The 71,190-nt window shown below is 46.5% G+C and overlaps 3 protein-coding genes and 1 long non-coding RNA gene across 5 annotated transcripts in view; 2 read left to right on the top strand and 2 right to left on the bottom strand.

Moving 5' to 3' along the window:
• Nucleotides 1-12,603: 12,603 nt before the first annotated feature.
• LOC121465100 lies at nucleotides 12,604-14,174 on the top strand. The gene is made up of 3 exons (XR_005976615.1): nucleotides 12,604-12,618; nucleotides 13,428-13,505; nucleotides 14,117-14,174. It is a non-coding gene; the product is annotated as an uncharacterized LOC121465100 (long non-coding RNA).
• Nucleotides 14,175-24,857: 10,683 nt separating this feature from the next.
• On the bottom strand, nucleotides 24,858-57,094 carry Tex26 (testis expressed 26). Of its 2 annotated transcripts, none has more exons than XM_041678217.1 (7): nucleotides 57,016-57,094; nucleotides 49,558-49,642; nucleotides 42,436-42,601; nucleotides 38,378-38,522; nucleotides 34,297-34,473; nucleotides 31,934-32,095; nucleotides 24,858-25,227 (listed from the first exon to the last, which is right to left on the bottom strand). In XM_041678217.1, the coding sequence occupies exons 1-7, from the start codon at nucleotides 57,074-57,076 to the stop codon at nucleotides 25,133-25,135; spliced, it is 891 nt and encodes a 296-aa protein (XP_041534151.1). In that variant the 5' UTR covers nucleotides 57,077-57,094; the 3' UTR covers nucleotides 24,858-25,132. The 2 variants fall into 2 exon arrangements, with proteins under 2 accessions (XP_041534151.1, XP_041534152.1); XM_041678218.1 differs by having other exon boundaries at nucleotides 49,558-49,639; nucleotides 57,016-57,076.
• LOC121465046 (renin receptor-like) lies at nucleotides 55,720-59,189 on the top strand. Its single transcript, XM_041678216.1, has 2 exons — nucleotides 55,720-56,077; nucleotides 57,929-59,189. Exon 2 carries the CDS (start codon nucleotides 58,061-58,063, stop codon nucleotides 59,114-59,116), a length of 1,056 nt encoding a protein of 351 aa, XP_041534150.1. The 5' UTR covers nucleotides 55,720-56,077; nucleotides 57,929-58,060; the 3' UTR covers nucleotides 59,117-59,189.
• An 11,296-nt stretch (nucleotides 59,190-70,485) lies between these two features.
• Medag (mesenteric estrogen dependent adipogenesis) overlaps nucleotides 70,486-71,190 on the bottom strand; it is an 18,274-nt gene continuing 17,569 nt past the window's right edge. Inside the window, exon 5 of the mRNA XM_041678122.1 lies at nucleotides 70,486-71,190. This exon is cut by the window's right edge and continues 1,122 nt beyond it. The gene's annotated coding sequence lies outside the window, so the exon portion shown is untranslated.

The raw sequence follows: 71,190 nt of genomic DNA, 5'->3' as shown, positions 1-71,190 counted from the left end.
AAGCCACAGGATGCTCTGTAAGACTTTGTTACCATGGAGTTCTCAACTGTAAATAACGGGCACAGTGAGCATGTAACTAATGTGTGAGACAAGCTTACAGCTACAGGCATCCCGCATTTGCCTCATACCCCCTCCCCCACCTCCAGCATCTGACTGTCCCCTTTCAGGACTTCCGAGGTACCACTAAGACGTCTCCTTCAGGGACAGTTTATGAGTCATTATTCCTGGCTGTAACTAATGAATGAATCTTTGGTAGTGCTGGCCGTGATGGTGGCTGGCTGGCTGCCACCCAACCCTGACAGACCCGACCCCAGAAACAGGAATGTCAAGAGTCTGTAAGACTGTCTGAGTGAGGCCCGGAAGGAGGTCAGGAACCTCACATATCAGGGATGGGGTCTGCTGTGCATAGGTGCCCAAAAACCACCTGAACAAACTACAAGATCGCACGCTTCTGGATGGACGATCTGACAAAATCTCACGCTTCTGGTTTTTGTTTTATCTCCAAGGGAAGGAAATTCAACTTGATTCTTTCTACCTTTAAAAGTCTAGGGGCTGGAGAGATGGCTCAGTGGTTAAGAGCATTGCCTCATCTTCCAAAGGTCCTGAGTTCAATTCCCAGCAACCACATGGTGGCTCACAACCATCTGTAATGAGGTCTGGTGCCCTCTTCTGGCCTGTAGCCATACACGCAGGCAGAATATTGTATACATAATAAATAAATAAATATTAAAAAAAAGTCTAGCCCCATGTGTCACCAATCACATCACCAATCAAACTGCAGAAGAGGACACTGTGGTCTGGATGTGGTCTTTACATCAGAGGTCCCCAGTGTGGCTGTGTTAGGCTGTGTGACCTTTAAGAGGTGGGGCCTGGCAGAGAGTAAGGAGGGAGAGGAGTGCTCATAGGATCTGATTGGTTCTAGAGAGGGAGGAATCATATCTTCTGCTTGCTGCCTGCTGCTTCTTACCTGCCATAGTAGAATACAACCCGCTTGGTCCTCTCCAGACACAGGAAGGGGAGGGCTTCTGGTACCACAAGAACCATGAGCCAAACAAACCTCTTTATATATGGCACAATGTCAGACGTTTTGTTATAGTAACACAAGCAGGCTGGGGCAGTGGAATTCCATGCTGTGAGTGCTTCAATGGCATCAAGAATGGCCCCCACCTTAGTGGATCTCCCCGCTGACTGTATCAGATATTCCAGTTGCCACCACACTTGTAGCTGTTTAGCTACTCAGCCTTCCCGGACAACAGCAGTGTCTTCAACGGACTGAGAGCAAACCGTCTAGAAATGTCTTGGGAACAAGAAGAGGGGAAGGATGAAGTACAATATGAAGAAGCAGGCCTAGGGTGGTGTGAGCAAGTTTAGGCTCCGCAAAGATGAAAGGAATCTGGTGTTCCTAGTCATAAGTAGGGGGCCAGTTCACACGTGGGCAGGTCTCAGTCACAAACCCAGGCCAGTTCACACGTGGGCAGATCCTAGTCACAAACCCGGGCCAGTTCACACGTGGGCAGGTCCCAGCCACAAACCCTGGCCAGTTCACACGTGGACAGGTCCCAGTCACAAACCCTGGCCAGTTCATACGTGGACAGGTCCCAGTCACAAACCCTGGCCAGTTCACACGTGGGCAGGTTCCAGTCACAAACCCTGGCCAGTTCACACGTGGAAAGGTCCTAGTCACAAACCCAGGGCCAGGTCCTCCTGCCTACTTTCTTCCTGGGCTCTTTGCTGCCATCTGTCAGTGAAGACAGGAGTCTGACAATGTCTTCATTTCCTACATCCAAAGCCAACATTCTGCCCCACGAACGACTCTGGCTCTTGTCTGTTCCAACATAAAATTAAAATAGCTCCTGCGTGCTTGTTTTCCCACAGTGAATTTAAATCCACACCATTTTTAGACTGTCTCTCTTGTTAGGCAATGACATCACCCGACAGTCCTCTGCACTCTTGACTATGTGCCTGCTCCCACACTCCCACCCTGGGAGTTTCTCATCCTATCATATTTCTGACATGGGAAAAAAACAACCAGACCCAGTGTGGTCCTAAGCAATACTTCCCAGGGAGGTACAGACCTCAGACAAAACCCAGGCTATGCCATCTCCATCTCTCGGTTATGCTCAAAAGGTTCTGTGTTCGCGGGGATTCATCTTTCTCTTTAGAAACAACCTCTAATTCGTTTGGGGTGGGATCTCTGGATCTTATGGTGTTTCTCATCTTAGCTTTTTAAAGGACCGTCCATGAAGCCGCCATCCCAAAAGATGAGCTAGTTTTAGGGATCTGCTGTGAGGCATGGTATAGTGGCCAGAACCATACTGGATTGTGCACCTAAAAATTTACCTAATAGGGTGGGCCTCTAGCTGTGGTTAGCTCAGTTGGTAGAATGTCCCCTCCCATGCATGGGGCCCTGGGTTCGATCCCCAGAATCTCATAAAAGGGGTGTGGTAGAACATACCCATAATCTTGCACAAAGAATGTGGAGACAGAAGAACCAGAAACTCAAGGTCATGCTGGGCTACATGAGGAATTTGGGGACAGCCAGAGCTATGTGAGAGCTTTTCTCAAAAACAAACAAACAGGTGAAGTGAGACCCGTGATCAGGGAATGCTCCTAATTCATACACAGAAGGGTCACTGGGGACTTTTAGGGTTGAGGGATATCTGTTACCCTGACTGTGGGGACGGTTTCACAAGCCTCAGTTTATGTTCAGATTCATCAACTGTGTGTGCTAGACGTGTGCAGTTTATTGTACTGTTGTACTACACGTAAATCACGCCACAGTGAAGCTGTTTAGAGAGAGGAGACCGAAACCACAGCTATGTGAACCAGCTGGAAAGGGGACCACAGATTCCCAGGAGGCCCCCACAGCTGGGAGTCTCAGCGTGAGGCAGTCGGTCTCAGGTGGTTTCACCGTATGCATGTCACACTCTGGCTCAGCACTCATGTAGAGAGCCGACGTCCCATGATGCACTGCCCGTGCTTACTCTGGAAGACACATTCAGATGCTGCCTACCATGTGGAGTTAGTTTTGATGGCCGCCATAACCCACTCAATCAATTTCCTGATCCGCTGATCTTACCCACAGTTTGATGACCCCTGCACACAACAAAGCTCCTCTTGATGCATTATCCATTATGACGATGACAGAAAGAACCAACCCCAGTGTTTATCTCCTTTCCTTGCCAACCTTACCATGCAGCACAGGCACTGCTTCTGCTCCTCAGATGCTGTGGGCCGTAGTCACTTGTGTTCCTTTCTCTGTTTCACACGGTTATAAGGAACTCCTACACATCCCTCAAGCCCCATCTCCAATGTTGCCTTCCCTACGAAGCTTTCTCTGGGTCTCTTGGTCATTTTCTCCTCTTTGGGAGCATGTACGTGATTTTCAAATACATGTCTTCTTCCTTCCTAAAAACTGGCTGCAGTCCCTCATCTGCACAGATCTTGGTGTTTCTGAGTTGTTACCCAAATGTTTATCTTTAAATGGTCTCGGTTGAAGATAGTATGAAAAACACTATCCTTCTTGGAATCATTCTAAACCAGAGCAATCATGAGACCTGGATGTGATGTGGTTACTTTCATCCTGGCCGACAGTCTTGGTTTGCATTCTGCTGCTGTGATGAACCAAAAGCAACTCGGGGAGGAGAGGGTTTCTTTGGCTCACATCTCCCAACCACATTCTTTGAGCAGAGTCAGGGCAGGAGCTCAAGAAAACAACCGAGGGATAGAAACTGAGGCAAGAGCCACAGAGGAGCACTGGTTCCTGGCTTGCTTTCCATGGCTTACTCAGCTTGACTTCTTATATAAGCGAAGACTACCTGCCTAAGGGTGGCACCACCCACAATGTACTGGACCCTCCCATATCAATCATAAATTCATTAAGAAAATGTTCCACAGGTTTGCCTACGGTCAATCTAATGGAGGCATCTTCCTAACTGAAGTTCCTTCTTCCCAGATGACTCTAGCTTATGTCAAATTAACAACAACAAAAACCACAAGGACATAAACACTGACAAAAACACCTCTACCTCTCTTTTATCCCTTCTGTCTTTGCTCAGGACCAAACCCAAGACCTTGTGTTTGCTAGACAAGTGCTGTACCATTAAACCAAAACCCATGTTTATTTCTTAAAACCTCACCCACCTAAAACCACCTTTGAGGCAAAGCCATACTAGCCAGGTCAAGTTCTGGGAGAGAATCTGTTAAGTGTGGTTTCCTCCAGGGCTAAGCTCATGTGCCCTCTCTATAAGTGTTTGGGACTTGGGTCACTGGAATTTATTTAAACACAGATAGTATCAGCATGGCTATAATTTATCCAAGGATCTAAGAAAGAAAAGAATGGAGCTGGGCCTTGGAAAGAAAGGAATAGAGCTGGTCCTTAGAAAATTGTGAGCAGGGGTAGTGGTTTGAATAGGTACGGCCTCCATAGACTCATATGTTTGAGTGCTTGGCCCATAGGGAGTGTCACTATTAGGAGGTGTGACCTTGTTGGAGGAAGTGTGTCACTGTGGAGGAGGGCTTTGAGGTCTTATATGCTCAAGCTACACCCAGCGCGACACACAGTTGCTTCTGCTGCCTGTGGATCAAGATGTAGAACTCTCAGCTCCTTCTCCAGTACTGTGTCTGCCTGCACACTACCATGTCCTACATGATGATAATGGACTGAACCTCTGAAACTGTAAGCCAGTCCCAATTTAATGTTTTCCTTTATAAGAGTTGCTGTGGTCATGGTGTCTCTTCGCAGGAATAGAAGCCCTAAGACTGGACATGTGAAGGACAGAGAAAAGAGGCATAGAGGCTAGCCAGGCCCTGGGGGGCATCTAGAGGTGTTCTAATAGCCAAGGGGTAGGCACCAAGCAGATGCAGAGGGATCTGATTACGGCCCCAGGTTTTCACTGTGTCGCTGGCAATGGGTGAATTCCTGATATGCTTAGAGGCCCCAGCCCCAAGCTCTGCTGGAGATTGCCCTGGGGATGAGTGTGCAGTCCACTGGCTGCTTTCTTACCTTTTCAGCCCTCAGACTCTGGGTCAGGTCTGCATGGTGCAGAGGTGTCTTCCTGAGTGTAGGCTCCTGAATGCTGACCGAGTGGCTACGCATCCTTTCTCCAGTGAGGCAGGCCCGTAGCAGCCAGGCAGGGGGCTCCACACTCTGAAGGCCGGACTCCCCTGAAGGCTGAGGCCTTGTGGGAGATGTCTGAGCTCGAGGCATCACAGGCTCCCCCAGGATGGCTGCTGGTATCAGGATGCTGCAGACACCAGACAGACATAGTTCCTTTAGAGGACTCTGAAAGACTGAGACTCACCTGACCTGGAATGTGTGTGCATTACTCCGAGCAGCCTAGATAGCCATAGCTTTAGCTAGGACTCTCAAATTCAGAAAAGGCTTTTAGGGATGTGAGGGCAGAGTCTCTATCTTAAGGGATCAAGAGGGGAAGCATAAATCGAGCCCTTTTCACTGTGGTATGAAAGGGAAGAAGAGCAGGAGGAAGGGTTGATCCTAATACCCAGATGTTCATAGGTAGTTTCTGTTCCAAACAGAACATAGCAAGGAAGCAAGGATGCGTCCAGGCAAAACCTGTGCAAGTGAAGGATCGTAATTAAATAAAGTCAACAACAACGTGAATCTGACCCGTATTTCACGATAATTTTTATTGTAGTACATGGTAATTAGATATAAACGATGGGATGTTTAAACAATAATCCCAATTACAGTTCATTTTGCCACAGTGTCACGGAATCCCTAGTGGGACCTGGAGTGGCTGGTTCACCCAGAGAGGGTTTGCATCACACAGAAACAGAGACAGTGATGGCTTGTAGACTCCTCTTCTGAAGCTCGGGAGACCTTCAGGTATTTGCCCCTAGGGTGGCATCCGCTAGTCCCCTGCTAAAACTACAGGTCAAAATTCTTGCGTGATGGATCTTCTTCTTCTTCTTTTTTTTTTTTACTTTCTGATTTTATTTATTTATTTATTTATCTATTTATTTATTTACTTAAGATTTCTGTCTCTTCCCCGCCACCGCCTCCCATTTCCCTCCCCCTCCCCCAATCAAGTCCCCCTCCCTCGTCAGCCCAAAGAGCAATCAGGGTTCCCTGTCATTGATGGATCTTCTGATAAACATAATCCACAGAGAAACTTTCCTCTTTGGTGGTCCAACAAGGCAAAAGGAGCTTGTAATCCCATTTCTCCTTGTCTTAGGAGTCAGCAGATCAATTATTCCATGGAGATGCTTTGCCGTACCACGGTCTCCTCTGGCCCCGCATTCCAGTTAGCCACCAGCCCACCGAGCTGAGCTCTGTCTCAGGCTACACTGAGCACCTATGCCGTTCCTTCTCTACCTGTTCTCATCACCCGCTGACCCCCTACAGCGCCTTCATCTACTCTCTGCGCATGCCCAGTCCGCAGAGACACAGAAAGTATATCAAAGAAAGCTGGCGCGAGAAGGAGCTTAAAGAGCTCTAAGCAATTCAGACAAGAGCTAATCCAAACCATCACAGGGGTGCGTTTGTACGGCAGTCAGATCAGAGCCAACACGGGCGCCCTGGGCTCCCTAGAATTCTGTCTGCCAAATGTGCTTGCAAGGCTGGGAGACAGCAGCCTGCTTCAGATCATGAGCTGGCATGCCCTGGTTGCCCATGGCAACCCAGCTGCACTGGCGTGCTAGCGTTTGTAAACGTGTGTGGGCTTAAAATGGTATTATTGATTCTGTCTGAAAGACGATAGTCTGACTTGTGTATCGCTTGGAATAAATTAATCGTTATCCTTTACAGCCAGCGGAGTATGAATTTCCTTCTTCCCCACCTCGCCATTTTTAGTTGAGAGACAGCAAATTGCAACAGCAGATGCGAAATGAAATGTTTCCCATAACAACCACAGTAGAGGAATCAACATCCAGAGGACCCTCCTGGAGAGCCGTCCGGCATCGCTGAATAAATAACAAAACGGAAGGGAGTGGGAAGGAGCCAGCGCTGGGGCAGCCTATTCTAAACAGACTGCAGGGTGTAGGATGAGCTACAGTGAGAGGCAGCTGTGGAGAGAGAGAACTACCGGTCTGCCCTGGGCACCCTGGCTCCGCACTTGCTGGGCGTTTTCCTTCTGTTGTCTATAACACGCTGAATATCCCTGGGCAGATTGAGGTACCACTGCTCCAATTCCTCTCCTTCTCTCTGTTTGTGCCCCCTCCCAGGGACTCTGCGCATCCTCCCATGAAAGCCATCTTGCATTGTCCTTGGCCATGGCCTTGGTTTTGTAGCTTGCTTTGACTAATTTGACGAAGTGGCAGAGAGCCAGTTCTGAGATGAGACTTTAAAAGGCTTCAAGAGTTGTCCTGCTAAGCTTCTGTTGTCCCCATGAGAAGAGCCTGCCTGGGGAAGCTCTGTGCCCATCAATGGGAATGCAAATGAACACATGGTGGACAGCCACTATCCCCCACCAAATCCAGCCACCAGACCTCAGCTTGGAGAGTTTCCCAGTCAGTTACTCCAGCCAAGCTGCAGATACACGCCCAGTGCCGAATGCAACCAAGGTTTTGTGGATGCTTCTTAAGAAGCCGTAGCTGTCTAAAATTGCCCTCCAACTGTTTCTAATACCACGGTCATCGGTGATGCAGTTTGATTATGGTTTGCCCATAAACGCCCACTGTGATCAAAAGTCCCATTTGCAGGTGGCAGTGATGGGAAGTGTTGTGGCCCATCTGGTCCTCAGAGGCGTGAGGGAGTTCACAGGTGAGTTCTTCAGAGAGCCCTGTGGAAAGGAACAAGTCTGGCCCTTGTTCTCTGCTCCCGGTTGGGGGTATAAGGCTTGGCTTGGCCTTATGCACACTTTTGGCATTATCTTTTAGACCTTGAGGAGGTGAGGCCACGGGGTGATCTTTGTTGAGCCAGCACCATTGTTGAGCCTCACACTGCTGTGAACTAAATTTCAATGCATTATTAGAATTTCAAGTCACACTGGGTGTTGACTGTGTACTGTACCCCAAGACACAGTTATCACTGCTGGAGCACTGTGAAGGCCAGTGACTGAGAGAAACCTGCAAGAGTCTCAACTCTGGGGCTGGAGAGATGGCTCAGAGGTTAAGAGCACTGACTGCTCTTCTAGAGGTTCTGAGTTCAAATCCCAGCAACGACATGGTGGCTCCCAACCATCTGTAATCAGATCTGGTGCCCTCTTCTGGCATGCAGGGACACATGCAAGCAGAATGCCGTTTACATAATTAATAAATAAATCTTAAGAAAGAAAAGTCTCAACTCACTTGTGTGCTTAGGGAAGTTCACCCAGAGATGAGTAGGGATATGCTTGAGTGGCGAGAATAAATGGCTTTATCCCCCTCAGAACTGTAAACACTGCCTCTACCCATCTCAGAACGACCCTTTCTGCAGAATGCCACCGCCCTACCCTTGTGCTTTTTCTGTCCTCCATCTTCCCCACTTCTCAGTGTCTCATTTCAGACATGACCGCACGACCTGTGTTTGACCACGTATGTTTGAGTAGATGTCTACAGAGTCGCTTTTTGGACAAGATTCCTGTGTCTGAGACAAAAAGGAGAAATTTCCTCTACACTGAATTCAGGGGGAGATGCCCTTTTTCCACCTTGCAGCTGGGAAAGCTCCATCCCCCGGGGTTGATGTTGGGAAATAAGTCCTTTTCTAACATTTAGGCGTCGTGAGTCCGAAGCTGGTTCTTGTGGTTCCACAAGATTAGGGGATGTTTAGGCCATAATTCAACGGTTCATTTCATCTTATTTGGGGAAACAGCAATTGTTTGCTACTTCAGGCACACTGGTGGTGGTCTTATCGCTAACTTAATATTACGATTGCAACAGTCAGAAAGAACACACCTTTTTCTTCCATAGAGAGAGCATGTCACCTCAGACGCAGGTTGGGTTTTTATTTTATTTTGAAAGCAGGGTCTTGGATAGGTCAAACTGGCCTCAGCCTCCAGATCCTCTTGCCTCTGCCACTAGAGTATTAGAATTGTGGGCATGCGCAACCAGGTGCCTGCACACTTTTGACAAGCATTTCGTCAACCCTTGGCAAGTGAGGAGGGGGCTGGGAGACTGACTTGTGCGTATTCTAGAATTTATTTTCCTGCGAATGTGGAAGAGACTCATGGCAGGGCATGAGAGAAGAAAAAAAATAGAATTCTGTGGTCAGGAGAAGATTGGAAACTGACCCAGAAAGTGCTCAGAAGGAAAAGAATTCACGGTGACCATTAGTCCCTTGAGCAAGCGGCTTCTGAGGTCATGGCTGTTGCGACTGTGAAGGGTTCAGGACAGTCCTCCACTGTTCTGGATGGCCCTCTCTTTATCCAATTAAGTCTTCGGAAAGAGCTTTAATTCAGCATTAATCAAAAGCTCTCTTATTTTCAGGATCAACTCCAGTTCAAGTGTGTGTGTGCGCGCGTGTGTGCATGTGTGTGTGTGTGCATGTGTGCATGTGTGTGTGTAATCAAGTTATCAAGGCAGAGGGTCTGATTATGAGGAAAATTCCCATAGCAACAGCCAGTTAGAACACAGAGCTGGAGCCATCTCTGGGCATGTTGTTCTTTCCAGGCTCAGGGGGAGCTGGTCACGGTGAGTGAGACAACGTTTCTCCATCTTCCTTGACAACATAAACAGTTACCTTCCTCATGTAGCCTGCTTTTACAGTAAACAGATCCAGGCCTATACCCCAAGCGAAGAACATTTTATGAGAGTTTTCTTTTTTTTCCCTCAACACAAACAGAAGTAACTTCTCCCTTACCTGTTATCCTGGGAAGTTTCTAACCTTCCCAGAGCAGAACATGACCTCTGTCTCCAGCTCATGGTGGCAAGGATTCCTGGGACCCCTTCACTGAAATCGTGTCCACTCAGCTCCTTGGAACCGTTTTAGATGACCAGAGGGATGCTGCATAGAGAAAACGGTGTGCTTTCTCGCTGGGAGCAGCCCACGTTGATGAAGTCTGCCCAGGACGGAGGCTCCGGTGCCCAGTCTGTGCCAGGATCTGTAACGGAAGGACCTGCAGGCTGTAGGTCCCTCCTTCTTCCACTCCTCCCCGGTAATCCCTTCACAGGTGTCAGCAATCAATAGCCATGTGACACTGTGGGATGGAGGAGCATGAGAGAGGGAACAGCTCGGGCACACGTCGGCACCTTAGTCAAAGTGTGCTCAACATGAGCGTGACACACAAGGTACCATCTTCCCGCCCAAGACTGGACGCTACTTATCAACCCTCCTCTCCCCCAACTTCTCCATCTCCTGTATCAAACCTCAGTCTTGAGGCGGCTTGGGATAGAAACTCCGCAATCACCCGAAGCCCTCTTTCTCCCACTATAGACAGCCAGCCCCCCATTACGTCCTGTTGGCTTTACCTCTACTGCAGACCCATCCACACCCCTAGTCCTCTCAGGCTCTCAACACCTCCTGTGCTGACACACCCTCCTCGCCTTGTGTGGACTTTGACACAGCCTCCAATGACTCTTGCTGTCTGTCTACTTCTCTTCCAGATAGAACAGACGTGGCTGAGTCAGATATGATGGCAATCCTCTCAAACCCAGCCACACTTCTCATCTCATTGGAAGAAAAATTCAAAGACTTTACCTTACTATGGCCCCAGAGGCACCTCCGTCCTGTCTGGCCCCTCCGTCCTCTCTGCTCCCCCCCCCCCCCGCCCCAGTAGGGCAGGCAGAACTCTGAGCTCATTTCCCAGCCAGGAGACTCCCCCCCCCCCCCCATAGCAAGAGTTCCCCTCCTCAGCCACAGCCACCAGTGACAAACTCAATGCCGTTTCCTCACACCCTTAACCCCCTTCCAAGGGAACAATTGTTTCTTTAGCCAGTTCGATGTTTTTTTTTTTCTCACTCCAGGGTTCCTCACTGCATTGAGAGTTCATGGCACACTGTGCATGTATCTTAGACATGTGTGTGTTTTCTGTTCTTCCTTTGCTGTAAGATACAGTTCTTATTTAGTTCATGGCACACTGTGCATGTATCTTAGACATGTGTGTGTTTTCTGTCCTTCCTTTGCTGTAACATACAGTTCTTATTTAGTTATCATTTCCCCCTTCGTAGCATAAGAGCCATGAACACAAATTTATCTTTTCATAATGAGTCCCCAGAACCTAGGATTATGCGTGTACGGCATAGTTGAATAAATGAGCAAGTGAGGCAGGGAACGAGCGAGCGAGCGAGCGATGTTTTCCAGTATGCCAATAGCTTCCAAAGACTTCATCTACAAAGCCCTTACAGTAATCCCGAAGTGTTGCCGCTCTCACTCCAGAGGAAGAAAGAAGCCCAGAGGGAGCGTGGCTCACTTCAGCTTCAGTGGTCCCCGTGGTAGGATCCTTTCTGTTTGGGGATGGGCTGGCTGAGCTCTGTCCTGACTGTGGGCTCCTTTGACCTGTTCCCACACCTGTGTCACCTCTGGCCTCCCATAAACTTCTATAGAGAGGGTAGGGATGCACTAAACGTTTTTATTTAAAATTTTAAGATCTTGAGTTTCGTGCCTGAGTGCTGTAGTTACATCATTTCCAGCCCTCCCCATCTACACTCTCTCTCAAATTCATAACCTCTCAAATTCATGATCTCTTATTGTTTCACATGCACGCACACGCACATACACAGCACACTTCTGTTCAGTGTTGGTCATATGTACCTGTGTTTAGGACTGATCATTTGCGGTTGGATAACCTATCATGGAGCTCGGCCCTGGAGGACACACATTCTCCCTCAGCTGTTGAATGCCTATAGCTCTCCACGTAGAGGCGGGTCCTCGTGAGATTCTCCCCACTCTATCCACACTCCCATGTCAACTGGTGTTGCCATTATGCAGGTATTGTTTTAGGCAACCATAATTTTGAGATTTCATGGGTATAGTTTTCCTGTCAGGTCTGGAAGCTACCCTAGCTGCCGTGGTCCCAGCCCTCTGGCTCTTACAATCCTTCTGCCCCTCTTCTGCTCTTTTTTAAATCTTAGGCGCGATCCATGCGTTCTTACCCAGTATAGAGCTCTGATGTTAAGGTCAGGTTTGCTGTGGTGACTTCTGTTTTGGGTTAGCTGTGTTTCCCCTGTGCCTCAGAGGAATGTTCTCTTTTCCAAAGTCCATTCCCTTCCTGGTAGGAAGAGGAGCATGAGCTTTACTGATTCTGTGTGTGTGTGCATGCGTGTGTATGTTTCTGTAATAGTGCTTCGATTAGCAGTGCCAATAAACTAGTTTTATATCTCTCCCATTTAAAGAGCTCCTTAGCGTGAGCTTATAAAAGTGTTATCTTGAGCAGACTGCCAGACGGCCGAGCAACAAGAAAGTAGGTTAGAAAATGGCGAGATCCCATTTATAAGCAACATTTGACAAATTAGCTAACAGTGGTGGAGCCTCTGCTTCCCCCATCCCCATAGTAACCAGGACCGCTTTGAAGTTGTCTACTAGTGTTTTGTATTGAGATTTTCTAGCCTACTCTTTCACTTAGCAAGGTAGCGGGACTGTGTCTAAGTCAGTGCCAACGGAAACGTGCGCGTGACTTTCCATTCTGAGGTCACTGCCTCCATCAGTTCCTTCCCTGTGGCTGCGATCCAAATGCCACAACCACGGCACCTTACAGAAGAGAGAGTTTCTTCTGACTTACGGTTCCAGAAGGCTAGCAGCAGGTAGTCATGGAAGCTGGAACAGCCACATACACAGACAGAGGACAGAGGGCAGTGGAGGGGGGAGAGGCTGGAAAAGGCCAGATTTGAATTCTCAAAGCCCATCCCACATGGCATACTTCCTCCAGCAAGGCCACCTCCTACACCTCCCCCAAACAGTGCCACTAACTGGGGACCTATCCCTCAAATGTCTTAGCCTACGGGGACCATTCTCATTTAAACTGCCACACTATAGGCCCTTGCTTGATGGACAGAAAGCTTTCTGACACTTTCTTTCATCTCACCTATTTGATAAATGCAGATGGTAAACTTTAAGTGTAAAATTACCATCTATATGAGGATCTCGTTAACAAGAAATTAAACAAAGGAGCATCATAGAAGGACTGTCTTCAACAGTTGAGCATGGGAGGAAATGATATAGACAGACACAAAGAAAGATGGCTGCAGGAAGACGCAGACGCACGGGTGCACCTGTAATGCTGGAGTTGAGATCAGAGTGATGAATCTGAGATCACCAGAAGCCGGAAGCAGCAGGGATGGTGCCTGACAGGCTTGGGAAGGACATCTCCAGGTGTGGTGGCTTAAATAGGTATGGCCCTATAGACTCACGGGTTTGCATGCTTGGTCCAGAGCGAGGGACACATCGCTTCTCGGCCTTTTGGCTAAGATCATGTGCAGAGCGAGGGACACTATTAGGAGGTGTGGCCTTGTTGGAGTAGGTGTGGCCTTGTCAGAGGAAGTGTGTCACTGTGGGGGTGGGCTTTGAGGTCTCATATACTCAAGCTACACACGGTTGCTTCTGCTGCCTTCAGATCAAGACATAGAACTCTCCTCCGGCACCATGTTTGTCTGCACACCACCATGAAGAGCAGAGACTGAACCTCTGAGCTGTAAGTCAACCCCAATTAAATGGTTTCCTTTATAAGAGTTGCTGTGGTCTTGGTGTCTCTTCACAGCAAGAGAAACCCTAACTAAGACACCCAGCTAACACCTTGATTTTTACCTCTAGTACCCAGTATGACAAGACTACATTTTTTATTTTGCTTAAAGCCATTTAGCTCATGATACATGGTTATTACCCTAAGAGACATACTCCAACCATCATGAGGTCCCCTCCCCAATACTGTTCGGTTCATCTCTGCCAATATGGCAAATCCTTGCCTGAGTTTCCTTGGCGATGATTTAAATTCTTATTTAGAAGAAGTATTTAAAAATAGTCCATTGGACTTTGCTATAGATGATGTAAATATCTCATTGTCCCTTTGTCTCTTAAATATTTATATGATAGAGAATTTTTTTGAGACTAAACACTGTTTTAAATTTGTTTTGACCATAGTGAAGGTTTTACTTAGAAAGACAGATTTAACAGTCTCTCTAAGTTTTTGAATTTTACATGCTTAGTTAGAAAAGACTTCCTTAGCCACAGACTTAAAAAAAAAACAAGCCAACAAAAAAGAAATTTCGAGAAGCTGAATTATTTTTCCTTTCTTTAAAAAAAAAGTGACATTTGAAGAAAGAAGATGGCAGAACAGAGTGGCCAGGGCTGAAAGGAACAGAACTAGAGACTTGGTGCCAACAGGTACAGGAGCACGGCTGCCTGCCGAGACAAAGGCGCTTGTCGTTGCTAAGTAGACCTGGTCCTTACTGCTGCCCCCCCCCCCTCCCCGCGGGCCCTGACCAAGGCCTGCTCCCCCCCCCCCCCCCGCAGGCCTAGGGCCCCTGCAGCTGTGGCCACTCCTGCAGCTGTGAGAAGATGCCACACTGCCCCAAGACTGCAAATACAATGGTCATGCTGATCGAGCCAGCAGGGAGGCTGGTTAGGCTAGTACCCAGGGAAGCATGGTGTCCTGCACTCTGGAGTTTGCTCAGGTTCTGCCCCCCCACCCCCCACCCCGACATGCTGCCCAACCATAGGATCACCCTGACTCGATATCCAAGATAAAGAATAGTTCATTTTCTGAATTAAGGCCCTCTGAAGACTTCCGTGGTCTGAGATGCTGCTGGAAGCCATGTTGGTGTCTGTGGGTCCTGCTGCCGCGAGAAACCATGTTCATGTCCATGATCCATGCTGCTATCAGCTGCTATGGACAAGGAAGCGTCTTTGGCCGTGGTATTGATGACTGCAGACTCATAACTGAGAATGAGAGACGTTAAAGGTGACAATAGTCCAGATATGAAGTCCTACAATTGTGATCAAGATGCTGAAGGATAGCTCTTCACAGTTGATGGCTTCTCACCAGTGCGTGTGTGGGGCACACTCAGTTTTCTTTAAGGGGCTGAACACTGGGAGTTTAACCATGCAGTACATGGTTTTTTCCTTTTCTATTTTTTTTGGGGGGGGGGGTTGGGGGTTCAAGGGTGGGAGGTTGGATTTGGGAGGAATGGGAAATAAGTGTGATGGGGTGCATTGTATGAAATTCCCAAATAATTAATAAGACATTTGCTTGGGAAAATTGACACTATATCAATACAAAGAATAAGTATATTTATTATATATTATTATTCACCTATCTGGCATTTGTTTTTATTGATGTGTAATATATAATAAGTACATATTTTCCCTGAAAAGGTTAGCTTTTGTGGTAATGTATTCAATAAGCCAGTGTCTATGCAGCTTTTTATTGGCACCTTTATTAAATATCAAGCTCTCACATACATATAATTTATATATTAATATATATAATTTATGTCTTTTTCTAGACTGTTTTTGTGTCATTAGCCTTGCACCTGTAGCACTGTTCTGAATGACTTTCAACACATATTCGTGTTTATGAGGGAGATGTTGAGGTTTACCCGGCTTTCCATCATCAATCCTCTGACCTTTCTAGATACGTACTCTGCTCAAATGCGTTTTCAATGTTTTCACTTTGAATTCTGTGCATAGCCATGCAGCAGCCATGCAATGACTATCCTTGGAAATGTGTTGAAATACGGAGGTCAATTCAGGAAGCCCTGGCTCCTGTGACCTCTTCTCTTCCTGCCGGAGATGCCAGTGGCCTAGCAGTTCCTCAAGGCCGGCTTTGTGAACCAAGTGAGTCTCAGGAAGCTTCCTCATGTAGGTTCCATACACTTTCAGAGAAATGTTATATATCTTATGGGCTTGCACACTTATGTATCTGCAATAAAAGTTAAATAAAAACTGAAAAAGAATAAAAATCCCTTCATGATGAATTATTGAATAACAGATTCTTCCCATCAACTAAGGAAACAAACAAAGGAGGCTGTGCTGCCACAGGGTCACCTGCAGTTCAGCTTCAGGAACCTACAGAAATCTCAGAGGGACACCAAAGGACCGTTTCCATTCCAGACTTTGTTGAAAATGTAAAATAAAAGGCCTAAAGTCCTCTATCATGTCTGTCGCCGTTCCTGCTTGGATAGCTAGAGAGCTGGGAATAATGTCACTTCCATACTTTCAGGAACAACAGAAAACAAGGACAAGTGTCAAGTTCACGCTGCCATTCTAAGTCACTCAGAAAGCTGAATTCCCTTCCCAAGGCAAGCAGAACTAAGGAGATATGGCAGACATCCGTGGGGAGAAGGAAGATGCTTGTTAGCTGACCTAGGAGAGAAGCCAGAGACTCTACAAAGAATCCAGCAAAAGAATGACTGTGGGCTTTACCCCAAAACTGGCTTCTTTTCCCACCTTAGAATATTGGGATCTTCAGAAATTTAAATAAAAATGGCCCCCATTGGCTCAAAAGGAGGGGCGCTAATAGGAGGTGTGGCCTTGGTGGAGTGGGTGTGGCTTTGTTGGAAGAAGCATGTCACTGGGGATGGGCTTTCAGGTTCCAGTTGTTCACGTCCAGTGGCTCACTCTTCCTGCTGCCTGCTGATCCAGATGGAGAACTCCCAGCTTCTTCTCCAGGTCCATGCCTGTCTGTCTGCTGCCAGGCTTCCTGCCGTGACACCGAGGTCTAAACCTCTGAATTGCAAAGGATGCGTCATCCTCCCACAGAGACACGTGTTCAACCACGCTCATTGCTGGAATTACTCAAAACTTGGAAACAAACTAGATGTCCGTCAACCGAAGGATGGATAGAGAAAACATACATTTATACAAAAGAGTATTATTCAACTGTTTTTTTTAAAAAAGGACATCATGAAATTCGCAGACAAATGGATAGAATTAGAAAAAGAGTCATTCTAAATGAGGTGTCCCAGACCCAGAAAGACAAATATGATCTGTACTTGCTTATAAGTGGATATTTGCTCTTAAGTCAATGATAACCAAACTACAATCCACAGAAGACAATACCTCAGAGGGTATGTATAGAGTAAGGGACTAGAGGTAACAGGTAGATCTCATTAAGAAAGGGAAATAGAATATTTATGGATAGATGTGGTGGGTTCTGGAATTGATCAAGGTAAGAGGGAGGGGATGTGGGAAGGAGGAAAGGAGGGAATATGGGGAGAGACAGTAAAAATCAAAGGGCATTTGAGGGTTAGTATGGAAACCTGACATAGTAGAACCCATATATATGCACTCTAAAGGAAATTGCCAAATAATGGGGGTGACAGAGGCCCCACTTGCCACCTCCTGTCACCAAATGAAGTTTCCAGTACTGGGCTAGGGTTACATCTAATTGAGTTATTGTCCAAAGGGATCCCATGGGAATCCCCAAACAACCAAAGCCCAAAGCTATTAAGACTATATAGGAGAGATGGCTCAGTGGTTAAGAGCACCGACTGCTCTTCCAGAGGACCTGGGTTCAATTCCCAGCACCCACATGGCAGCTCACAACTGTCTGAAAATGCAGTTCCACGAGTTCTGACACCTTCACACCAATGCACATAAAAAATAAAGTTAAATAAATCATTAAACCTCCCCCCCCCCAAAAAAAAAACCCAAACAAAGGACTATAGGTTGCTCTAATTTCAGAGAGGTCCTAAAATTACCTCACGTGAGTGAGAAGGAAACATGGAACACGCAACAAACCCGCTTAGGAGTTTATTGGCGGGCAGGGGGCGGTAAACAGGCCTGGTGAAGGTCGGTGTGCAGAGGGAGGGAGGGTAGGGGCCTGAAGATGGCGCCTCCATCTTTTAAGGGCTGCCTAGCGCATGCGCACAGGGGATGGCATGGGTACCTCATAGGCAGATGATGGAGCTCACGCATACGCACAAGGGCTCATGCAGCTGCATCATACGTAGATGATGCAACCATGCTGCACGTGGGGTACCAGGGTCCTTTAAGATTCCCGGGGCCATTAGGCACTTCTGCCTGAGAGCTTATCCTCACAAGCATGGCCCTGGAATCCGGAAGTGTCAGCCATGTTGTATGGCTGATTCTTTACAGGTCCCATTGCGGAAGACAACACCTACACAACTCATTGAGCATGGGAGTGTTGAAGTAGTGGCTGCATAGAGCCCTCAGCCCTACATTCCAGTGTCTTTGTTACGGGAAGGTATTCTGGCTGCTATCGAAAGAGACAATACCACTTGTAGATACCAAGCCAGCCACAAACCCTTTATCTACAATGATGTCCCATTGGCAAGATTATGCTAGTGCAACGGCACAGAGCTTGTGGGAGTAACCAACCAACAACTAATCAGACATAAGACTTGTTCACAAGATGGAGTCCACATCCAACGCTGCTTGGGTGACCAAGGACCTGAGATTAGATAGCCCAGAGACTAGGACAAAACCAAACAATATTTGTCTCAAAAAGAAAAAAAAAGGAAGTGTGGTGATAGATTGGCTCCTAATGATAGTCTGTTAGACTCATAGATCAACCATCATCTGAGAAGCCTCCTCCTGCAGCAGATGGGAACTGGTGTAGAGGGACCCGCAGGCAGGCATTGCACAGAGTGAGAGACATTGGCACACTCAATTTTAAACAGGATGTCTCCATGCCTCCATAGGAGCCTTCTGCTCAGAGTTCAGGGAATCCCAAGGTAGAGGAGGCAGAAAGTGTAAGAACCAGAAGGGATGAAGGTGAGCAAGGCCTTCTAGGCCAACGTGAGCAAAGCTCATAAGAACTCACGGAGACTGAGCCCGCATGGGTCTCCATCAGGTCCTCTGCATGTGTGTTGTGGCTTCCATTGAGTGTCTTTATGGGATTTCCGAGTAAGAGAGCAAGCTGGTCTCTGACTCCTGTGCCTTCGCGTGGGCTCTGTCCTGTAGGTTCTTCTGGTCCACCTTCGATGTGCTAGTTTTAGTTTTATCTTATGGTATTTTATTTTGTTAAATTAAAAAAAATGAATGACTGAATGAATGTAAACCTAGACACTAGGGTAAAGGTTAACACAGAACTGACGTTTGTTCTGGTTACAAATAACTGTCATTGTTTGACTAGAATTTGGGAGGTTTTTTTTCTTTTTGGGTGTTACTATATTTTGTTTTCTAGATTTTTATTCTTGCAGTGGGTTTTGGGGTTGTTTAAAACAATAGCTAAAAGCTGGATAACTAGGGAGGAGAAGAGGATCTGGATGAACTGGTGGGGAGGGAAAGAATATAATCAAAATATATCTAAATTTAAATATTGTTTAAAATAATAAAAAAAAAACTTGAAAAAGACCAAGCAGGGAAGGGTATTTGAGAAGGGATGGAGGATGGAGAATGAAGTGGGTAGTGAGAATGCAATCCAAAATTTACAAATAGTTAAAAAATAATTTTGCATGATTTTTTAAAAATAAAGAGAAACCCTCTGAAAGCCAGTCACTCCGTAAAGAATACCTACTGCTAGGTGAGTGCACTGAGGGAGTGCTCCCATCTGAAAGTGTGTGCTCTCCTTCCTTTGTGCACTGAGGGAGTGCTCCCATCTGAGAGTGTGTGCTCTCCTTCCTTTGTGCACTGAGGGAGTGCTCCCATCTGAGAGTGTGTGCTCTCCTTCCTTTGTGCACTGAGGGAGTGCTCCCATCTGAGAGTGTGTGCTCTCCTTCCATTGTTGAAATCCTTGCCCCAGGTGCCGCATTAGGTGGTGGGGCCCTTAGGAGGTGGTTACAAATGGTTTTGGTGTCTTTATGAAACAGGCCCAAGGGAACAAGGAACCTTTCGACCACACAGCAAGGTGTCATGGGTGAGTCAGGAGCCAGCCGTCACCCAATTCCGAACCAGTTTGTGCCTCATCTTGGTATATCCCCTAGGCTGTTCACAAGCCACTGTGAGCAGGGCAGATGGTTATAATAGTCTCAATAGTCCAAGACACATAGCCATAGCAAACGTCCAGTCAGATTAACTCCTGATACTAGCCCGTGTCGACATGCCCACTCTCAGGCACACAGACTACTGTAGCCTTTACCATCCTACACTGCAATAATTAGCTGCATGTAAAAATCAGCAGCATTTTTTTTCTTCTGGCAGTGGAAACCGTGAACACTGAGAGGGGTTCTGGTGGTTGTCCCTGGCCTCAGGAGCCAGGATCAGGCTGTGTTTTGCAGCCCAGTGCTGGCAGAGCCAAGAGGCAGCGTCACCTGTGGCTGGGTGTTGCGGCACTGCAACGCCCAGTCTGCACACATTCAGTCAGTTCGGGCACCAAAATGCTGACACTCTTTCCTGAGGAGATTGAAGCTAGCATAGCTAGCATTCCTTTTACCCAAAGAATTCCATCTGCAGGCGTTTGGCAGACCAGCCTGGCTTCCCGCATCACTTGCTGTCGGAGACGGGAAATGACGGTCACTGGAAAAGCGGTTCATTAAATTCGTGATCAAGTCCAAGAAAGATGGGACCCCTCTGACTGGCACCCTTTTGACTGCTTCAGACTCCACAGATACCCAGGAAAATCCGTTCCATCTCCGGAGTCTCACAGTTTGGGAACCCTGTCTTTAACTGTTCTTTGCCACGATCCAATAATGCATGGTAGCAAGAATAAAGCCTTGATTTCCCCCTTACTCAAGACTTGGAATTTTTCTTGTTTGCTCAGCCAAAGGGAAGGCAAGAAGGATTTTCCCGGGGAAAGAGAAACGACTTCATGGAGCCTTAAGATAAATTGTCCCAGCGCTGAATAACATGGCTAACCACCCAGGGACACATTCCATCAGCCCCTGATCACTGAGTTGGGAAGGAAGGTGTCTGTGAAAGAACACAGACAGCTGTGGTCTGCAAACCTCCAGGGAAGGCTGGGGTGGGGGGAAAGGCAGTTGGGAGGGGAGCAAAGCCCATTCCTGTCTTTGTGTTTTCCCTTGAAAGGGGTGACAGCAGCCTGGAGCTCAGCTTCCCACTGAAGTTTCTGCAAGGCCAGAAGGCCATTGGCACAACAGGGGAGCTCTTTCTCCAGACATAAGGAATGGCTTGGATGAGAGCTTGAACAGCTTCCTCGGTTTAGTGTTAGGAGGCTAAACACGAAGCCGCACTGACTTCTTTCAGAGGACTCGAGCAATCGGGACTCAGGCAATTGGGCTGCTGGGCGGGTATCTGTTCTGAAGGCTCATATGAAGGTTTGTTGTGTGGGGTGTGGGGGTTTTAGATAAGGAAACCCTGTGGTGTGAGGGCGCTGTTGTCAGTGTGCAGCTCTTCCCCTGTGTGAAAGCAGCAGGCTGTGGGTGTGACCGAAAACAAGGACAGCACACTGAGCCACAAAGAAACGGACACAGAAACAGACAGACATGGCACAGTTAATCAAAGTTTACATTGCTTTCTAGTTTACATGTATGGGTGTTTTGCTTGCATGTGTGTATGTGTATAATATGAACGCAGTGCCAGAGGAGGCCAGAGGAGGGAGCTGGATCCCTGGCACTGGAGTTAACAGATGACTGTGATCTGCCCCGTGGGTGCTGGGAACTGAACTTTGGTCCTCTGCCAGAGCAGTCAGTGCCACTAAACCCTAAGCCATCTCTTCAGCCCCAGTTGTTAAATTTTTAATTAATTCTGGTTAAAATGCTGACATCACCAATGAAAACACAGACAACACACAATACCTAATGAATTTCAGTAGAGCTGGAACTCACAGCAAGACAGGCACAGAAATGTTCGTCATGAAAATATAACAACAGAGATGAAGAAGCCCTCTGAAGGCTGAACAGTAGACTTGATTCAGATAAGAGGAGAACCAGTGACCATGGGAGACATTCTGTGGTTGCCGCTTCAACAGAAGCCAGCTGGTAAAAATCACTCAGGGGAAAAGAACTTCAGAGTTGTGTAACAGCATCAAATGAAACAGGTAGGAGATATATTTGAAGACACAGTGGCTGAGAGCTTTCCAAAGTTAATGACAGGAACTATTGTTTAGGAAGCTCAGAAAACTAGAAGGCTACATACCAAAGCTGGCCAAAGAGAGAAATTACTTTATAGCATATTCAAAATTCTGGGAGCAAAGATGGAAATTTAGAAGGGCAACAAGAGAAGACAGACACACGGAGGAATCAAGAATTCCAGAACATTCTGCTTTTAAAAATGACACAAGCAATAGAGCAATCAGTGGCTGAAACACCTGTTAGAAAAGGATCCTGTACCTGGAAGAATTACCTTTCATGAACCAAGGAAAAATGGCGTTTTTAGGCAAACACAGAGTGAGAGAGGAAAGTGTGAAGCCTTTGGTGCTCTGCGAACCCCAACAACTAACCTTAGACTCACCCCGTATTCAGACTAGGTTAATATCACAGCAGGAGGGGTCTATCAGGAAGAGAATCTATGAAAATGGTACAGCATCTTCCCACAAACTCAGATCTGCAGACAGAAGGAAGAGGGCTGGAAGGGTGGCAAACGTAAGCACTGTAAAGACATAAAATACCTAACTCTGCTTATATTATCTGTCTAAAATCCACAGAAGCGTGTGCTTATACCCCATGTGAAAAGTAAAATGCACGTAACATTAGCAAAAGGTCAAGGATGGTGGTACTGGGTACATACAGGTAAAGGACCTTGCAATACTTTTGGGGAAATGTTGTTTGGTACAAAATCTGATTAATTCGAGATGTATACTGGAAAAACTGGGACAACCAATAACTGGATAAAAAACATAATAAATTGATAGTGAAGATGATATAATAAAAAATAACATGAGTTAACCTAAAGAAACATACAGGGGGAAAAAGGGAAACATCAAAATTAAAATATAAACTGGGCATGGTTGGCACACACCTTTAATCCCAGACTCCGGAGGCAGAGGCAGATGGATCTCTGAGTTCTAGGTTGTGCTTGAACAAGTAAAGATTAGGAGAATAGAGGAGATTTTTCCTCCGAATGAGTGTAAATCCATGAGTGGAGCTCGCAGCATAGAGAAGTAAGGGGCGCAGGGTATTACAGATCATATTGGTCAGTGATTGACAATACATAAAATGCCCATGACGTTAATGTTAAACAGGGAAAAATCTCTTCTAAAACAAATTCCGAACTACTTCAGTATCTAAACAGGAGGGGATGATGAGCTCCTGCTATGTGTGCAGGGGATGGAATTAGAGGCAAAACACAAAAGGGAAAAATGACATGTATTTTCCTCAGTAAACGGGGAGAGGTAAGGAGCTAAAGGTAGCGAGAATATAGAGATGATATGATTGACGTACACATCTGGGTGGAGGAATTCAAATTTAGTAATAATGTGCAATTAAAGGATGAAAACAAAAAGTTGCATACTTGAAAGGCAGAGAAAATTAGAAAACTAGAAGAATAAGAATAGAAATGGCAATAATGGTACAGAAAATGCAGAAGCAAGTGAACAAAACATCACTGTCATTGTGGGGCTAAGCAAGTTCTAGCATCAAAAGACACAGCTTGCAAAATCAGACTGAAGGTAGGAGAGATGGCTCAGTGGTTAGAACCCTGAATGCTCTTGCAGAGGACCCAGGTTCCCAGCAACCTCAGCGTGGCTCACAACCGTCTGCAACTCCAGTTCCAGGAGATCCAGTGCCCTCTTCTGGTCTCTGAGGTTACCAAGCATGCACGTGGTCACATTCATTGTGCAGACAAAACACCCCACAACACACAAAATTTATAAGGAAAAAGTAAAAAACCAGACTGGAGGTTAAGACTGGAGAGTGCGTGTAGCAGGGGAGGGCACTGAGTAGAGACAAAGAGAAAAGAAAGAGATGAACGCTATGTAATAGCAATTTAAATGCAATTCGGTTTGAAAGCAAGTTTTTAAAAAGAACCGAGTCTTTAAAAAGGACAGTGTAGCGAGGAAGTTAGTCAGCAGCAGCACTTTGCATAATTCCAGGGTCAAAAATAAGGCAGAGGGGGCTGGAGAGGGGGCTCAGCGGTTAAAAGCATTGGCTGTTCTTCCAGAGGACCCGGATGGAGTTCCCGGCACCCACAAGGCAGCTAACAATCATCTGTTAAGCCTAGTTCCAGGAGTCACGTCAGGGACCCTTGTCCTAAAGATGATAGTAGGGACCATTGTCCTAAGAATGTTTGCAGAAAGCCCCACTACCTTGAGAGCTGTTTGCTGACGGAATCTGCCTCACATCACAACTATCTTGATAGCAGGGACCATTGTCCTAAGAATGTTTGCAAAGAGCCCCCATATCCCAATCACCTTGAGAGCTGTTTGACCAGGTGTGCTGACTTTTGCTACCCCAGCAAAATCCCCCACCCCAACCCAAATTCCTCTTCCAAGGGCTATATAAGCCACAACCATTACGCTAATAAACTGAGACTTTGACAATAGATCTTGCTTGGTCTCGTTCCTCTCTCTCGCCCATGTTCTTTCAGGTAGCGCCTCTTCAGACCCTGGAATAACTGGACCTGCTGGACGGGTACAGGGTCAGACGCCCTCTTCTGGCCTTCCCGAGTACTGCTTGTATGTGGAGTTTGTATATTCCTGCAGGTAAAACACCCATGCACGTAAACTAAAAATGAATCATTTATCTATTTATTTTCGAGACAGGGTTTCTCTATGTAATAGTTCTGGCTGTCCTGGAACTCACACTGTAGACCAGGCTGACCTTGAATTCACAGAGATCCGTCTGCCTCTGCGTCCCAAGTGCTGAGGGCTGGGATTAAGGGTGTGTGCCACCATCACCAGGCCAAATATTTTTATAAATGAAAATAAATCCCCAAAATGCAGGGAGAGATTGACAAGGTCATGTTTATTATCTCATGTCTTTAACATTTTTTTTCCAGAACTTGACAGTTCAAAATACAATAAGGCAACAATAAGAAGGACTTCAGAAGTACATAAATGAATTTTTCTCATAAATTGTTATAAGGTATAATCATATTCTGGATTAAAACATACAGCGAAACTTTGAAGAAGTCCCCAAAGTGGAGATTTTTTTTTTTTACAGCATCCAAAACAAAGATCAACATTGGAAACATCTTTAAAATATTTTCATTACTGGGAAGTTGAAACTTCTCTGGAGAGGAACTCAAAAATTGAAATAAAAAATGATAGAAATAAATAAATAAAAAGAAGAAAGCATGTGACATCAAAACTCTACGAGACACAGCTAAGGCTGTGTGCGGAGCATAATTTGTAACGTTAGCTGATTTCACTTAGAACTGGAACACAGCAGCGCGTACATTTCCACACTACCACAATCTATTTGGAGCAATTTCACCCATTTGTCCTTGATCATAGAAAGCGACCGGGCTGAGGTGGGCTGGGCTGAGGTGGGCTGGGCTGAGGCGGGCGCCGGTCCGTTGATCTCAGGGTTTCTTGGTGCGGCTCCGTTTCCCTTTCCCATTTTTCCCCTCACCAATGTCACAGTGAGAATGGATGAAGCGATCGAGAATTTGTCTGTCTGCCAAGGAAGAAAAGCAGAGGTTTCCGACTTCAATATGAAGCAGCAAGATCTTAGGAGGAAGGGAGCGTCTGGTAGGAGTATGCTATGTTTGCACAAGTTTGCTATGAGAGAATAATTGGAGGGTACTGTGTATGGTGTAGGGCGCCCTGGGGCCCTACTTGTTCTGAGCATCCCGGAAAGGGTGTGGGTTTGCAAAGAAACAGAACTCAGTACGGTTCTGTGCCAGCAAGCGCCATTTAACCCCCTTCTTTGTCCCTCATCCCTTAATGGAGATCACATGCCTACCTCACACTGTGGGAATGGCTAAGCACACTATGGGCGATGTCACATAATAAATTAATATGTCATTAATTAATTAGCAGCCGTATATACCTTTATAGGGTGCACAGTAGTAAACGGTGGTGAAGAAAATGGTAGACTTTTGGTGGCCTTTGCTGTCCTTGAGTCATACCTGTCTGCCTTTGGGAAGCCCTGGGCAGTGATGTGGTCTTGTCTGATTCTGAACATCTGTAACTCCCCAGTCTTGATTCCAGCATTCACATAGGGTGGAACTATAAAACTCCTCATTCCCAGAAGGGTCATCTGCCACTCATCCACTCATCCTCTTTCTCGGTGTCACAATGCCAACTGAGACCAGTAGTTGAAAGCTCCGTGTGTGTGTGTGTGTGTGTGTGTGTGTGTGTGTGTGTGTGTGTGCATGCGCGCACGCACATGTAGTAAGAAAAAAATAACCTTTCTATCAAACATAACTAGCCCACCAAGGACCAATCTATCACACATTTCTCACACCTTGCAAACTTTTATGCAAAGGAATTCAAAATTTTTAACTCCCCTATCCGGTAAAACTTTGTTCGTGGAAAGCCCTGGCGCATTCCCAGACTTGACGGCTGGGAGCGCTCACTCCTCCCTCCCTTTCTTTCATGCCGCTTTCCAATCAAAAGTAGACTTTGAGGTCAAACCACAGTCAGGGAGGAGGCATCAAGTTCCCTTGCATTAGAGACGGAAGACAGAGGCCACCTTGGTCCTGTGTGCCTGCTAGCCCAGTCTGGGTCACAGCCTACATTTTTTATTATTATTTATTATTATTATGTTTTTTTTTTACAAAAACGAATTGCCTTGCCAGGTTACTTTCATTTTCTCTTGTGTCTCTTTGTGTGATACCAACAAGGTTAGTCTTTTCCCACAGTGTGGAAATGTAGCCTGTGTTCTGTCCAGTCACAGCTGCCTCTGTTTGTGAGCTATTCCTGCTCTATCCTCCCCGTCCCTTGGCCCAAGTACTTTTCCACTCAGCTGTGCCTCCCGTGGAATGAAATGTGCTGACCTTACGTGCAATGTTTGCCAGTTGGCGTCTGACCGCTGATGAGCCACACCCGTTTGTTTCCACCACCCAGGAAGTCCTTCCCGATGCTCCAGGCAATACTGTTGACCCTAAGACAGCCTCTGGTCCCACTTCGTTCACCGTGGATGAGATTTACCTCTGTGGACTTTCAGATAAACGGAATCCTACAGAAGCGCCTGTTTAGCGTTTGGATTTTGTTGTGGCTCAGCGTCTTTTGAGCGTCGACATTTTGTCTTTTGTATCAGGAACGTGCTCCCTTTTATTGCCAAGTTGTTAAAGCATCACACCTCATCCATTTTTTCTGTTGCTGGAGGTAGGGACTATTTCCATTTCTGGGATATCGAGGATGAAACTGTTGTATTTTTATGCAAGTCCTTTTGTAGCAGTCCGCCTCCTTTTCCCTCAGGCCAATACCCAGAAGTGGAATTTCTAAGCCAGGACGTAGGCATATGTTAACTCTGTAAGATGCCATGGAGCATTCATTCCCCAGAGTGATCCCACTACTGGATACTCCCCTGCACGTGGGAATTCTGGGTGCTCTGTGTTACCCCCAACTGCTGCCACCCAATCTGTTCCCTTTTCAGCTTGTCTGTAGTTTTGAAGTTTATATTGAAGGAACAAAGTGCCCTTCTTATAATAAAGACATGCATAGAGCATAAATCAAACTGGGCACATATTAGCCAAAACAAGATGGCCCAGTGTCCATCAAGCTTAATGTCAGTCAGGCTGCTCAATGGCCAACTGGGTTTTGGCTGTTCTGTTTGCGGTAGTTGACATTGATTGACAACTTGACTGCATTCAGCCATGCCTAGGGCACGGCTGTGGGTTTGTTGGGGCACTTCCAGAGAAGATCGACTCATGGATGGGTGAGCAGGGGAGGCTGCCCACAATGTGGGTGGTATCTTCCAGAGGATGGCTTGGATGAAAAGAGTCTAGAAGAAGAAGCAGCCAGCAGGTGTTGATAAATGCCTCTTCCTGGGCCAGTGTGTCTGTCTTGCTGCTGGTATCCTGTGCTGGCTTCCTTGTCCTTCCAGCATAGACTCAAGACTCTCCAGAGAATGTCTGGACTTAATGCGGCTTCCTATTGGGAGTGCCGATCGGGTGCTTCCTGCATTGGACGGTCATCTTGTTCTCTTTATCTCCAGGTGGCCATAGTTGGACCACCCAGCCCCTGCCCTATATGGCGAGTTAATGAGTTGCCTTTTATACAGATATCCTACTAATTCTGTTGTGGACCCAGGGCTAACAGCACCTCACACAGCCTTATTTCTTTAATGGTGATAAATGTCACTATGCCTATACCTCTGTCTTCCACACCAGAAGGTGGGTTCCCTACTAGGATGGATTTGTTTTTATTTATCTTTGTATTAAGTTAGCGTGATAGACACACAACCAATGACATTTTCTGAATGAGTGAATACATGTATTCTTTTAAAAATTATTTATATTTATGGGTATTCTGTCTGCATGTCTGTCTGTCTGTGTATCATATGCTTGCCGTACCCATCGAGGTCAGAATAGGGTGTCAGATTCCCTGGATCTGGAGTTGTTGATGGTTATGGGCTGCCAGATAGATGCTGGGAATTTAACCCGGATCCTCCAAGAGCAGCCAATGCTCTCAACCACCGAGCCATCTTTCCAGTCCCAGTCCATGCAATTCTGAATTCTGAATTATGGGCTTGAGAGAAACACCTTACAAATTGTATGTCGGTGGAAAAAATGGGGAGGGAGCCATAGCTTAAAAAGATATCAAGAAAACCAGCTTTCAGATAATTTTACCACTCAAGTGGGAAGACAGTGGGCAGATGACAGGGTTTTACTAGCAGATAACATATGCAGGAACAGCTAGCTTCCAACTTGTCGGAATCCAACTCAGGAAATAAAATAACTCAGAACCTAGACCGGCCACTGACGAACACAGTCCGAGCTTCTCAAGTTAGAAACAAACTCAATATGGGCTTCAACGCCCCCCTTCCAAAATGCTCAGAACTCAAAATGGTTCCGATTTTCTTGGATTTGGGAATATGGGCATATACATGGTGAGGTCCCTGGGAGATTGGCTCCAAGTCTAAATACAAAAATTGCTTCTGTTTCCTATACGCCTTGCAGACACGAGCCTGGAAGAATCGTGTGGCACATTTTCAGTGTGCCTGTGCTTTAATGGTGACACGTGGTGTGAAGTGAGGTTTGGGAATTGTCCCCTGTGGTCCCATGGGTACGCACAGGGCTTCAGCTTTCACGGGAGAGATGTTTGTACTAAACAGCAGCCTGCCTTCAGTGTCCTACTCTTCCTCCCCAGTTCTGCTCTTTCCTCTACCCTTGCTCAGCCTGTCCACTCTTCTCCCCAGCCTGGGACATCACTTGGGGGGAAGACTAGTGTCTCCCCCCCCCCACACACACACCTCTCTCTGTCTCTTTCTCTCTGTCCTTCTCTGTGGGTATGTATCTCTGTCTCTCTCCCTCTCTCCTTCCCTCACTTTCTCTTTCCATCAAAATACCACTGCCGTGGTCTCCTAGTCCACAAAAGCTTACTACATGACTTAAGCTGAGCCACTAATAAGTGAGCCTACGACATCTTAGGTTCCTCCATCCTGACATCCAGCTGAGCCCCGCTGTGAAGGCACTGCTGGGATGGCCACAGCTGGCAGGCCTTGCCATCGTCCTTGGCACTAGGAGATGACAAGAGGTTAGCTGGCCCCTAAGAGCTGCAATGAGGAGCGAGGGCATTAGAGTAGAGTTGGGACAGAGTGGCTTCTCCAGCAGCCCAGGGCTTCGTGGCACAGTTCTGGGATCTGCCCCCAGTGCTGCCCTGGACAACCAAGAAGAAACAAAAGCCTAACTTGTCCCAAAGCTAACCTGGCTGGTGACTGGATGGACAAATGTTGCTGACTGTTAACAGCACATAGCAGAGGAGCCTCCCCACCCCCCACTCCTGTACCTCCGCTCACTCCTAGGGAATAAGGCCACGCAAGCCTCGGCTTGCACACATACAAAGAGCAGGAAACCAGGTGTCTGGCCTTTGTGATGGTCGCATCTGTTGTGGCTGGTCCCTGATCCCTGGGCAGAAGTCAGCACCTTCTGAAGGAAGCAGAATCCCCCTTTCTGTGAGCCCAAGGGATGTGGTTCTTAAAGGTAAAGCGAGCTTTCTGTAATTGCAGAGGGTGGTTTTACACCATTTGCAGGGAAACTGAGAGCAGGCAGGCAGCCTGGCTTTGCTGGTGGACTCCCCTGTGTCTTCAGGGACTTGCTCAGCAGGTTTCCAGAAGGCTCTTAGTCCCTTCTGATGAGACAGTCTGGCCTTGAGGTGTTGAGAGGAATGAGGCTTCCAGAAGAAAACACACTTCTGCTTCCATAGGAGGCAAAGCAGCTGCTTAACCTATTTCCCTAATTCCCAGCAGCCAGCCAGGCACTTGTTTCTTCTTCTTATGCGTGTGTCTGTGTGTGTGTGTGTGTGTGTGTGTGTGTGTGTGTGTACACTCCATCCTTAAAAGCATCTGAAAGGCTAGAGCAATGGTTCCGTGGGTAAAACCGCTTATTTGCAAGCCTGAGGACCTGAGTTTGAGTTCCTATTGTACACCCATGAGCCACTCATGGTTTCAAGTGCCTATAATCCCAGCACTGGAAAGCAAGGATAAATGGCTCCCAAGGAGCTTGCTGGTCAGTCAACCCATCCTGTGAGCTTCTGATTCAAGAGGGAAAGAGCAAGTTAGGAAGCAAAGGAGAAAGACTCCCAAGGCTTCCTCAGGCTTCTATGTATGCACACACCGTAGGGTTTCAGTCTTGTTGGGAGCAGGAGGTCTTGGTGCAGGGGGTAGTCTTTGCCAGGGGAAGGGTGAAGGCTGGGAGTGATGAGGAGTGGTGATTAGGGATGGAGGGGACACAGAGAGGTGTGAGGAGGAAGGGTGCCACCGAAGAGTGAGCAACTGGGAGCCATCTGCAGCAAAAGCCTGATTACAGAAAAGGAAGAAGCTGGTGGCCCCGCATGCCTTGTGCACAAAGTTGGGTGTAGGAGGTATCTTGGGAATGTGAAAATATTAGATCCTCTTCCTATGTTTCTTTTACTTCCTTCTTGAAACTAGTGTGTTTTCTGGTGGACACAGCACATCTGTGGCATAAAAACTTATACCTTGGCCTGGAGGGATGGCTCAGCTGTTAAAGGCTAGGCTCACAACCAAAAATACAAGAGTTCGGTTCGCAGCACCCATGGCTGCCACTCCACGTACTAAAAAGACAAACAAGGGGGGGGGGGGCAAAAAGGAAAAAAAAAACCTTATACCTTATAAGAATACTCACCTACACTGGGTTGTGAGCACACGCACACACACACACACACACACACACAACCAAGGCTGCTGACAGCAGTTCTGGGAAGGATTGATTCCTGTCCTGAAACTTCTTTGTTCCCTTGTTGACATGTTATACTTTCCCAGAGCTGGTCTGATAAGCTTGCTACATGGACTAACTCCACCCTGTCCTGAGATGGCATTTGCTATTTGGGAGTATGAAATATGAATATTCTTGTGTGTAAATAGCCCATCAATAAACAAGTGCAAACAGGAAGTCAAACGTAAACAAAACACAAGGAAACTGTGAGACAGCACAAAAGCCAACTGGAGGAAAGGGAAGTTACACCAGCTCGCGCGCCCCCAACTGGAGGAAAGGGAAGTTACACCAGCGCACGGACTCAAGCACCTGTGAGGTGGGAGCAGACACGTTAGACATAGAGCTATGTGAGCAGTGGACTCTGGTGAGCCTCTTAGGAAAAGTTTTCAATTATCAAGGTTTGCATGGCACTGTGGATTTCCTTTTTACAAAAAAGTAGTTGTGGTGGTTTAAAAGAAAATGGCCTCCATAGGCCCACAAGGAGTGGCACTATTAGGAGGTGTGGCCTTGCTGGAGTAGGTGTGGCCTTGTTAGAGGAAGTCTGTCTCTAAGGAAAGACTTTGAGGTTTCAGATGCTCAAGCCAGGCCCAGGGTAGCTCAGTGTCTCTTCCCGCTGCCTGAGGATCCAGATGTAGAACTCTGAGATCCCCTTCCGGCACCAGCCTGCCTGCGTGCTGCCTTGCTTCCTACCATGATGATAAAGGACTAAATTTCTGAACTTTAAATGTTTTCCTTTATAAGAGTTGCTGTGGTCATGGTGTCTCTGCACAGCAATAAAACACTAAGACAGTAGTCTTCGTCTTTTTGTTTGTTTGTTCTTGGTGTGTGTGGGGGGGGGGTGTTTGTTTGATTGATTGGTTGGTTTTTATATTCAATTCCAGTGGCTAAAATGGAACAGCTCATCAGACATGGGAATAGCATGCTAAGGAAGGCATTCACTATGTTGGTAAACAGAAGAAGCGGTGACTTGAGGCCTCTTACCTTTGTAGGAAACACTTTGCAGATACTTGTGGATTTGGGAGGGGGAGAACGAGTTTAAGATCATCAAGAAGTCCAGGCAGTCTTTCCCATAGTCACTCTCGTACGTGGTCTGATTTTTCGTGCGTTCCTGGTTCCGCATGTAGCTACGCAGCACAGAGGGCACTACAGGGACACAGGGGCAGCAGGACAGGCTGTCAGTAAACCAAAATGTCTGTCCTTGTCTGAACACACCCTTACACCCGAGTTCAGTCTGGAATCTACTCTGCCTCCTTACCGGATGCCACCTAGTCTTTCCACCAATGACCAGGGGCTGTACTGAGTGGCTGTGGTTGGTGATGCTGGATGCAGAGGAATGGGAGACATGGCCCAAAGGTTGAGTGTGAACACCATTTCCAGAAACTTGGCTCTTCAAGAGTTCTGTTCTCAACACTGTGTATAATGTTTACCACTTGCTTAATGCTAAACGAACTTTGTAAACATCTCATTTTCTCTCAGGGCCTCTCCCTGCATCCTCAGAGGGGCATGTGAAGAGACCCATTTCCAGGGACCTGGAAAGCCTTAGAATGAGCACTTTGGAAGGAGGGTGACATTTACAGCAAGCATGTGCTGCCCATTCAGAGGGCCCAGTCAGTCAGAGGGGCAAGAAACTCCAGCCACTCACATTTGATATAAATGATGATGAGATTAATCTGGATTCTGAGATTTGTGGAGTTGTAATTTTCAATAATGGAGATATGATGTTTTAATAAGTGATTTTTTAAAATAAGTGGCCCAACTTTTGTAAAACACAAGCACCCTAAATACTATCCCCAGTCCCAAGCATCCCCCTCTAAAGGAATAAATGTGAGGAACAGGCTGGATGAGAGACCTCCGTCCTCCCCCAGGAGAAGGGCGCCAGGGTCTGAAAACTGAGAAAGCGCACTGACGTCCCTCTCTCCCGTGGTTCTCAGGGTTCGTTTACCCTGTGGCTTCACGGGATAGAAAATTTCTACTCCTTAACCTCCTGGAAAGAAACAGAATCAGCAGCTACCAGCTTAGTAAGGACTGTCCCAGCTGTGAGAAGATTCAGGCAGATGGAATATCAGATAACGGGGGTACCACCTTGGAGTGTGGAGCACTGCCCTGGGTGTACATGCAGGGACGGGGTCAGCCCTTAGCAAAGATGGGTCACCCCTCATTGTTACCACTTGGAACTCACTCATGACTCAAGGCTTTAGACTAGGAGTCCGTGTTCCCTTTCCATCATGTGGGTCTGGAGTCTTGAACTTAGGTCATCAGGCTTGGCTACAAGCACCTTCACTGCCAAGGCCATCTCACCAACCCACTGAGAGATTTTCTTAACGAGTGGCTTAGCGGGTGCCCGGTGATAAAACTCGTGAGACATTCCTATCAAAAGTGATAGGGATCCGGATCGTGACAGATCGCTGGGACGGGATGGGAACTAATTCTGTGAATGCTTAAGGAGCGCGCCACAAGCAAAGGCTGAGTGATTGACGGATTGACGAGTCTAAAGTGATTCCCTCTCAGCTTGGTCACTTTAGGGCATCTCCTGACTCCAACCACTGCCCCATCCAGGCAGAGTGCCATCAACTTAAGGCGCAAGCTGGCAGTCTTCTGAGATTCACAGTTCCCTTGCCATGAGACTGGGCACTACAGTGCCACAGACTCCGTGTGTGGCCATTATCAAAACTGGCTGCCAGGACCTTCAGCAACATCGGCATTGGAGCAGGGAACTGGTAAGGCCTAGCTACCGGCTGCTTCAAAAAAAAAAAAGACATCTGCTGGGCAAACTTTTCCAGGGCTCAGGCTTTGGTAGGACCCAGAGGTGGGAACCTGAAGATGGAGAAGCAGTAGTGAGGGACCAGGAACAGTGGGTCAGAACAAGAAGAGGCCAATCACAATGCATGTACAATCTAAACACTGGTTACCAGAGCAGACCAAAAATCCCAGATGCAGGGGCTGGAGAGACGGCTCAGTGGTTAAGAACTGAGCTCTTGCAGAGGACCTGGGTTCAATCTCCAGGACCCCCATGGTGCCTCACAACCGTCTGCAACTCCAGTGCCAGGGAGTCCGATGCCCTCTATCGGTCTCCCTAGGCACAAATGAGCTGCACAGACACACGCAGGTAAAACAGCCATACATATTTTTTTTTTTTAAAGTTCCAGCTCCTCCTTCCCTCACACCCTGCACTTTGGTCTCCTTGCTAGTGGACAACATGAGAGACAGACCCCATTCCTCTACTTGTCAGTTAATAACAATAAAACTTTTTTTTCCAGAAGTCAGCGCCATAGTGTTGGCATCTCTGTCAGGTCGAGAGCCCTAGGGGGTCACTTCGCATTTGTAATCCCTAAAGGCTTCCTTACCTAGACCCTGGGAAGCCACAGGCAGGCTCGAGTAGCATCCATATTTGAAACTAAAATCCTGCAGTTCAGGAATCTTAGCTGGGATTTGGTAATGGTGCCGGAATTCGGTGTCCAGAGGTCGGGGAAGGAGTTCTTTCCAGTCCCGGGACATGGGAAAAGATTTCATGGTCTTCTTAGCTGGGGTGAGACGGGAAGACAATGATTACCCCTTGTCAATGTCTGAGAGGCTTGTCACTGCACCGTTTCGGCCAGCAGCTTCCAATGCATACCATTAAACTGACTCTCCTCGAGTTTAGAGGATTGGTCTGTGTACTCTATGATTGCTTCAGTTGAGAAACTATTTCTGCTCTAGAACATGGAGTATATGTTCAACTGGCCATGGTAGGTTTGTTCTGTTTGTTTGTTTGGTTTGGTTTTGTTTTATTTTTACTCTTTGTTCTTTTGGAGGCCTGCCACCCAGCTCCCAAATAAACATACTGAGTCTTACTCTTACTTCTGAGTATCCAGTCTTAGCTTGGCTTGTTTCTGGCCAGCTTTTCTTAACTTCAGTTATCCCACCTCGCTTTTGCCTCTGGGTTTTTACCTTTTTCTACACCTTTCTTTACTTCTTACCCTGTGGCTTGCTGTGTAGATGGGTGACTAGCCCCCCGGAGTCCTCCTCCCTGTCTCCTTTCACTCCTAGATCTCTCTCTCCCCAGATTTCTCCTCCTATTTATTCTGTCTGCCCGACAGCCCCACCTATCCTTTCTCCTGCCTAGCTATTGGCTGTTCAGCTCGTTATTAGACCAATCAGGTGGTTTTGTTTTTTTGTTTTTTGTTTTTTTTCCGAGACAGGGTTTCTCTGTGGTTTTGGAACCTGTCCTGGAACTAGCTCTTGTAGACCAGGCTGGTCTCGAACTCACAGAGATCCGCCTGCCTCTACCTCCCAAGTGCTGGGATTAAAGGCATGCGCCACCACCACCCCGCCCAATCAGGTGTTTTAGACAGACAAAGTAACACAGTTTCACAGAGTTAAACAAACACAACATAAAAGAATGTAACATATCTTTGCATCATTAAACAAATGTTCCACAGCATAAACAAATGTAACACATCTTCAAGTAATATTCATTCCACAACAGACCGTAATTCGTTTTTGACCGGCTAGATACTCATGGCCATGAGGAGTCCTTAGGAACATGCTGCTGGGAACAGAAACCAGCAGTGACTCTGCTGGGGTTTTCCAAGGTCTTTTCAAGTCAAACCAGAGAGAGAGGCTTGGGGTAAGACCAGAGTTGCTGGGTGAAGCAGGATTCTCAATTAAATCTGAATCCCATAGTGTAATGGTGATCATATCTGTTTTCATGCTGACAGTCCTAAGTTCAATCCCCAATAGAACCACGATGAAAAGGGTTTCTTGGCCAGGTGTGAGGCCAGCCTGGTCTATGTGGCTTGCTAGCCAGGGTTTCATAGTGCAATCTTGTCTCAAAATCAAACTAAGACTCTGCAGAAAGGCACAACCTAAAGGTAAAAGTGGAAGACCATTCAAGACCATTAGCCCCAGAAACATGAACTGTAACAAGGGGAATTGGCTTTGCGGTCTTCACATGCGGCTCTCGTTCTTCAAAGCTGAGTTCTCCGAGCCTGAAAGTGAAAACAGCCACTTTTCAATGCTCCGCCTCTTCATCCACTTTAATTCCTCAAGGAACACTCAAAACCACAGCACGGCTCTCTGCTTCAGAAGCGTAAAGTGTTAAAGACGTGAACTCAATATAATAGCATTATGTGGTGGATCCTGTAAAAGTTGTTACAATGGAAACACGCATACACACACAAGAGCGAGAGAGACAGAGAGAGAGGAGAGATCTCCAAAGCCTAGACTTAGATGGAAGGTCAAACGTGGAACATTGCGGAAGATGGAAGTAGCATTGTAGACAGGAGGCAGCATCAGGGGCCTGAGGAATCTGTGAGGTGGGCAGCTGGGGAGAACAACGGAGAGGGGGCAAGAACCAGATGACATAAATCGTGTCAATTGAGGCGTTTAGCTTTCGTCTTAAGGTCAACAAGAGTTCACAGAAAGTTGTAAGTCAGAGCTGACATCAGCTTGCACATCAAAGAACCCACTGTGACATACCAAGGAAGAGAGCTGGATAAGAGGCCATCCAAAGAGAGACACTGGCACCCAGAACCAAGCCAGGGCTGTGAGGAAGGCGAGAATCAGACAGAGTAAGAGACAAAGGAGGAGTCTTGACAGGAGTTTGCCTACACATGGGGTAGCAGTAATTGGCTTACACTGAGCAGAATAGAAACATGATTTTCATAAGAATAGAGATCTGAATGCTTCTCAGTGATCCCGATGTCTATCTACAGATAGCATTGTCCTTTGATCTTATACCTGTCTAGCTCCAAAATAGTATTTTTCATACATTCTGCCATTCAGCAAGTATTTCCCCAGCTTTTTCTAGCTACCAAGCCCTTCATTGGCCACAAGTGAACTAGGGCCTCTGGAGAGGGGCCTTAAACCAAATATGAAAGATTAAAACAAACAAAAACAACAACCACAAAAAGAACCCTTGATAAGAGGGGCTGGGAAGATGGCTCAGCTGTTAAGAGTTCTTCCTGTTCTTGCAGAAGACCCAAGTTGGTTCCTAGCATCATGCCAGCGGACTCAAACCACCTGTAACGCCAGCTTTGGGGGATCCAACATCTCCAGCCTCTAAGGACACCAAGACCCTCAGCAGATATAGTCCCTGTATCTGCGACCTACTAGCCTGCAGCGCCATGAACCAAACTATGGTTTATAAATTCCTAGTCAGTCATCAGATCTGTGACACAATCCATAGTGGCAACAATTTGCAGAGAATCAATTTATTTGGAGGTCACAGTTTCAGGGATTTTTGTTTATGGTCAAGCTGGCTCCCTTGTTGCCGGGCCTTGGTGAGCCAGAGCATCATGGTGGAGAGGACATGATGGAGCCAAGATTCTCCCCACAGCAGCCAGGAAACACAGAGAGATGGAGAAGGGTCTGGACAAGATCTGCCTTCAAAGCCCCATCCCCATCAACCCTTCTTCCTCCAGAGAAGCTCCTACCTCCTAAGTTTCAATTATCTCTTAAAATAGTGCCACCTGCTGGGGACCAAGCCTTCAACACATGAGCCGTGTCGATGCTCACATGTGCCCAGACAGCAGTGTTCTGCTACAGGAGAAAACACAGACATTCCCCTTTGTAGGAAAAGGAATTAATACAAAAATCACTTTATGGCAATGAGCTCAAAGGTAAAACCATCACACAGATGGGTTGATGTAGTGACTCAATGATTTGTTCAGTCTCAAAACACTTGAGTCTTTCAGAGCCGTGTGCTTAGGACTCAGAAGAGGACGTGTAGGACGATGGTGGGGAGGAGGCTAAAGACAGCTCGCCAGCCAAGAAGACCTCAACACCTCCCTCCCCAGCCTCAGTCTAGCCCAGCAGTCACGTGCTTCCCCTCCTAGTTCTACAAGCACCCTCTTCTAAACACAGTCACCCTGTCACTCATTTAAACCAGCTGCCAACTGGGAAGGCATCTCTGGGCGTGACTCTCCACAACTAGGTCCGGATCACCCTCTGGGAATGGGAAGGGGCGTCTGTTTTCCCTTTTCCCTCCCTTCTTTCTTCTTCTCCCCTCTTTCCCCTGTTTCTCTTCACTTTTCTTTTCTCCTTGCTTTGTGTTTTGAGACAGGGTCTTGTTATATATGTCAAGCTGAACTTCCAAGTCCTCTTGCCTTGGCCTCCAAAGATGTGGTTAGAGGCATTCACCACCATCCCTGACTAGTGGGAGTCTTTTCCAGACTCTCGATTCCATTGGCATAGACATCCGTAGCAATGCACGTTTATCTGCTTGTTCGCTTTTCAATGCTAAGGATCAAAACTGCTACCAGTGAGCCATGCTCCAGCCCCCTCCCCACATCCCCATGCTTCTTACAATGTGTACCTTGTTGGTAAAATTTCTTGTCCCACACTAGCTTGGGAGTTCCTATAAGAGAAAGACTACCTCCATGCCATTCACCACCACTGTGGCAGTACCCAGGCCCATGCCCAGGGGAAGAGGGAGCACCTGCTTACCTTGAGTCAAATCCACGAAGTCCCTCTTGGTATGGGAAACAAACTGATTTGCTATCGCCTCCTGGACTTTTTCCATGGATGGAGGGACTATCCAGGGGAGGGTGTGGGTTGGTTTCCCTTTGGGGAGGGTCCACTGAAAGAATTCCTGTCAATCAATGCAAGCATGCTTTTAGTAAGAATCCAGGAAGGCTTGCCTCATGGAGTCGAGAATAGCCGTGAGTGTTTGTGAGTCCGTAGTCTTTGGAAGCCTTATAACCAGCAGCCACGCTGCGGCTGCCTGTACAGAGAGTATGGCAAGAGGGCCTGGCAGTTACAAGCCATAGCACAAGTCCTGGCTCGGCTACAAATAGCTGACCAAAGCAATTAAAGGAAGGACGGGTTTCTTTAGGCCATGGTTTGAAGGTTATAATTCATTGTGGTGGAGAATGCAAGATTGAGAGGCGGTTGGTCCTGTTGCATCCTTAGTTGGGACGTATAGGTAGATAATTTGTCTGAGCTCAGCTAGCTTCCTCCCCGCCCCTTTTTATTCAGTACAGGACCAGGGATGACAACCGCTCGTATTCAGGGTGTATCTCTCCTCGGTTAAATCTCTCTGCAAACTCCAAGACACACAGGGCAGGATGTCTCTGCTGGGATTCTAAATCCGGTCATGTTAACAATGAAGATTCAACCATCACAGATAACCTCTGTGTGCTTGCTTTGACCTTTGACACTGACAAGAGAAGAAGACTGTCAGCTTCACGTGTTGAGAGCAGAACTCTTGTGTGAACAAAAGGCATGTTAGTTCTGGTCCTGGTGACACATCTGTAAGGAGCAGAGATAGTGTCTGGTGTCCCTTTGAGTCTTAGAGGAAGAACCTCCCTCCTTTATAGAGCCGCAGTATGGTGGTGAAGGATTTAAGGAGGGAGGCACTCTCCTCTGTTCACCTCCACAGACAGTGACTACACATGCTGAAATCGCCTCCCAGTCTCTCCTCTCACCTTCCCCTCTCATGACTGTGTGTTACAGGTAATCTTCATTGTCAGCTTGGTTGGATTTTTGCATCATCAAAGAGATGCTTCCTACACGTCCAGGAGGCATTTCCAGAGAGAGTTACATGTAGGGGTGAGAGCCAACCCCACCCTGCTGTCGGGATGTTCTGCTAAATGCAGCCAGGAAATCATGGGTTGAACAGTGAAAGCCCGAGTCACCTAAGTTACCCCTTCTTTCCTCAGGCTGTCCCTGCCTGGTGCTTCATCTCAGTGACACAAAAGCAACCATGTTTCCTGTTCCCTTAGAAGATGGTACCGCCAGCCAGAGAGTTCCCCATCCACCATGTCAGGCCCCAGGCACCAGAGGTGTTCCCAGCAGGGTCCAAGGCCAGCACTCTCCAACAGTTCTTACTTCGGCCTTGAAACTTCAGTTTCTCCTTTTCTGCTGGGTGGCTGCCACCAACCAAAAAGAAGCCTACTTCCCTGCCTTTCAGAGAAAGCCCTACTACCTCCATCTCCCTTCCCCCTGCAGCGAGGAAAGTGCTTTTCAGAATTGCATCAAAATTCTGCAAGATAGTTATGGGCACCTGTGCTTTGCAGTACCCGTTCGTCCCTTTGTGATTTGTCCGCTGTAGAGAGCAATTACAAACGTAATGTATGTGTTGAAGACGCCACTGGGTGCACAGGTCCTCTGTCTGGATTTTGTTGATTGCATACTCAATGTGTTATTTAGAGAGTGTCTGTCCCCAGGTCATAGACTGAAGGCAGAGTCCTTAGCACAGACTGTCAGCGATGTCTGGGCAAGGCAGAATGAGCCGCATGATATATGGTGTTTCTCTATGTGTCATGGTAGCAGCTGTTGGGACTCAGTGATTAATAGTGTCCAGAATCTGGCACTAACACTCGGTGGTTGAGAGCACAGAGGACGTTTGACACACCAACTCTCACTGTCTGGAAGCACACACGCATCTGACATGCGAGCTCTTGTTGTTGGCTGAGAGCTCTCAGGAACGCCACAATAACTCTCGCTAAAGGTCTTTAATAGGGAGCGAGAGAGGTGACTCAGCAATTAAGAGCACCGGCCGCTCCTCCAGAGGACCCAGGTTCGATTCCCAGCACCCACATGGAAGCTCACAAACATCTGAAAATCCAGTTTCCAGGGATCTAATGCCTTCTTCTGGGCTCCCTGGGCACCAAATACACCATGGTGCACAGATGTACATACAAGCAAATACCTATACACACAAAAAAATATCTGAAGTCTTTAGTAGTTCTTTAAAGATTTATGACTGTGTATGTATATACATTTTAAGTAAATTAACAAATTATTTTGCATTATTTTTAATTTTTAAGATTTATTAAGGCTATGTAGAGTGGCATACATCTTTAATCCCAGCACTCAGGAGGCAGAGGTGGGCAGATCACTGAATTTGGGGCCAGCCTGGTGTATACAGCAAGTTTCAGGACCACCAGGACTACACAGAGAAAAATCTGCTTGGAAAAAAAATATTTATTTACTTCTATTTTCTGTGCATGAGTGTCTGTCTGTATGTATATATGTAGACACCTGGTACTTTAGAGACCGGAAGTGAGTGCCAGGTCTCCTGGAACTGGAATTATGAATTATGGTTATGAACTGTCATGTGGGTTCTGGGAACTGAGTCTGGACCTTCTGCAAGAGCATCAAGTGCTCTTAATGGCTGAGTCAATGGAAGCCGAGAGAAGACAAATCAAATGTGGCATGATGCCTGTTCTTCTGAGCCTCAAGTCTACATCTTCAGCTCATCTACCTGCCGGACAGACCTCCGACCAGTGTGTCTTCCCATCTCCTGTTCTTTAACCCTGGCACGGAGTCCATCCAGCACAGTCTGCTGCTTCAGCATTAGACAGACAAGTCAGGAATGGGAACGGGGCCTTCCTCTCCTCCCTCTTAGCCATCAGCATCATCCGTTCTCACACCTTGTCATCTACCGGACACCCATAGATAGCTCCAACCCAGGCAGCCCTCCGGGTAATGAAACCCTTTACAACAGAGCCTTTTGTGATGGGAGAATGGGCGGTGCCAAGGAAACACAGCCGGAGGATCAGTGACCTCTGTCTGGTGGGGAAGCGAGGGGTAGATCTTTGGACTGAGCCAGGAAGAGACGGAAGGGAGTCTCCCTTTGGGCAGAAGAGGGGATTCTAAAGAGAAGCAACAGTGATAAAGAGCAGGATGGACTGAGTGTTCAGAACATAACTTGGACCACAGGCACTCCGGTACATACCTGTTCATACAGTGCTACGCCACGATAACCAAGAGGGGGAACCAATCCAAAGATAGATTGCCGGATAGACAGATGGGAAAACCACGGCACACACACAGCATATTAGTCAACCGTGGATGCTCCTGATGCTGCTCTCACACGGGGAGCCCCAGAAAGAGATACTAAGTTGAAGAAACCAGAAACAAAACCCACGCTACATGATCGCTCATAAAAATTATCCAGGAGTAGGTAACGCATAGGGCTCAGAGTGGATGGGAGAGGGGCTGGGAAGATGGCTCAGTAGTTAGAGGCGCTTATTGTTCTTGCGGTTTAATTCCCTACCCATACACGGAGGCTCACAATCATCTGTGACTCCACTTTCCAGAGCATGTGGTGTCCTCTTCTGACCCCTGCAGGTACCAGGCGTGCACGTGGTACACATACATAAAGGCAAAACACATACACATAAAATGATAAGTCTCCCTTGGAGCATATTGGAGGGTGCCAGGGTAAGGGAATAGGGAACGAAAGTGGTTGTTTAATGGGCATGGAGTTTCCTTCTGGGATGAAGAAGACACTTTATAAGATAGCGATGGTAGGCACACCATGACATGAATGTACTAACTGTCCATTGTAGTGGCTAATTTTATGTTACATGAATATAGCATTTCAGTTTTTAAGATCTCTGAACTCTAGGGACTAGATATAGGGGGGACGTGAGACTGTAAAGGCAGTCCAAAGAGAAGCATGGCGTTCACCACTGCAGACAGACGGGCAGTCTTTGGAGGGCTCTTACAGGTTTAAGACAGTGTTAAATCCAACAGATGAGTAGCTGGTATCTTACTTGGCCAAGATGCGCTTTATGGGTCCTTATTCCTCTTGAAGTCCCACTTTTTATCATTTTTTCTTTCGCATATGTTTTCCAAGAATATTCGTCATTGTAAAGTGTCTGATTCAGAATAGGATCACTAAGTGAGTAGGTGTATCCCAATCTTCGGGTGCTCTTTGGACTATAAAAACAAGAAGTAGAGATTAGAGTAAGGGACTGTCTTGGTGTCCTTTTTTGTTATGGTGACAAAAACCCCGGGGAGAAAGAATCTCTTCTGCCCCACAGTCCGAGAGCACAGTCCACCATGGCAGGGCGGTCAAGGTGGCAGGGGCTGGAAGCAGCCAGCCACGTAGCAATGGTGCCGCCCACAGTGGGTGAGCCTTCCCACCTCAGTCAATGCAACCAGCGTCATCCCCTTCAGGCATTCCCTCGAAACCTGTTTCCCAGGTGATGCTAGGTTTTATCAAGATGACAACATTAACCATCAAAGAGACTAAGTACCACATCCTACAATGACACACATGTCAAATTATTGTATGCATTTTACAATTTTATTAAAGATTTGCTGGCTTAAGACTTGCCAGATATTATTTAATATTATTCAGAGTCCCTTAATAAAATCAATTCTCTAAGTTGGGCTGATACTTAAAACAACAACAACAAAAAAGAGAGTGACATAAAAGGAAATGAAGAATAAGTCTAAAATCTATCTTAGTGTTTTAAAAGAGTCACAGGTACTTGTGTACAAAGATTATTGATGCATCTGGATAACTGGTAAAGAGAAACATCTCTCTAGAGAAATATTCTTACAGGCTAAAGGGAAAGATGTAGGAATTGGGATATTGCTATTTTTTAAACATTCCTGTTCATTTATGTGCATGGGTATTTGGCCTGCCTGTATGGCACACATGACATCTAAGGAGACCAGCAGAGGGCATCGATCCTCTGTTGTGAGGATCTCATGTGGTTGCTGGGCACTAAACACAGGTGCCCTGGAAGAGCAGCCAGTGCTATAACCACTGAGCCATCTCTCCAGGCTGGATATTCTTCCATGTGCAAGTCCCCAGTGAAATGCATGCTGCCAGCACTGTAACTCAGCTCAAAAAGAGGACACCAAATATCATCATCAGCTGTTACCACCCATGGCACCATCTCCAGGAATCACCCCCACGTGATATTATCATGAGATATCACCGCCAGATACTGTGTGCTCCTGGACATTTTATACCACCACCCATAAAGTATTTTTTTCTTTTTTGCCAGAATACAAAATAAGAATCAACTGAAACCTTTAGTTATGGAATTACAGGAAATACATGAAAGGGAGAGAAAGGCAGTCACTAGGAGAATCCTGGTCAGAGAGCTTTCAAGGAAGTCTGCTTATCACTCGGCCTCCACGCTTGGCCAGAACTCATCCTCTGTGGCAGGTGTTTCTATAGAGTAAAGGATGGCGCTGGGGCCTGGGTACCACAGGCAGAACCGGATGCTACAGATTCTCAAACCAGAGGCAGCCTGGCTGAACGACATCTGGATCCTCGTGTTCTAACGGCTATAAAATGTCCATCAGTCTTGAGGGGGAGGAGGGCTTCTGCGAAGACGACAGCGCATACAGGGTACTTTAAATGGCTCTCCCCCTCACATATTTAAAGATTTGTTTTTCAACTGCACCAAAAAAATCCCTGGGAAATGTCATTAGCTGGAGAGGAAGACGAGACTGAACGCAGGAAGCTGCACAAGCTGCTGCTGCCGACTTTAAATAGAACTAGACTTTTCTGGGCCGTGGTACTTCTCAAGATTAGCACACAAACCTGGTTCTTAAGAATCTCATGTTGTTTGATATCTTTCAGGTTTTGGGCTCATCGCTCAGCAAGATATTTTCACCTTATTTTTAATCTAATCACAGTTTGGAATATTCACTGTGCTGTAGTCAATTCTTTTGTGTTATAAATCAGTGAAGTTGTTTCTGATACAGAGACAGACAGACAGATGGACAGACAGACAGCCTGGTCCTCAAACCAGCCATCTTTCTCAGCCTCCTGAGTGCTGGGATTCCAGGCAGTGGACACCTTGCCTGGCTAACTCTGACTTTGTTATTTATTCTCAGAAATTTAGCATGGTGTTCTATACACCAACACACTTAACTAGGGACTATCACCCGGCTGTTTGTTTTGAGACAGGGTCCCATCACACAGCCCTGTGCAGACTGGAACTCGCGCTGTAGGCCAGGCTGGCCTTGAACTCACAGAGATTAAAAGGCATGTGACACCACACCCAGCCAGCATTGTTTTCTCCAATACTCCTCTGTTTATGGGAAACATACATGGTTTGGTTCTTTCTTTTGGTTACTTAACTATAGTTAATCATGTGAAACTTATATTGTTTTATACTTCTCTTGTCTACACAAATTTATTCCATGATTTATTTTTCAATACTACTCTTAATATTCCTTAAGATACATATTAGCATTTATGTGAATAATAAGTGTAGGTAGATCTTGTCTTAACGGGAAATAATATAGTTTTGTATCTTTGGCAATAAAAACTGATTTGACCAGGTACACAAAGATTGCATAAACCACACAAGCTAAAGTTTTGATTCCAAGATTTAGACAAAAATGTATTTAAAGTAGGAGAGAGTTGTAAGCCTCTCTTTTAAAAATTCTGCCAAAGGCTGGAGAGACAGTTAGAGTACTAGCTGCTCTTGCAGAGGACCTGGGTTCAGGTCCCAGCACCTGCATGACACTGACATCCACCCGTAACTCCAGTTCTGGGGGCTCCAGAGCCCCCTTCTGGCCTCCTCCAGCATCAGGCAAGCACATGGGGCACAGACATAAACACAGGCTAAACATCCATACACATAAAATAAACATGAATTAAAAAAATTTAAATCTACCCAAACACATTTGTCAAAACTCCTGCTTCTGTTTTCCAAGTCCGTCTTGCATTAGATAACATTTTTAAAGTTACATCGGAGTAGAAGAATAGGCATAATTCAGTCGCTCTTTGATTCGGGGGAACTGTTTGTTTCCCAGACTTTGACAACAGGGCTATCTCAGTGAATGGATGAGAGGCCATGTCATTGGCTTTCAATAAAATGGGAGGTGTTCCCCGCCAAGTCATCAAAAGATCAGTCAGTAACAGTCTCCTTGGGACTTCGGGCATCTAGATGACACTCTGGCACTGGATCTCTCTCTCTCTCACACACACACACACACACACACACACACACACAATCTGTTCATTTATAGATGGACCATTTTTCTGGGTCCTAGCATCTGTACGTTGGAAAGACGCGGACGCCAGGTGCCCTATCACCCTAAAATCGACACAGGAGGCTGGATGCATAAGCTCAGTTATCTCAGCACACAGTTCCTCTAAAAGTACTTTTAATTTATTAATTATTAACTTCATATATAATATATAAATTGTCTTATAAATAATATATTTATTATAAGCTTCATATGTATTGCTTTGAACAATTATGTGCTTAAAATAACAGTGGTAACTCAAATCTTTAGGTCATAGATAATGTTTAAAACATTTCCAATTAATATATTCAGTTACAAAGAAGTATAATAGGGTGATCGATAAATTGCTTCCACAACCTAAATGTCCTTCCGCTGGAGAATGGATAGAAGAAAATGTGGTATATATACACTGTGGAATACTATTCAGCGTGTAAAGAAAAATGAGATCATGAACTTTGCAAGTAAATGGGTGGAAATAGAAAAGATCTTATTGGGTGAGGGTGAGGTGACTCCAACCCCAAAAGACAAACATTGCCTGTTTCTCTCTCTCTCTCTTTCTGTGGTTCCTAACTCCAAATCTTCATATACAAGTATATGTCTCACTTCTCACAAGAAAAAACATTTGCCATGGACAGAGACCATTACATAAAACTATAGTCTATCAAAAACGCAAAGAGCAAGTAGCTGTGTGGTGCCCCGCCCCAGCTGAGGCATCTTCACAGCAACCCCTGCACCTGTGGCTCAGGGATAACCGTCCCAGCTAACCCATCTGCAATACAACCCCTGCACCTGAGGCTCAGGGGCAACTGTCCCAGCTGATGCATCTGCAATGTAACCCCTGCACCTGAGGCTCAGGGATAACCGTCCCAGCTGACCCATCTGCAATGCAACCCCTGCACTTAAGGCTCAGGGGTAACCGTCCCAGCTGACCCATCTGCAATGCAACCCCTGCACCTGAGGCTCAGGGATAACTGTCCCAGCTGACCCATCTGCAATGCAACCCCTGCACCTGAGGCTCAGGGGTAACTGTCCCAGCTGACCCATCTGCAATGCAACCCCTGCACCTGAGGCTCAGGGATAACCGTCCCAGCTGACCCATCTGCAATGCAACCCCTGCACCTGAGGCTCAGGGATAACTGTCCCAGCTGACCCATCTGCAATGCAACCCCTGCACCTGAGGCTCAGGGGTAACCGTCCCAGCTGATGCATCTGCAATGCAACCCCTGCACCTGTGGCTCAGGGGTAACCGTCCCAGCTGATGCATCTGCAGTGCAACCCCTGCACCTGAGGCTCAGGGGTAACCGTCCCAGCTGACGCATCTGCAATGCAACCCCTGCACCTGAGGCTCAGGGATAACTGTCCCAGCTGACCCATCTGCAATGCAACCCCTGCACCTGAGGCTCAGGGGTAACTGTCCCAGCTGACCCATCTGCAATGCAACCCCTGCACCTGAGGCTCAGGGATAACTGTCCCAGCTGACCCATCTGCAATGCAACCCCTGCACTTAAGGCTCAGGGGTAACCGTCCCAGCTGACCCATCTGCAATGCAACCCCTGCACCTGAGTCTCAGGGATAACCGTCCCAGCTGACCAATCTGCAATGCAACCCCTGCACCTGAGGCTCACGGGTAACTGTGGAAGAGGGAATGGTACGATTGGAAGAGCCAGAGGAACGGTAAGTTCGCTGTGAGTCTGCGTCTCCTAAAAACATCAGTGAAGCTACAGTTGTGAAGTCTCACCAACATGGCTGCCTAAACAAGACCGGAACAAGGATGACACCAATAGGTACGCCAACGTGGAAGAGAAACCCGACAGGGCCTCAACCCTAGACAAAGGGCTACAGACAGCTACAGAACTCTGAGAACGGGAGAAATAACCTTCTCCAGGGAAGCACACACTAGTTGGTTACCCAACGTCAGGTGGTCAACCATGAAATCATGTCCACACAAGCAATATTATATGGACTAAACAGGTTGTAGTTACATATTGAGAAATATATATATATGTACACACACATATATATGAAACAATAATTAAATAAATAGGGGCCATAAATTTGAGAGACAGCAAAGGGGGACGTTACATGAAAAGGGTTGTGGGGAGGAAAGGAAGAAGGGAAACAATAAGAGAGAAATAAACATGTCACAACAGGAGGAGCATCTGTGGAAAAATAGAGCACTTAAGAAGGAAAAAGGAAGAGAAACCCTGACTCGGGAAAAAAAAAAAAAGAAGGAAAAAGGCAATCCTTGAGAGATAAAGAAAGGGGGGTGGACTTGAGGGTAACCTGAGCTTTTTAGATAGCTCCAGTTAATATTAGTGTGCTAAGGCATGTGAAGTACCCACTGAGGATGGTTAAAAGCTTATTTTGAAATATCAATGTTTCGATCGGGCTGGAAGTATCATCCTTTGCAGCTATGAAAACTTTAAAAATATGTGAATTTGAAAAATCACCGGATGCCTCTGGTTCTGGCTTTCATCCCAAACGCTCCCTCTTTAGACAACTGTCAGAGCCCGTGGACCTGGCATACTCCTTAGGAGAGGACAGCGATGACTTCCCCAGCTCAGTGGGACATCCGGCAGCTCAGACCTTAGGAGTCCTGCAGTCTTGGGCTGCTGCAGATCTACCCGTTATTTTATTTGTCTATAAATGAAAATGACTAACATCTTTGAACTAATTGCTCTGTGAGTAGCTTGAGAATTCCCTCCATCGCTGGGCAAGGAGGATCATCGTACCCTTTGTACAGACAGGTAAACCGAGGCACGAGTAGTGTAATGCCTTCCTGGGCGGCAGAGATAAGAAGTGCAAGCCGGAAGTTTGATCATAATTCACCTGACTTCCCAGGATCAACTCTAAAGGGCTGATTCTTGTTCATAGAATCGGTTCCCAGAGTGAGCACAGGCCATGGAGACCCATCGAGGGTCATGCAGCGAAAGACAGGACTGCCCCCCTCCCGCTCAGTCACCGTGGTGGTTTAAATGAGAAATGTCTTCCATAAGCTCGGGTATTTCAGGGTATTTCAGCACTCAGTGGCACCGTTTGGGCAGGTTATGGAACCCTTAGGTGGCGCATGCTTGCTGGAGGAAATACATTTCGGTGGGAAGGTGGGCTCATCGCTTAGCCACTTGCAGACTGCTCTCTATCTGGTTCGCGGTGAAGACATGCTCTCTCAGCTTCCTGCTCCCGCTGCCTGCTCTCACCTCCTTAACATTCTGGAACCATATGCTTAACTAAGCTCTTACTTCCATCATGGCTACAGAAAAGTAACGCACATGCGCACACAAACATGCACACACACACATGCACACATACACATGCACACATGCATGCACACATGCATGCACACGCATGCACACATGCACGCACATGCACGCACATGCACGCACACACGCACACACACCGTTGAACTCAGAAGTGGTCAAAAACACCCACAGCCTTCAGTCCACATGCATCTAGAGGAGAAGCTCTGCAAGCCAACACTGCAGTAACTGGGAGAGTGGAGGCAGAGGACAGCACAGATGATAGCGGTGACAAATGTCCTCCCATGCACTCATCCATGCACTCAGCAGCCACCGCATTGCCTGCCTGCTGTAGTCTATGGGAGGTGCTCGAGTCATTTCTAATGTCTGTCAACACGGGCCTACAGCAACCCACAGTGTTCAGCGACATTGGGAAGAACAAGTGGGGGATTTTTCTGGCTTTCTTAAAAAAAAGTCTGGCTGAATTTTGAAAGGTGGAGGATTCTCAAGATAAGCAGATAACCGCAGAGTGGATGGTAGGCCCTACTCTACCTGTGTCTCCAGTTGCTATTTCTACTCGTTTTGGGTTCTGATCCATAAAAGACAAAGTCAAGCTGCAAAGGGTCTGTGGATGTGACACAAGCGGACACTTACCGTATTAAATTGGCCACTGCTCCTGCTTTAGGCGTGAATGCTGTCTTCATGGTGGTAGCATAGGAATCCCAGTTGGTGTCACCTGCTAAAAGGACACCAGGGTGATTTGAAATGTGGCAAAGCAGAATACCTCAACCAGATGTTGTTTTCATAACTAAAATTAGACCGCAAAAGAAAGAAAATCTGTACAGTAATTCCATCTTAGGGTCCAATGAACCGTAAGGGTCAATTGATGGTCTCAGTAGGAAGGGGAAGGTGGACTTATTTATCGGGTTTGTGCCGACATTATAACAGGCTAGTCGCTTCTCCTGAGCATTCGTATGTGCTATTTCTCAATTTAGGTGTGTGTGAATGCACGCACGTGTGAACATATGTCACATGAGCTAGTGACTGAAGAGGCCAGAAGAGGGCCAGATGATTCTGAACAACCCAATGAGGAACTGAGCTTGGGTCCACTGAGTTCTTAACCACTGAGGGGGCCTCCATCCCCACATACACGCTATCTTAACAACTCTAAGGTGTTTGTTCAACAGTGTGAAGGCAGTTGACGTGAGTTCTACCTTCAAGTGGCCCCTATTATATTTTAGTGACCAACTTGTGCCATGTTAAGAAAATATGGACACAAGTTGGCATCTCCTCTTGCTTCTTCATCTCATACCCACAGCCACCCTCTCCCCAGTCTTCCTTCCTGCCAGTCCATATTAGCAGTCCTACCTATTGTGTTCCACATCTGTATGAGGCCGAATACAAATAAAATTAAGAGGAAACAGGGACTTTTGCCTGCAGAGAACAGGCATGTTTTACCAAAGCGACTTCAAACAAGGGTGTTAAAGACAACAAGAGCTTAGAGCCAGAAGTTTACTGTATAAGATCTCCTCACCCATCCTTAAGTCTACACACACAGAACCACCTTAAACAACATAAAAACTACCTTAAAGTTTTAACTCCCCCAGAAATTCTTGATGTAAGAAATACGTAAGCTTGCATATATATCTTTACTTAATTTTTAGATTTTATTTAAATTTTAGGCTTTTCTTAATCATTAAATTATGTTGTAAATTACACCTTTGAAATACCGTAACTTAGAAAGCCATGGGATCATGTGTATGAGCTCACTGTAGACAGTGAAGCTGGGGCTCCCTGGGGAAGCCCATACCCACACTTGAATATGTCTCGTTCTTTCTCTAAGTGCCTCTCTTTCTTTTAACCCTGATACTTAAGGTCCATGTTAGAAGTGTCTTAAGTAAATTCCAGCTCTTCATCATATGCTTGCTCATTGAAATGCCTTCTGCAGTGGCGCTCCTAGGACTTGCCTTTCAGGTAACTCATTGGATGCTGAAGGCAGCCCCATGGAACCGTGTCTCTGCCTCCCCTGGCATGCACACATGGACGTGTGATCATCTGCTGAAATATATGCATACGTGTAAACAGACATAATGCCTGTGGTGGTTTGAGTCAGAATGCACTCACAGGCATATATTTGAATGCTTAGTCACCAGTTCGCAGTGTCTGAGAAGGATTAGAAGGTGCGGCCTTGTTGGAGGAGGTATGCCAACTGCGGGCACACTTTGAGGTTTTAAAAGCCCATGCCAGGCCAAGTGTCTTTCTCTCCTCTCTTTCCCCTCACTCCTTCTTGCCCCATCTGTGGATCAGCTGTAAGCTCCCAGTTACTGCTCCCAGCACCATGCTGCCCACCTGCTGCCATGGTCCATGACATGATGGTCTTGGACCCTAACCCTCTGGAACAGCAAGCCTCCAAATTCAATGCTTTCTTTTATAAGTAACCTTGGTGGCGGAGTTTTGTCACCACAATAGAAAAGTAACTAAGGCAGTGGGACTTGGCTCTCACCGTTTGGATTTCCAAAAGTGAACTCATATATGAAAGGTATCTTTTGCTTAATTCAGTGTCTTACAGTGACTTACCTGGGGTATAATAACTCACCCTTTTCAATAACTATAATTCTGTAGCATGGGTGTTACTGAAACTGTGAGTACAAGTAAATCAACTGGGAAGTTAGCTTACAAGGCTGAATCCTGGACTTGAAGACTGAGAAGAGAACCCAGGGAAAGAGCTGTAAAGAGCAGCCAGCTAGTACAGGAGAAACCCAGCGTGTGGTGTCATGAAAGGTAAGGAAAGGGACTTCAGGTGACAGAGGAAACAGTGCCAATGACACCAGAAGGATGCTGAGATTGTCAGTGAGCATCAGCAGTAGCAGAGCTTACCTGCCCAACTTCCTGTGTCAGCCAATGACTCCAGAAGGATGCTGAGACCTATCAGTGAGCATCCGCAGTAGCAGAGCTTACCTGCCCAACTTCCTGTGTCAGCAGAGAAACTGCTGCCATGGTCCATGACACGGTAGTCTTGGACCCTAACCCTCTGGAAATCCACAGACCAGCTCTTCACATCATCAGACCTGCCCTCTCCATCAACAGACCAACTCTGTGTCATCAGACCAGCTCCCTACATCAGCAAAGTGCCCCAAAATTTGTTAAGAATACAGCAGTCTTCCTGATGTACAATTTTAATGAAGGGTATTTTAGTCAACCACCATCCAAAACTTCAAAGGCAAAACTCTAGAAATTGATTTGTAAGTTGAAAACCGCATGCCATTTTGAGTTCAGTGATAAAAATCTCGGGCCATCCAGATCCCTCCAGCTTTGGCTGCGTACCACTCGCGGTCCATCATATCCACACTACATACACTACCTGCCCAGTAGTAACCCAGCCCCTTTCTCGCAGTTCACAATGGGTTGTATGTAGGGCCAGTACCAAACATGATGTCAGAGCATAGTGCCTCCAGAGGTGTTCACTGTAAAGTCAAAATTCAGTCATGGTCTCATTTTGCAGTTCTGGGTTATTATTGGTTGCTTTTTTTACTTCGTAAGAATATGGCTTGGAATTTCTTGTGTATGTGTGTGTCCATTCGTATAGAGGCAAGACTGCTTTCATCAGACCCAGATACGCCTTGAACACCCCAGGGAAACTGCTCCAGGCGGTGTCTTCCAGTCAATCGCACAGACACATGTTCCTGTTACAGGGGTCTTTCCTCTGCCAAGGACAGCTGGGGACCGGCAGCTGGCAACATGGATTACTGAACGAGAGGGACGGGAACATCATGCCTGGCTGCCTTGAGGGCCCGAGGCCAAGAAGGTCGTCTTTCTGTGCCACCTGAGCACAGCCCAGCGCTCTTGGATACCCATCTGATTCCCAGCGTACCTCCGTTTCCTGTTCAATGCTCTTCTTACTGCAATCCTATCTGTCAGTTTTGTACATGTATGCCTTGATCCGCATTGACAAAGGTTCTGGAAACGGTGCTACTCCTCTACCTCACTTGAGAATCCTATGATCCCTAGTGACAACATCCACAAACTGGTTTCCGGGGAAATCTTTGCAGGTCACTGGTTTCTTCTGCACTCTCAGAGGTCGGTGGAATCCCCAAGGCTTTCTCAGTGGCTCCAAACCCATCTCTCCTGTGGTGCCCTTGTTCTCCTGATTAGTTCTTTCTTCTCTAGTTCTAGTTCATCCAACCCCACCCCACCCCCCCGTGTGGGAAACGTGGTGCTCAACACTGGGACACGGAGCCCCTTCCCAGCTTGGAAAAGCACATGCTGGAGATGTGTTGAGTCACAGTAGCACAGATTCAGCAGGGGGCTGACATTCTAGGCTCCCCTGGCACCCTGAGAAGGTTGCCATCCTTTTGCTCAGATGTGGAGGAGGGGCAAGGTCAGATCCCAGAGGGATTTTATCAAATGGGGGAGGGAGACTATTTGAGTTGTGGTTTAGTTTGATAGGGCTCTGACAGAGAAACAGATGTGAAGAAGGCATTTCTCTGATGTGCAGAGGGAGCTAGAATTTGAAGCACCAAAAGGCCCATTGTGAGTTAAACTGAGGAGAAACAGTCCAGCTGCTGATTGCCTATCTCAGAAAGCCTTACCCTGCCTGGTAACCATGGTGACTTACCCAAGGTGTTCATGGTTGTGTTAATAGTGTTAATCAGAGTGCAGAGGCAGAGGCCTTGCATCCTAGTCCTCAGGAGGCAGAGACACTCTTATCTTTTTTGAATTTGAAAGCTTCCTAATCTATACAAAGAGTTCTAGGCTAGCCCAGGTTACACAGTGAGACCCTGTCTAAAAAAAGATAAACTATATGTTATTATTATATTATTAAATAGTGACTAATGTGTGTATTGTACTAAACCATACAAAGTTTTCTATGTATACTATTTTGTTTTCACAACAATCTGATATGTTGATATAAGTTTTTGCACAGGCTGAAGTAGAGGCTCTTCTGGGACACCCATGAAACTGCCTAGTATGTTTACATAGGCTTATAAGGCAGGTATGTTGTAGAATGATATTTTTGTACACCCTGAAGATGTGTCTCTCTGCCAAGGCACCTTCTGATTGGCTTAATAAAGAGCTGAACAACCAATAGCTAGTCAGAAGAGGATATATGGGACTTCCAGACAGAGATAGGAACTCTGGGAAGAATCTGAGGCATGTGAGATTTGCCAGTGAGCACAGCAAGTCAGACGCACAGTATGGAGGAGAGGTAACGAGCCACACGGCAGAATGTAGATTATATAAATAATCTATAGGTTATACATACTCTATAATATATATGTAATCTGCAAATTATATAATTAATAATTGGGTTAATTTAAGTTATAAAAGCTAGTTGGGAACAAGCCTAAGCTAATGTCAAGCTTTCATAATTAATAAGAAGTCTCTGTGTCATTATTTGGGAGCTGGCAGCCCAAAGTCTGACTACACAGGTCCTAACAACATCTAATAGTTCTTTTTAACAGATGATTCTTTTGTTATTTTTATGTGTATATGTGTGCCTGTGTGAGTTTGTGTGCACCAGGTGCCTGCAGGGGCCCACAGAGGCCAGGAGGCTGTTGCATTCCCTGGAATCAGAGCAGTAGTTGGTTGTGAGCCATCACACGGGTGCTGAGACCTGAACCCAGGTCCTCTGTAGGAGCAGTCAGTGCTCTTAGCTGCTCAACCATTCCTCCAGCCCTGCACCTGTCAGTTCTCACTCTGTTTGATGACTGTAGAGACCCGGAAATGTGAGCCTATTCCACCTTGTCTGAAGATCAGAGAGTTTGAGATTACTTTTGCTCTTTCAAAGTAAATAAATTAGAGAGTCTGGCCTAGGGTGTGGTTAATTAGTATTTTGAGTGTTGAAGGAGATCTGCTTTACCTGGACCAAAGGTTGGAGAATTCAAGTCTATTCCTTGTGTCATGCTAATGAAGTCTGTTGCCTCCCCCTCCCCTTTTGGAGTGAAGTATATAAGCATATGGAAGAATAAACGAGAGGAATTTAGTATTCGCTGAATGTCCCAATGCTGTTCTATGTTTCTGTCTTAGTTCTTCTATATCTCTGTTCCTAACATTTCCAATCCTTATGCTCCTACCCTGGAACATGTGAGTTATGTTGAAGTTGGCTTTTGACATACGGCAGCCCAACATGGCACGGTTTTCGACAGATGGCCAAATGCACTAAGTAATAAGTACTTCCCATGTGCTGATGAGGCCTATGTCCGAAATCCTGGAACCTGGAAACTGACGGTGTTCAGACGAGGACATCCTTAAGCATGCAGTCACGGATCTGGAAACGGGGAGATCATCCTGATTGTTCTCTGGGACCTTAAATGCCAAGGCAAGTATCCCTGTGACAGACCCTGGGACCTCAGGAGCGAGACTTAATGACATGTCCACGGTTATGAATGCTTACAGGAGCAGAGGTGGTGGCACGTGCCAGTGTTCAGAGCACTTCAGAGGCAGAAGAGGGAGGATCATGAATTCAAGGTCAGGCTGGACTAGTTAGTGAGACTCTTCTCAAAAATAAATAGATAAAAACAAAACAACTACTGACAGCCAGCAGAAACTGAAGGAGAGAAGGAAGATTCCTGGCCGGGAGATTCCAGAGGCACAAGGCCCTGCCTGCACTTAGAATCTATATCTGGCCAGCGGGCTCCTAAATTGAAGTTATTTTAAGTCTGTGGTTTTGCATAGCAACCATGGAAAAAGAGTACAGTACCCCAGAATTGCTCACTTAGTCACGGGAGTGACTAAAAAACCGGCACCATCTATCTATTTGGGGACCAAAGACTAAAGAGTGGCTCATGGTGACTCCTTTAGGAGCGTGACTTTATAAGCAACAGAGGTGGGGCTGGTGGTGGCTGTGACAGACTGAAGGGTCAGAGTCAAGATGACCCGGGAGAAAAAAGTGGAGGCTGAATCAAAGAGCTCTGTAAACAAATTAAGGTACCAACGAAGCCGCCTTCTCTAACAGCCTGGGCCCTCGGCATTACACTCTCAGTGTCTGGAAGGTTCCGAGGAGAACAGGAACGGGATTTTGTTCAGGCTGAGGTAGAGGCCCTTCAGGGACACACATGAAACGGCCTGGTCAACAGCTGGATAGTTCCATCTGAACATCTGGAGCTGGGGACAAAGAGGAGCGTCCCTGGCAGTGTGTGCAGCAGGGTAAGTCCTGTGGAGGATGATCACCCAGGTAAGAGGGGGACTCCTAACCTCACCTATTCCAGACAAGGAGGGCAGATACGGGCAGTGAACCCTGACGGAGTACTTAGAAAGGGAAAGGGGAATTAAGGAGTCCCCTTGGGAATCCTGGGAGATTTCCCCCCTCCATCTCTCATCTTTCCCATAGAATCTGAGAACATTTGATGTTTTTGAACTGTTTTTTTTTTTTTTTTGGCTTTCACTTTCCATTCTTAGTTTTACAGAGAACAAGACTGGAATGTAAACACACACTTCATTGTTCTCTTAGAAGCATAATTCTAAAGAATCTGCACATCCCTATAACCAACTAGGCTAGACGGCAGAAACTGGCCATTATGGCTCGTAAGGGATGGAGGAACTGACGGTGCAGTTAGTAATCATGATGCTGGTGTCACAGCTAACAGTCGGGGAGGTTGTCTTTCCGCGAACGCAAAACGCTGAGCTGGTAAACTCCCGCTGCCTCCGCAAACAAGAACCGCAGAGAAAAGCTTTCCATCTGTCACCTGGCAGAGCGCCTTTGAAACAGGCCCAGCTCGCTCTCAGCGCTGTCTGCAGACAGAGTAGCCCCGAGCCGCTGACCCCCACCCCTCCCGCCGCCCCGCCCACAGACTCCGCCTCTCCCCCTCCCCTCCCAGGCCCACTGTATTTGCTGTTTGCCAGACCACGACTAAAGAACCAGCTTGGCTCCTTCTCTCCCTCCCAAGCTTCCCTGGTTCTGTTCACTGGTCTTCGACCCTGCTATCTCTGCAAGGACACTGTTTTGTTTTTTCCTGGTCCTTTTGACTCACTTGTGCCTCCTTGGGTTAAACTCTCCTCTAAGAGCGAGGCACACCCCTAAAGAGCACTTCAGACACCCCCACCTACTTCAGACACCCCCACTGCACACACGGCACACCCTGCCCCGCAGTCCCGCAGCGTGGGCAGTCTTACTTGACTGGAGCTTGGGGTCACATTCAGTGGGGCACGGAGCCTTGTCACAACATTGGGCCATCTTGTCCCAAAAGGCTGTCTCCCGCCAGCCCCAACGTGGCAGAAGAAATACTCCGCTCGGAGCCCCACCCTCTGAGCTGTGCCTTTGTGATGCGTCGCTATGGAAACACCCGGCAGCCTTCCTTTCCAACGAGGCTCTGGCCCCACGGCCCAGAGGGTAGATACTTCACAGGGGTGGGTTGGGGGTGTATCCCTGGCCTTCACCGGCTTCTCTAGTCCTAGCAATACTTTCCACGCCATTGTTTTGTGTACTGGCAAACAGGAGCAAACTGAAAGCTAGTTTCAGACCTTGTGTACTGGTGTACACGTGTGAGTGTGACCCCAGAATTAGAAGGCTAAGGTAGGAAGGAGGCCAAATCCGGAAAGAGATGCCTTGCCTCAAAATATTGAATACCTCAAGTATTAAAAACACCAAAGTGGACTGCCAGATTCCCAACGACACATTTGTGTCCACTCATAAATTTCAGTGCAAGCAATTGTAGGCAAGGAAGGCCTGGAAATTTGCATGCGCAGGATCTAGTATGAGTGGAAAGGCGCTTGGAGGTTCTCTAACAGGTCCCTGCTAGGGTCAACCCAGAGCCTAAGCCAGGAAACACTAGGGTCAGGCTAATTACAAAGAAAAGCTTATTTTGCCTTGAGGCTTTTTTTGGGGGGGGGGGGTGTACAAGTCCAAAGGGGTGTTCAGGCATGGTGGCACAGGACTGCATTTCCAGCACTTGGGAGGTGGAGGCTGTAATGGTCTCTGTCTCTTTAAGAGACAAGCCACGCCCACTTCCTCCCCCATCCGCTGAGGCAAGCTGATCTTCAGCTTCCTGCCTTCAGCTTCCTGCCTGAGTTCTCTCTTTTTTTCTAGCTCCCTCTCTGAGAGGCAGCTTCCAGCTCCCTCTTCTCTCCTCTCTCTCATCGCTCGGTCGGGCCGCGGTGTTCCCTCGAGTCCAAGCGTCCTTTTTCGTGTAGCCTGTCTCCGCTACTGCCCGGTGGCATCATGGCTGTGTTTGTCGTCGCTCTCCTGGCCTTGCAGGTGATGGGTACCTTAGGGAATGAATTTAGCATATTAAGGTCGCCAGGGTCTGTTGTTTTCCGAAATGGAAACTGGCCCATACCAGGAGATCGAATCCCAGACGTGGCTGCATTGTCCATGGGCTTCTCAGTAAAAGAAGACCTATCTTGGCCAGGGCTTGCAGTGGGTAACCTGTTCCACCGGCCACGGGCTACCATTATGGTGGTGGTGAAGGGAGTGGACAAACTGGCTCTGCCCGCGGGCAGTGTCCTCTCCTACCCTTTGGAGAATGCAGTTCCTTTCAGTCTCGACAGTGTTGCGAATTCCATCCACTCCTTATTTTCTGAAGAAACTCCTGTGGTTTTGCAGTGGGCTCCCAGTGAGGAAAGAGCAGATATGGTGGGGAAAGCAAACTCTGTTTTTGAAGACCTTTCCGTCACATTACGGCAACTACGTACTCGTCTGTTTCAAGAAAACTCGGTCCTCAACTCTCTTCCCCTCAGTTCTCTGAGCAGGAATAATGAAGCTGACCTGCTCTTCCTTTCTGAACTGCAAGTGCTGCATGATATTTCCAGCTTGTTGGCTTGTCATAAGCATCTAGCCAAGGATCATTCTCCCGACTTGTATTCATTGGAGCTGGCGGGATTGGATGAACTTGGGAGGCGCTATGGGGAAGACTCTGAACAATTCAGGGATGCCTCTAGGATCCTTGTGGATGCTCTCCAGAAGTTTGCAGATGACATGTACAGTCTCTACGGTGGGAACGCAGTGGTAGAGTTAGTGACTGTCAAATCATTTGACACGTCGCTTGTGAGGAAGTCAAGGGCCATCCTTGAGGCAAAACAAGAGACCGCCCCAAATCCCTATAACCTTGCCTATAAGTATAAATTGGAGTATTCAGTGGTTTTCAACTTGGTACTGTGGATTATGATCGGCTTGGCCTTGGCTGTGATCATCACCTCTTACAACATTTGGAATATGGATCCTGGATATGATAGCATCATTTACAGGATGACAAACCAGAAGATTCGGATGGATTGAGTTTTCCTTACGCTGCACTTAGATAACAGGTTTTGGGAATTGGCTGTTCTGTTAAAGTATATCTTTTAGTATGGTTTAAAGTAGATGGTATACCTTAAATTTATTTTAAAGAAAACATACATTTTGTTCTCTATTTTGTGTGTGCCTGTTGTTTCCTTAGAGTGGTTTATAGTGTTAACACAATTGAATTGTGATGTAGATTCCATAGATGTTCAAATATTGTTGATATAGCCATGGAATAACATAATTTCATTCCATTTAATACGTTTAGAAATATGCACTGAAGGAAATATAAACCATTTAGAGTAGTTGTGTGTTTCATGTTAGAGAATGCACTGGGTTTCTTAGAAGCTTTCACATGCTTGAGTTCCTTGCACAGGACAGATAAATCCTAGTTCAGCTGTTATTCACTATGAACTATTTGTAAATGTCTCAATCTGATGTAAATATCTCTGAGACAGGAGGGAAGGTTTTAACTAAGAGTAGCCCAAAAATACTGGATATGCTTATACAATAGCTTAGTTTTGGAAGTGTGTGTGTGTGTGTGTGTGTGTGTGTGTGTGTGATTGGCAGGTTAGCTGTTTTTAATCTCTTCTGCAAGTTTGGTGATCTGTGTGATTTAGTAGAGATATTAAAACATTAAAAATACTGTGTTGATTTCAGACTAACCGAGAGCCATGTCAGGTGATCAAGTTCTCCCATCTTTACTGAGGTATACCCTGCCTTGTCCCCTGCTTTACTTATGTTTTTGTCTCTAAATTCTTCTTGCTGACTCTGTTACATGTGTGTTTTGAGAAGTGGCATGCCTTTGGTAGGGCCCACCAAGAGCATCCACTTCGCCCAATTCCTGTTTATTCTATGTATGAGTGTTCAACTTAAATACACCCATGTTTAGTGTTATATATTATAATTGTCTGTTTATTGCATCTCATTCCAGACTACAAAAACAGTAAGTCTCATGTTTTAAACTGGTATGTACTTTTAAGTTCCTTACAAAAATACTTTATATTTAATCCATTCCTCATTTAAAATATATTAAGATGTTCTCTACTGTTGTCAGTTCTGCCGTTAACCTATTGCAAGCAGTTTTTTCTTCTTTCTGTCTTTTTATGAATGTGAGTCTTACCTGTTGAGAGTCAGTACAGTCAAGCTCAGACCTAGCTTTCCAGGCAGATTCTATACTGTAGTTACACCTAATAAACAGCCCTCAACTGCTCAGAGATCTGGGGAATATGACATTTAAATATTTAATTATTAAAAAGCTTTTCATAACAAAGGGACAGTTTGGCTCCTAGTAGCAACACTCTACTTCCTCCAAAGAAGACAGAAAACAAATGGGCACATAACAACGTCCATCTGCAATTCGCTGCAACTGCCAAGTGCTGACCACTGGGCAAATTGCCTTTCATTTAAATTAAAGATCTCCAGATGTGGACAGAATCGCTGGAATCGACAGCCTAGCTACTCAGGTCAAGGTAGGCTTGTCTTCCTACAGATTTCTTAGCCCACAGGATCTTCTGGAGTCTGGCAGGCCCTGCACTAAACAGCAAAAGGCAAATGTGACCTTCATGAAGCAACCATGGAGGACCCTGAGGAGTAGCTCTAGGTATTGACCAAGTAAGTTCTCTGTTGTTTTTTAATCAGTAACTCAAGTAAAATTTTATCTTTCTCAAAGATCTCTGATGCAGTTTGACAGCTGAGAGGTTTTGTCAGTTTAAAAGGACAACCTCACCAAACAAATTTCAGTAAAATACAAATACAAGATCTGCAAGTTATAAAGGTGCGAGAACAAATACAAGTTATCAAACTTCTCTCTCATGCTGCCTTCCATAGTCTTAAAAATACTTTTCATTGTGCAAAAATATCTGTCACAGTCATTCTGACATAAATATGCTACTGTTTATACAATGTGTATGTCTAAAACTTCTGTTTTCACAAACCCAAAGAATTCTTGTGAGCTCCAGGGAGCTGAATTGAAGGAGCCACCTTAAACAGGTCAGACACATCCCCCTCAATTCCCTGGTCCTAAAATTGTTTTTCCTTAACTTTGTCCTCTGTTCTGCCGATACCTTAAACAGGTGTAAGAGACACCAGACATTTCCACACCACAAACACCAGACAGGAGCAAAGAGCCCAACTATGCCAGGATGTGACCAGTACCCAGCAAAGGTCCCCCCCCTCCCCGCCCAAAGACAATGCCCACAAATAAGCAGGAAGAAGTCTGAAGAATCCACCGTCCCAATTCCTTTAACCTGTGATGCCTAACCTCCCGCCTTTTTATTATAAAAAAGAGATGGGAATGTAATGATCTGTCTCTTTAACAAACAAGCCATGCCCACTCCCTCCCCCATTCTGAGGCAAGCTGATTTTCAGCTTCCAGCCTGAGTTCTCTCTCTTTTCCATCTTCCTCTCAGAGAGGCAGCTTCAACCTCCCCCCCCCACTCTGCCTCTCTGCTCTTCTCCCCTTCTCCCTTCTCCTCCATAACCCCCTGAATAAATATCCAACCTCACTCTGCATGGTATGCCTATCTGTCTCTCACCCGCCGCCACTGCCACATGGCTCACCTCGGAGACCTGCAGCATGGTCTCATGTGCAGTCTCTGCCTTGGACTGACTGCTCTTGGGACCCCCTGCCCACTGCCTGCCCCTGCTGGGGAGCCCACAGCAAGCTACTCAGGGATCCGCAGCAATTTTTATTTTTCCATTACAGAGGCAGCAGACCAAGAGTTCAGAATCACCCTCTACTACATAGTGTGTTCAAGGGCAGCCTGGGTTACAGGAGACCCTGTTTTTAAAAAGTATAAAAACATACAAACTTCATTTCCAGTACCAACCATTGGATGCAGTGAGGGCCAATACGCTACTGTATGCTGGCCCACCCACCTGCCCACCTGTGTATGCATGCTAGAGTCTGACTTTTTATTCTCCATTTGTGACCACTCTGTGCCAGAGAAATTTTTATGCAAGCTAGGTGTATAAGGTTTACAAAACAGATACACAGGTCAAACATTTATTAATAACCACAGGGAACTTTATTTTAAAACAAGTCATTGCTGTGCATATAATTTTACCATCTATGAAAGATAAAAGCAAATTTTCATACTAATGAGATGGTTTTGCTTGTTTGTTTTATATAAAGAATTAAATCTTGGCTGAATATTAGATGCTACCGGGTTCACTGTCTTCAGCTCTTCTCAGCATTGGCCAGTACTTTGATTTCTGTAATCACCAACACCGGAATACCATTTTGCATAAATACCAAGTACAAAGTGCCAGAAGTATGCTTAGTCCCATTTCAAAAACGGAAGTTCTGCCCCAACCCTAATCCAAAACTCATTACCAGATCTTTATGAAACTCAAGTCAGCAAATCAAATAGCCCTTTTTTTAAATGGAGCATTCCTGATTGAGGCTTAGAGGAAAATAGCAAAACCTTCCTTGGTGGTCTGAGTGTGGGTGTGTACAGCGTGTGCAGAAAATGTGCATCATAACTTCACCCAGAGATCATTACGATCTATAACTGTCTCCATGGATACCATAAACCCTGACTCCCTGTTTATCACCATGTAATAACCTGGTCTCCTTGCTCAGATCTATGTAATAACCCAGCTCTCTATTCAACTCTATATGATAAACACCCTAAGCTTTCGGGGTCCTGGGGTTACATGATTAATTTTGAACTAACATTTAACACTGTACATGCAGGAAACTTAGTGCTGTTTGCAGCCCCTCGTTCACTCACAGGACCCCTCTGTAGGACCAGCCATGGCAAGCTCAATAGAGGCCTGACTCTCAGTAGTTTACCTGGTTCCAAGAAAGATCACAAACTGAGACCACCTAGGCACCAGCCAGGAACAGAAAATTCAAAGGAAATTCCTAAAATTCCAACCATTGTAGAAAGGATCACCTGCCAGCACACACCCATCCTTTTCACCAGGACACCCCTAGACAAATGTCAGCTACCATAAAAGCCAACCCTAACTGAGCTCAGGACTCTCTGATCACTCCAATACTATGGATACATGGAGAGTCTGAGTTTGCGAACTTGTGTAAGAATAAAGGCTCTTTGCTTTTACATACAGAACTCGGTCTCCTAGTTGGTTTTGGGGGGACTCTGTGATCTGGGCATATCATTCCCTCATAGCACAAGAAGCTGCGTGTTCATCACTGGGTGCAGACAATATCTTGTGTTCATATTCCTGGCAACTTCTGATTATAAGTCACATAGTAGGTGCTTAGTAACTACTGAACGGTTCCAGAAAAGAAGACAGCTACCATTCACTCTTGGGAAGAGGGCTCAGGAAATACGCAATGGAGATTTCTGGAAACATGTTTAGTAGGTGATTGACAGTCTGGCCTTTCATCCCAGCACTCTGAGAATCTGAGACAAACCTGGTCAACATAATGAGTCTAGCCCACCCAGGGCTGGGTAAGGAAATCCTGTTTTTTTAAAAAGGAAATAAAAATAACAAATTTACCCTAAAAGGAATAATTGTAACATAAGATCTTAGAGGAAAATAAGGCCTCCCAAAGAGGACTTTATTTTATTAAGAAACATTGAGATCATCAAAGATCACAAATGTGTCTGCAAGCGACATTTTTATGATTTATTTTTATCATTTTTAAATGTGTGTGTGTGTGTGTGTGTGTGTGTGTGTGAGAGAGAGAGAGAGAGAGAGAGAGAGAGAGAGAGAGAGAGAGGTGGGCAGGTACCTGAGGAGAGCTGAAGAGGACATTAGATCCCTTGGAACTGGAGTTACAGGAAGCTATGAGTCACTGGATGTGGATGGGGGAGTCTGGATGCAGGTGCTGGGAACTGGACTTTGGTCCTCTGCAAAAACCACAGAGCATCATCTTTAAAATTAAGAACTAATTCAGAACGTTCTGTTAGGGGAGCCTCATACACACAATGTCAGGAATGTAGCACATTTTAATGCAGTAAACAGCAGAAGAAGTTAAGAGGCACAGACGTCTGTCAATGGTATTTAAAAAGGAATGAGTCTAAATTAGGGTTTAGTAGTGGCATCTAAATTAAGAAAGTGACACCCAATAACAGATTAGCTGTCTGGAAATGGTAGGGCTGATTAGCATAGCATAATTTAAGATAAATATATATTTAAAGCAGAGCAATGAGCATATAGAATTTTTAAAGTGAGTTCTTATTAATATCTTAGATTTGTTTCCTCTTAGGCGAGCTAAAATGTGGGGTGTGCACTGAATGCAAATCCAGAAGCCATCTTTGTCACTTTCCCTCTGGGGGAAAGTGGGTCCTTTTGTGAGCTCCAGGTCTCTTGTCTGTAAACACTGGGCTTACAAAGGCATAACCCTGACCACAGTTTATCAGCGGTAACCCACACAAGCGTAGGTATTTCTTTTTCCTCATTTCTACTCCATGTCTCCATTCTTATTATAGTTCCTCGTCTCTACTCAGCATATATATTTTGGTCTGGGTCTACATTACTGTGAGTGGCATGGCCAGGTTCCTGACTTTGAAGTTTGTTTGCCTGAGGCAAGCCTATAACTGATTAAGCCTTTGCCTGTTTGGTTAGTTCTGTGGTGTGCTTTCCTTTCTTCTCTCTCCTCTCAAGAAACACTGCTTGTGTATTGAATATGAGCTGCGTGGTGACCCTGAAAGCAGCACCCTAGATATGACAGGGGCTTGCAGACAGCCTGCGCAAAGACAAGACGTCTGCGTCTCAAGGATGCGTGGAGCCAGCCAAGCAAAGGGGGAGGGGGCAATACCTAGAAGAGAAGTGGAGTCCGGAGATGCTGAACACTTTCTCGGTGCTGTGCTGCAAAGAGTGATGGGGGAGGATGCGGGCACAGAGCTTGTGGCAACAGGACTGGGTTCTGCAAGACCAACAGCGGAGCTACAGGTCACCTGAGTGAGGCGGCGGCTCAATTAGTGACTTGCTCAATGCCCAGCGAGTGAAGGTACCAAGCTGAACTTTAGGAGAACTCAGAACTGCCACTCAGGAAACAAAACATTTAGGTCACTGACTTGCCTCAGTAGTTTTGCATAGATCTCAAGCAACGGAGATGTGGATTCAGTAGGTTAAAAGTTAACCAGTTGTCAAAGACTGTGTGGTTGCCCAGGGGTCTGATCAGACACCTTGGACCACTTTTGGGTTTACAGTCCTACTGCAGCCAGAGTCTGTTGGTGTCCAGGGACAATGCTGCCACTGGGACCATGCCAATCTGGGTGACCTTTGCCACCACCTGGGTCCATGGTGATAACCAGACCCAGGCTGCTACTGAGGACCATGTCTAGGTTCATGATCCTACTGTATTTGAGGTCTGTGTTGAAGTCCATGGTCCAAGTTGCCATCAAAAGCCACATGGACCCTTGGGTCTGGGCCACAACCTATAACCTTGATGGTGTCCAGGGCCCATGCTGTGGCCAGAGCCATCCTGAAATGGGTGGGCGGGGCATCCACCTGGAGCCTGGGTTCATAGTCCTACTGCAGCCAGGGTCTGCACTAAGTCAAGTCCCGTATTGCCACCAAAGGTCACATAGAAGCCCAGGGTTAGGGCCACAACGTGAGGCCTCAATAGTGTCCAGGGACCACGTTACTATCAAAATCATCCCAACCCGAGTCAGGATGGTCTGTTTGCGCTTCCACCCAAAGTCAGGATGTTGTCCAGGCCCACGTTGCTGCCAAGGACCATGTCTGGGTCCATGGTCAAGCTGTAGCTGGTGTCTGTGTTGATGTTGAGGATTGTGTCACCTCGGGCCCATAGGAACCATGCTGAGCTGGCTCAGCGCTTCTTCTGTCCAAGAAAAGCTAGCCTTGTCTCTCACTAAACATTCTAGCAAGAGAGCTGACCCTCATGGGAGAGTGGGCCTCTGTACTTGGAAGAGATGGCCCCAACCCACCCCACAGGCGGGGTGAGCCGACCCTGAGGGTATGGGCATAGGGGAGCTAATGCCAGCCCCCTCACCTGAGGCGGGTGGCCCCAGGGACCCAGACTGACCTGCTCAGCTACCACTCAGGCCCACAGCCAGGCCTTGGGTTGGCCCACCCTCACATCTACCCCATCTAGGACCTGCCAGCGCGTGTGAAGGGATTGGTCCTGGGGAACAATGCCCGCAGGATTTCTATGACTCTGGGCCTCCTCAGGATACCCCAGAGAAGTTCCGGTGAGGACCTGAGGATGACGGTGTGCCAGAAACCAGAGGCCTCGGACCAGAGCAGTGACTCACTGCAGTGAACATTTGCTAGTAAAGCTGATTGGACAAGAGGGTCTATGATACGGCTCGCGAGGATTCCAGCGCCACCAAGACAGATGAAAAGTGTTGGAAAGGCGGGAGAGAGGGAGAAACAAAGAGTTTCTTTTTTGGTTTATTTTATTCTTGTTTTTGCTTGCTTGTTTGCTTTGCTTTGAGTTTTCCTAAAAATTTTATTTCGTGGGGTGAAGGGCACAGCAGGGGTGAGGGGGGGGAGAACCAGGAGGTGAGCAAAATTGGGGTGCATGATGTGAAACTCCCAAAGAATCGGTAAAGAAATTACATTGAAAAAAAAATAGTTAATTCATTGTTTCCAACAAACGTCACCGTAATAAATCTCTCTTTCTGCACACACAGTGTGAAGCGGTAAAGACAATGGGTGGTAAAAGTGAGCAGACAGCAATCACAGCTGTCAAGCTGTAAATCTCCAGCGGGGAGGGAGGGAGGGAGCAGGTTAAAGGAGAGGCAGGCTGCTCCTGGCTCTAGATGACTTCCTACATTAGGAAACATTCAGGCTGCGCTTTCCCCATTTTACAAGCAGCATTTAGCTTCCCTGAAGGCACAGATCCCGAGGCAGAATGAGTGTGCACCTCATTCCCGCTGTGAACCCCAGGAGCTGTGCAGCACTCCCTAGGAGGTACTGATGAATGACTCACACCTAAACGTGCCCACTACAGACTTACCAAGTAGAGTGGGGACAGGGACCCACTAAAACCACATCAGAAAAACCAGGCTGAAGAGCGCATCAAACAGACTAGGCCAACAAAGGATAACATGCTCTCACCTGAGCCACAGATAAAGAAGGATGCCCTGCAATGGACGACAGTGGTCCCACTAGCCTGTCATCTCATCCCCAGTGCACACATCTCATCCCCCAATGCATACCAAACTCCTGATTGTCCTCAGGGCTTCAGCACGTCACCGAGTCCCACTACCTGCCTTCCCGGGCTACCGAAATCATGGTCCTCTGTCCATTGCCCTGTCCATCCAGTGACCTTGATTCTGCTGGACTCTGTGATCTTGTGGCTCTACTCTGATCATCTTCATACACCTCTAGCTGGGTTCATAAGTGTCTAATCGTCTGCAGTGGCTTTCTCTACCTTTCTACTGCCTCTGCCTCTACTTCCAGTAAGGGCTCTTTGTTTTTTTTGTTTTTTTTTCTGAGACAGGGTTTCTCTGTGGTTTTGGAGCCTGTCCTGGAACTAGCTCTTGTAGATCAGGCTGGTCTCGAACTCACAGAGATCCGCCTGCCTCTGCCTCCCAAGTGCTGGGATTAAAGGCGTGCGCCACCACCGCCCGGCTCAGTAAGGGCTCTTTGAAGTCTGTGATCTCTCTTATATCTTTCTATATACCTACATATATGTGTATACACTCACACACACACATATATTCTATAACTATACTTACATGTATACTCTCTCACACACACATATATTCTATAACTACACATACATGTATACTCTCTCTCACACACATATATTCTATAACTACACATACATGTATACTCTCTCACACACACATATTTTATAACCTACATATACATGTATACTCTCTCATACACACATATTCTATAACTACACTTACATGTATACTCTCTCACACACATATATTCTATAACCTACACATACATGTATACTCACGCACACATATATTCTATAGCCTACATATATTGTGCGAAGTGTTATGTATAATCTGAGTTAATGTTAGTTATTAAGATCAGAATAAAAGAACTGGTGATTGCCAAGAGCTGGCCAGCAAAGGAAATCAGAACTTTTTGATATATACCAGTAAAAAATAAAACTTTACATAGCTTGTGACTTTATTGTTAACCGATAGCATTATTGAAAGCTGTGAACCGGCTCCGCAGGCCAATGGTAGTCAGGTGACACTATTACTTAAGAGGAGAGAGACCTGGCCAAGTTTGTAGGTCAAAAGTAAGGATCAGGGCGTGAGCTCGGAGCTTCAGGAGAGCAGAGGAGCCCAGAAAGAGACAGGGGCCTGCTGGAGAGAGGCCTCTGAGTCTGAGTTTTACAGGGTCCTAGTCTGTTTTGTCACCATTACCAAAAGCAATCTGGAGAGGAAAAGGTTTAGTTCATCTTACAGTTCCACATCACAGCCCACCAGGGCAGGAACCTAGAGGAAGGAACTGTAAAAGAATGCCATTCCCCAGGGCTTACTCAGCCTGCTTCATTGTATAACCCAGGCCCACCTGCTCAGGGTTGGTACCGCCCACGGTGGGCTGGACCTTCCCACACCAATCATTAATCAGTAGAATGCCCCTATGCCAATCTGACGGAGAAATTTCCTCAGTTGAAGTTCCTTCTTCCCAAATGACCATAGCCTGTGTCAAGTTCACACACGCACGCACGCATGCACACACACACTGACCCACACTCTAGAAATACAGAGCAGATTGTGAGTTCACTTCCTGACTGGGAGGAAGAAAGAAGTGGTGGGAAAGTTCCGAGAGAATTAGTCAAGGGTGAAGAAGAGCCCCAGGGTGGCTTCTCCAGCAGCCCAGAAGAAACCAGAGCCGGTCAAGCCGGTTCACAGTCATGCCCCTGCCACTCTAAGCACAAAGGTATCGTCTGAGCTACTTTTCCTATTTCTGTATTGAAGCCCCTGACAAATGCAGCTGAAGGAAGTGGGGGGGGGGGGTCTACTTTGACTGACTGTCCATCATGGCAGGGAAATCAAGAGACAGCTGCTGGGTCCATTTGCATGTGAGGTCGCAAGCTGAGCGCAATGAGTGTCTGTACTCAGCTAACCTTCCTTCTGTGCAGTCCAGGGTCCCAAACCATGGGGGGTGGGGGGGTGAGGCTTCCTGTCTTAATTAACTAGATTAACTAGCTAAACTTTCCCAAGCAAGAGGAAAGGTGTCTCCTAGGTGACTCTAGACCCTATGAGACTGACAATCTATATTAACCACGACAGAAACTGAGTGAGCTACTCTGCCTTGTTTTTTGATGTAGGCAAGACACTACTACCATGGAGCGTGTGTTATTTGCATCAAGGAGTGTGTGAAAAGCACACTGTGTTCTTTTTAGCTGATTGGTGAACTAAGACATTGTCTCGATTTGTGGATTCATTCTGTGTTAGGAGTCTAGAAAGTAATAAGCAGGAAAACTCATATTCATTCTCTCTCTCTCTCTCTCTTTGTCTCTCTGTCTCTCTCTCTGTGTTTCTCATGTGGGCAAAAAGTTCATCTGAAGCTATCAAAGCCCTAAATCCCCCTGGATTAATAATGAAGACGAGTCCCCCCAACCCTCTGTCCCTCTCTCACACTCTCCCATGCTCTCCCTCTATGTTCTTCTCCCTGTCTCTCTCTCTCTCTCTCTCTCTCTCTCTCTCTCTCTCTCTCTCTCTCTCTCTGTGTGTGTGTGTGTGTGTGTGTGTGTGTGTGTGTGTGCCTCTCCCCCGTCCCTTGGGTATTTTCTTGTTTTAGACAAGACTCATATATCCCAGGCTAGCCTGAAATTAAGGGTTGGGCATCCTTAGATGCACCATCTAGGGTGGACCAGTAGGTGGAGACTCAGCAAAGCGTCTGCACTGTCATCCAAAGGCCGTCAGCACTGGCAGAGTCCCTCTTGCAGGGGAGGAATCTTTGATTAAGTGAGATCCATCCACATTAGAGAGGACTTCTGGCCTTACTCAGAGGTCATTAATTTAAGGTTAACTTCATCTCTCACGGAAACATCCAGAATGATGCCTCACCAAATCTAGGCTCCTTGGTCCAGTCATGCTGACACATGGAACTGACTGACCATCACGAGCCTTGAAACTTCCTGAGGCTGTGGCAGCTAAGGAGCCCTAAACTAATCACTGTCCTAAGACAGAAATTTCCAGAAAACAGTCATGGAAGTAAAAGTGGAAGCTGGGGAGGAAATTAGCCGAAGAGCAAGTTGGGGTATTTGAACGTGATCAAAACACATTATGGACATGCATGAAATTATCGTAAAACACATTGTTATGTGTAGCCAGCAAGTGCTGATATAAATGCAGGAACAGAGGACTCTGAGGATCCCATTTCAGCATGAGCTTTGGTGGGAGCAGGCCACAGATTTTTCCTAGCCTTCCATGCTATTGGTCCACATCAGGCCGCACGTGTGCCCGGTTCGAGGCTTCCTTCACCCAGGAGGAGCTACCACCAAGTTATAGATTTGCCAATCTTACTTCTCTGAAATAATTGCCAATAAAATACACTATCACTGTGCATTTTGGGACAGGCAACTGATAAAACTCAGTTGGGTGAACAATGGAGTTAGCGACTTCAGAGTCAACTGAGAAATCTGAACTACGAGATTAACGTCCCAGATCTCCAGTCCCTTTCTGCGGATGTTACTATTTTCTCAGCTCAGTTTCAAAAGCAAATTGTCAGTCTTATGAATGGAGCTTTTATTTCCTGGGGAGAAAGGTTAATTCTCACCATGCACCAGTGGTTTGTTTCCACGGGTGGAGAACTGGTTCCAACTTTTTATTATTTTTCTTTTTCCTGAATCTAATAGCGTATTTACCCTCCCATGAAGCACTTCGCTCCTCTTCTCTCCATACAAACTTCATCTTCTCTCTCTAAATACTCCTGGCCTCACTCTTGAAGTGTCTCCTTGAGGAAGTAACTCTGAAAACCATACCTGTGCTGACGTCTAGTGCACTACAAAGAAAATCCACCACCTACAGACCTCAAGGGGCCCACCCCATACCCTTTCGACCACAAATTTAATCACTTGCAGCTTGAGCGCCAAGGAAAGTTTTAATTGTGCGTATGCACTAGATAGCATTTCAGTTACAAACATCAGGCCATCAGCAAGTAGTGTTATCAAAATACGGAGCACGGGAATGTTATTAACG

The sequence above is a fragment of the Microtus oregoni genome, unplaced genomic scaffold (assembly GCF_018167655.1).
Source record: "Microtus oregoni isolate MIOR12 unplaced genomic scaffold, Mior012 000029F_ref0000214, whole genome shotgun sequence".
In the NCBI taxonomy this organism is placed as follows: domain Eukaryota; kingdom Metazoa; phylum Chordata; class Mammalia; order Rodentia; family Cricetidae; genus Microtus; species Microtus oregoni.
Note: the sequence above shows the minus strand (reverse complement) of the source record. Positions and strands in the feature narration are given on the sequence as shown.

Excerpts from the sequence above, each read along its gene's own strand:
- Tex26 (XM_041678217.1), bottom strand. The coding sequence starts at position 57,076 with ATGGCCCAATGTTGTGACAAGGCTCCGTGCCCCACTGAATGTGACCCC. Across the intron at positions 42,602-49,557 it reads GCAGTGGCCAATTTAATACG|TCCAAAGAGCACCCGAAGAT; the intron begins GTAAGTGTCCGC and ends TTGTTTTTATAG. Across the intron at positions 32,096-34,296 it reads TGTGGCTTCCCAGGGTCTAG|TGCCCTCTGTGCTGCGTAGC; the intron begins GTAAGGAAGCCT and ends GTGTCCCTGTAG.
- LOC121465046 (XM_041678216.1), top strand. The coding sequence starts at position 58,061 with ATGGCTGTGTTTGTCGTCGCTCTCCTGGCCTTGCAGGTGATGGGTACC.